This window comes from Pseudophryne corroboree (genome assembly GCF_028390025.1).
Source record: "Pseudophryne corroboree isolate aPseCor3 chromosome 3 unlocalized genomic scaffold, aPseCor3.hap2 SUPER_3_unloc_2, whole genome shotgun sequence".
Classification (NCBI taxonomy): Eukaryota; Metazoa; Chordata; class Amphibia; order Anura; family Myobatrachidae; genus Pseudophryne; species Pseudophryne corroboree.
The window spans coordinates 4,380,408-4,452,496 of NW_026967508.1; the positions used below are offsets into that span (position 1 = coordinate 4,380,408).

Consider the following 72,089-nt stretch of genomic DNA (forward strand, 5'->3'; position numbering starts at 1 on the left):
ACTCTTCCGATGGGTATCAAACACTGCTGTATGACTCCTGTTAGACCCTTCGTGCAATACAAAGAGGGATTCCTCCGCTCAGGGACATTCTATCTAAACCAAACTTACAGAAACTATTGAGGGGAACATGATCTATGAAATACATTAATTATGAAATTGTGTAATGAATGAGTCGCACGCTACGATCACATAAACTCTACCGTAAATGCGCATACTGCGCGTGCGAGTGCACGCTATTGCGGGTATGCGCTTCCACGGGAGAGCGTACGCATGCGCAGCACGGACCAGTGTGCGGTGCAAATATGGCAGTGTGCATTAAGACATTTTTCTGACTTTGACAGTCCACCCTTTGGCAGTCAATAATAACTGCCACAAAATATTTAAGGAGAAAAATGTAAGTCAGGGGTTAATTGATTTCCATGGTGGGGAAAGGAAGAAGAATGGAGTAGGTGTGAAGAGGGTATGACCTAGTGAGAAAGCAGGAGCATGTGTGTATGAGTCCATGTTTGGGGGGTCATGTATCATCGTGCCGTACGTGTGGTAAATCAAGCTTCGAGGTATTGCGAAGTATACATTTGAATTCCTTCTTATCCCGTACTAAGGGTCTGTGGATGGGCTGTCAAACTCTACCGAGCTCATTTCGGCTGTGGTTGCAACAAAATGGGGATGCACATTTTAGTTGATGATACATGAATGGGGGAGGTATGTGGTTGCTGATATCTGTGCCTGTATTCCCTATCGACTATGTGTGTCATTACCTGAGGGTTGTAGAGATGAAGATAAAGAACACTTATGGAAAATGCAATGATATTCTATGTCAGGGAAATGTACATCTGTCGATGGAGGTCTTGATTGGTGTCGGTTGATTGGAGTCTTCTTCTTTGTGCTTTTGCTCATAAATCGTGAGTAAAGCAAACAACGTCCATGGATTTACAAAAAAATGTTGGGCTAGCGTGATTTTAAAGTTCCTAGGGAAACTGGGGTACCCATGGCATTGTCCATCAAAATCTTGTATATCAGGTCGTCTGCTCTTCTTCTTTCCATCTTTCCGTTGTCGGCCCCTTGGCTCATCAAATCCTTCGTCTACGTGGGTCTTTGTACCTCGGAGGAAAACATAGAAATGGGTGAAAGACGGACCGTATACTCATTACATCATTACGTCATGGTTTCTAGCATTGGGTCATAAATCAAATCCCGGTTAATTACAGTTTCCTCACTCCTCAAGCTCATCACTTTTGTACTTTGTTTGCACCTCATCAAAGCCTGCCCGCATCTAAATATCAATCCAATAGATATAACGACACCCAAGATACACAGTAGAAACTTTCCAACATCCATTATGACTCCTTGAGCCCACTCTCCCAAACCGGAGAACCAATTTCGCGGGTTCAACCATGACACCCAACCAGTCAGCTCATTACCTACAGCAGCAAGGGTGAGATTGTGTTTTCGACGAAATTCCCACTTTAATTGCAGAATATCGTCCATCTTTTGGTCTATGACCTCTACCGGATCCTCGGTGCTATTTGTGATGTACGTGCAACACTTTATGCCGTACTGTGTTGCCAATGTAACACAATATCCGCCTGTTACTGCTGTAAGGTAATTAAGAACCATCCTATGCTGAACTAGCTCTGTTTTGTAAGCTTGAAGTTCTCTTCCAGTGTATCTAAACGTGTCATCATACATTTCAGTGATATTATCTAACAAATTGGCGAGTGCGGAAATGTATTTATAATTCATCACTCCTCGAGCGGTACGAGTGAAATCTAACGCTACCAGTACCTGAATCCCGGTGGATTCATGGATAAGATCAGAGGCCGGATGCTCTAACCTTTCTGACAGTTGTCTTTTAACAAGGTGCTCGTAGTGAGTGTGAGTATAAGGAGCTTGGGCACCACGGTGTATGTCCTTCATTTTGTCATGTGTTACAGTCATCACTTCAGGCAATACTTTTCCAATATAACACAATCCTTCAGAGTTTGGGGCAAGCCACTTGTACGCCTTTCTCCCGCATATGAAATATGCATCATCGGGGAGAACATAAGGGACGGAGAAGGACATGACCATGTTACAAACCTTCCAGGTGAAATCTCCTGACCCTAATTCTTCCATCTGCTTAATGCACGTATCAGTTTGTACGATATGTGCACAGTATCCTGGTGATACCTCTCCAACTCTAGTAATCCTATTTCCTAAGGTATATCGATACCGAAAAGATTTTCCTCTACTGGCTATGTGGCGTACGAGCTCTGTATCTGTAGGCATTCTATCTGCTCTATGTGAAAAGGTCATGGTAAGGTTGCTCCATGACACTTCCCAATTTCCCGGTTTTCTAGGATTGGTGATATTAAAACATATGAGGGACCTATCCACATGATATTGGTGGAGCTTCAAACTAGGAGGGCTGGAGATGTTAAACCTCCGGTCCACCGGTCTCCCACCACTTAGCTCAAGTACCTCCCCTAACGTTAAAGGAAATGGTACTAGCCCTGATTTGCTGTGACCCTGAGGTACTTGAGAGCATACCCAACAATCTGTTTGGTTCAACACGTTACCCACTAGAGAGTGATAGTCACTCAATGGATGCCGGTCCATATGGATATTAAAACTAGATTGGCATTTCTTTATGCATCCATCTTCAACCAGATTATCACAGAGCCTACAGATACAATTTTCCTCAGCTAACAATCCATCACAATTTCTTCTATCGGATCGTTTTCTGATACTCGCCTTTACTCGTTGGTTTGGTTGATCTTGGAAAACTACGCCTCCATCATCATAATCGGAACCCATTCCAGAACCTCTCTCGACCTCTATGGTACTCTCGCCGGAACAGACTGCTCTGGTCAACATCATGGTTAACATCAAAATCCGGATTACAGTCTCTTGGGGCAAGTCCATCTTTGAGGAGAAAATAGAGAAGAATGAGAAGGGGGAAACAGAAATTTTAAGGGAGAGGGGATGGGAAGTGGAGAAAAACAATAAAAGGGAGAGGGGAGTCGACAACTGCTTCCGGTCTTCAAGGCTCAGGTGCTGCCTCAGTCCTCCTGGAACAGACACTCCAGTGATACAACCTCTACCGTCTGTTCCTTATCACGGGACTTCTCTGGATCAGCAACCTTCTTGCAGTGGGATGAATGGACCCAAGTCTCTCTCTCAGCAACCTTCAATGCTGTGGTGCTAGTCAATAAGACCTGGTATGGTCCTTCCCATCTATCAATAAGACAACCTGAGCGTAGAAAATTTCGTATCATTACATAATCCCCAGGTTCAATGTCATGACAATTACTATCTGGTAAATCAGGAATCACCAACTTCAGATTATCATTTTGATTCCTCAACTGCTTACTCATATTAATTAAGTACTTTACAGTTACTTCATTGTTACATTTCAAATCATCCTGAGGGTTAATCATGACATGCGGTTGTCGACCAAACAGAATTTCAAAAGGAGACAGATTAAGAGGGGACCTGGGAGTGGTTCTGATGCTATACAAAACAATGGGTAAAGCTTCTGGCCACGTCAAACCTGTCTCTGCCATTACTTTACTCAATTTATTTTTAATAGTGCTGTTCACTCTTTCGACCTTCGCACTCGCCTGTGGACGGTACGGAGTGTGCAGCTTGCTATCAATACCCATCAACTTACACATTCCTTGAAAGACATCACCTGTAAAATGGGTACCCCTATCACTTTCAATGATTCTAGGGATACCATATCTACATACAAATTCCTGCACAATTTTCTTAGCTGTAAACATAGCGGTATTTGTAGCTGCTGGAAAAGCTTCGACCCAATTTGAGAAAACATCTATACAAACAAGTACATACTTCAAATTTCTACATGGGGGTAATTGGATGAAGTCAATTTGTATTACTTGGAAAGGGCCGCCGGCAGGTGGGATATGGGAGGGTTCTGTAGGTATTGCCTTTCCAATATTCTTTCTCAGACAGGTAAGGCATGACATTGCTCTTTTACCAGCATGAGAGGAGAATCCTGGGGCGCACCAGTATGCTCTTACCAATTTGCACATCCCCTCCTTGCCTAGATGAGTCAGCCCGTGAGCTGCTTCAGCCAGACACGGAAGGTATGCCCTGGGGGCCACTGGTTTACCATGTCCATCCGTCCAGAGCCCTGAGGACTCCTGGCCATATCCCTTTGCCCTCCAGACTGCTCTCTCCTGAGTGGAACACAAATTCTGCATCTCACACAACTTCTGTGTGTTGATGGTATTAAATACCATCAACTGTGTGGCGTCTGTCTGTATGGGGGTAGCAGCTGCAAGCTTTGCAGCTTCGTCTGCTCGGCTGTTACCAAGGGATACTGGGTCTTGGCTATATGTATGTGCTTTACATTTGATAACAGCCACTCTGTCGGGTTCCTGTATCGCTGTTAGAAGCCTTTTTATATGAGCTGCATGCGCTATCGGTGTGCCAGCTGCCGTCATGAAATTTCTGAGCCGCCATAGGGCTCCGAAATCATGGACTACCCCGAACGCGTATCTAGAATCGGTGTAGATATTGGCAGACTTTCCCTTAGCCAATTCACATGCTCTGGTTAGGGCGACCAGTTCAGCAACCTGGGCTGAGTGAGGTGGGCCTAGCGGTTCCGCTTCTATGGTGTCTTGGTCATCTACGACTGCGTATCCAGTACACAAGTCTCCCAAGTCTGACTGTCTGTGACAACTACCGTCCGTGTAGAACGTGAGTTCTGCATCTTCTAGTGGATTGTCACTGATGTCAGGCCTTGCGGTAAAATTTTGGGTCAAATATTCCATACAATCATGTGTATCTTCCTTTGCATTAAATCCTCCTTCCCCATCACTCTCACCTCCCACCCTTTGTGCCTGTCCAGGCACACCTGGGAGAAATGTTGCAGGGTTTAATGCACTGCATCTCCTTATGGTGATGTTTACGGGGGCCATTAGTGCTAATTCCCATCTCGTAAACCTGGCTGATGAGACGTGTCTGGTTTGGGCAGAATTCAATAAGGCAGATACTGCATGTGGTGTATGGATTGTGAGGTTGTGGCCTAGCACGACATCTTCGCTTTTCGTCACTAGCAATGCTATCGCTGCAACGCTACGCAAGCATGTGGGGAGGGACCGCGCTACTGTATCTAGCTGAGCGCTGTAGTATGCGACTGGCCTGCTGGCATCACCGTGTTTTTGTGTTAGTACACCTGCTGCGCACCCAGCACTTTCTGTTCCGTATAGTTCAAAGGGTTTCCCATAGTCTGGCATACCTAGTGCTGGTGCCTGCGTTAGGCATTGCTTGAGTCTCTCAAATGCTGTTTCGGATTCGTCTGTATGCGAAATCCGATCAGGTTTGTTTGAGGAGACCATTTCCTGCAAAGGTAGCGCCAATATGGAAAACCCTGGGATCCAATTACGGCAATACCCACACATTCCTAAAAACGTCCTTATCTGTTGCTGGGTTTGTGGCAGTGTCATGTCTCTAATGGCTTGGATTCTATCAGCGGTCAGGTGTCTCAGTCCTTGTGTTAGACAGTGTCCCAAATATTTTACCTTAGTCTGGCATAATTGCAACTTGTCTTTGGAAACCTTGTGACCTGTGTCTGAAAGGTGAAACAGGAGTTGTTTCGTATCTTTCAGAGAAGCTTCCAGTGAATCTGAACACAGCAGTAAATCATCCACATACTGTATCAATACTGATCCACTCTCTGGTTGAAAAGACTGTAAACAATCATGCAAAGCCTGAGAAAATATACTTGGACTGTCTATGAAACCTTGGGGTAATCGAGTCCACGTGTATTGGACCCCTCTGTATGTGAATGCAAACAAATATTGGCTGTCAGGGTGCAGAGGTACCGAAAAGAAAGCGGAGCAGAGGTCAATAACAGTGAAAAATTTGGCAGTGGGAGGAATTTGCATTAGGATGACAGCTGGATTAGGCACTACGGGGAACTGACTCTCGACTATTTTGTTAATTCCCCTTAGATCCTGCACTAGTCTGTAACCCCTCCCCCCACTCTTTTTAACAGGGAAGATGGGACTATTTGCTGTGCTGGACGTTCTTACTAGAATGCCCTGTTGTAGCAAGCGCTCTATTACGGGAAAAACTCCTAACTCCACCTCTGGCTTCAGAGGATACTGTGGGATTTTTGGAGCTATCCTACCATCTTTTACTTGTACTACTACTGGAGCTACGTTTGCCATTAATCCAGTGTCCTGTCCATCTTTTGTCCAAAGTGACTCTGGTATCTGAGATGTCATCTCTTCTACCTGGGATGGGTTCCTATTTGTTATAACGGTGTGTGACATTAATTTTGATGGGGAGTCTAACATGTCTCGTACTTCTTGAGCGTGATTCTCAGGTATGTCCAAGAATACACCTTCAGGAGTACAATAAATGACGCAACCCATTTTACATAGTAAGTCTCTACCCAGGAGATTGGTTGGTGCAGATGCAGCCAGCAAAAAGGAATGCTTGGTGTGCAAAGGCCCTATTGTAATCTCGGCTGGTTTGCTAACAGGGTAGTGCTGGACTACTCCTGTTACTCCCATGGCTGGAATTGTCCTACCAGTGGTTCTCATGCCCACTGTCGAATTTATCACTGACTTGGCCGCCCCTGTGTCTACAAGAAAGTTTAAAGTTTTACCAGCCACATTGATTGCAATCTCTGGTTCGCTTCCAAGACTGGCAATCAATTTAACTGGTTGCAGATTACAGGTATGGCCACACCCCTATTGGGTATGCTGACCTCCCTGAATCCCATTGGCAGCAACTATTTGTGCGGGGGTTAGCTGGGAACTACCAGAGGCATGCCAATCTCTGTTCGGGGGGTATCTTTTTGTTTCCCCTGTATGTGGCTCAAAACTCCGCCTCTGTGGACCCTGCTCCCAATGTCGTGTGTTGTGTTGTTGTCTAGGGGGTTGAAAAGATCTTGGTACATTCTTTGATCTACATTCTCGTGCAAAATGTCCTGGTTTGTTACAAGAAAAACATGTTATTACACTTGCCTTACCCACAGGATTCGGTGGTACATACGCAGGCTGCCTTGTGGTCAGCGCCTGTATACTTACTGACATCAACTTATCACTTTGCGACTCCCTGTGCCTAGTGATGTTTTTGTCGTGATCAACAGCAGCCTCTCTCAATGTGGACACTGACAGACCTCGCCAGCATGGCTGCGTGGTCTGAACCCTAGTCTTTAATGTTTCTTTCAAACCATCCATCAGTACAGACACTGCTACTTCCCGATGGTTTGGGTTGGTCTTTATGTCCTCTATACCAGTGTACTTTGCCATTTCTGTTAGTGCCCGGTGGAAATATTCTGCTGCCGTTTCGGACTCTTTTTGCTTAATGGAAAATATTTTATTCCATTTAACAACGGCTGGGAAATACTCCTTTAGCTGTAAATTTATCCTTTTTACATTATCCTTATTGTATACGTCTGTAAGCGGTACATCTTTATCCAATTGACAGTCAGCTAAAAACTGAGTTGCGTCGACATTGGAAGGTAAACAAGCTCTTAGCAGTACCTGCCAATCCTTGTTGTTGGGCTCTACAGTGTTTCCTAAATCCCTGATGTATTTTTGGCTAGCAACTAAGTCCTTCCTGGGGTCAGGAAATTCGGACACTATTGTTCTTATTTCCATTCTGGAAAATGGGGCGTACATGGCAATGTTCCTTATGGGGGTGGCTCCAGACACATCTGTTTTTCCATTGGGAACTGCTATTACCCTTACAGGAGCAATTCTAACAGCCTCTTCCTGTGTAGATTCTACAACTTGTGGTACAATGGTTTCAGTGTAGTGCATGGTGCCGTACTTACCCGTTGACACGACCTCACCTATCCCTCCGCTAGGGGCTTTCACTAATCTCGTGGGTGTCGCTGTGCCTACTGTGGTCTCTGATATGGTGGCCGCAAGAGAGAGCGCTGAAATTGTTGCCGAATCGTCTTCTTGTTCACACTCCTGAGGAAGGTTCAAAACAGGGTACAACTTGCACGGGTTAATACTTGCATGAGTTATTCGGTTAACATCATTTACATTTACAGGGTTACTAAGAGTTTGTGTTTTACAACCCAGTGCGTTTCTCTCCGCAATCAACTTCTCTCCTGCAATGTATGGTGGAGGAGGAGCTGTGGCAATCAACTTCCTGACTGCCCCAGATCCTGCCGCCAGAGCCAAACCTCTCTGTATCTCACCTTCCTGGTGCCATAACTGCAAGTAATCATGATGCTGAATTCGTCTCTTTGATGATTTTACGAGACATATCCTCCTCCTTAAATTTTGTAACACATCTGGACTGAAGCTACCTATTCTTGGGAACTTGTCCCTGTCTTGTACAGTCATTCTCTCCCATTCATCACATAAAACCTCTGTGTGACTACCGTATTTTTCACACATTACATATCGTGCCGACCCAACTGGTCGGTTCACAGAATCAACCTGAACCTGGGTTGATCGCCCCCTACCTGAGCAACTGGCCCCCATCGTCTGTAGGTGTTGCTTAGTCCTCCTTGGATTTTCTGTATCAAGGTTTTCAGCAAGCCTTTACAGACAACCAAATTACTCCACAGTAGGCCGGCGGTGGCGGTTTACCGAGTACCCCACTCACTCGCCCACCTCGACCAATACGACCTGATCACACCGATATGGTGCTGGCGTACTCGATACAGGGCCCCTATGGAACCTTCAGTTTACTGGAACATATGAGGGATACCCGCAGGACACTTACTCTTTCCAGTAAAGTTGGGGTTGTTAGATAGTTCCTGAGTGACCAGCGAACTTCCCTTCCAAAAATAAAAAATTACACAAATCACGTCAGAATGTACAAATAGCGTTTGTGACCAGTTTACTCTAATGGTATTAGGTCAGGTTACTAACTACTGCACACAATTACGTGCGGTCCAATCGTTCAGTTCACGAACACTACTTGTCATGTACTGAAAGATTAATGGAATCGATGTTTCCGGCCGCGATTCCTTCAGCAAGAGCTTATATGGCCTATATGGGTTCTGCACCAACACCCCAGGCGTTGTGCCACTGGACTTTTATAGCGGACCTCTTTGTCTATTTACCTGTTACCTTATGACCTCCTGGTCTGTTTACCTTATGACCTCCTGGTCTTGTTACCTTATGGTCCGCTATACTCTAATGCTCAAATATTATTTAACCAGAGATGCCTCCCTAGCCACCGTATATGTCACTTACACGTATGTCCTTTGACGAGTACCCGACTTTCCTTTTGGTTCCACCTTAAAAATTGTATAAACTTTTGTATACAAAACACACTCACTCAACACATGTACACTTTTGTTTCTATATCTATTTCTGCGCAGAAATTGTCTTCAGGCCAAGTGTGTTACCAATTAGGAGCAGGATCTGTTAAACTAAATTTCAGTTTTCCCAAAAATAGATTTGCGTTATTTACCGCGTCGCGTTATCTACCGCTGTGCGTTACTTATCGCCTTTGCGCTAATTATCGCTTTGCGCTAAAATCCAACTCTTCGTGACTTGAGCTACGTGGGCGTAACCAGACGCTACGTTGCGTAATGTACGCTGCGTGCGTCTGCCTTTCGGATTGCGTACGCTAGTCTTTGTTAGTGACACGTGTACGCAATGCAAAGGATCCACCGTAACACAATATATATTTTATCAATGTAGATGATCCCTGATCATCTACCGCAATCCACACTGCACACTGGCTGCCTCGTCTCTCGGACAAGCCGTGTGTTGTTCTATACTTTAACTATTACCTCTACTTATTAAATAACAGCAAATCTCCTTTTAGCCCTTTCTATCAACTATAAAATTTGGCAAACAGGAATAGTGATATACGAAAAATGAAACAGAAATGCAGATATATGCGTGCGTACGCAAGACAAAAGAAAAATAAACAGTTTTAAAAAGACACAAGCGTTTTGTTCTTACTTCCGGTTACCGGATTCCTTCAGCACTCTTTATCTAAGTGAAGCAGACGCTTATCCCGTCAGCAACTGCGAGACAACCTCCCACCCTTTGCTGGGGGATAATGTCTGCTGATCTACCTAGTGCAGATGTGAAAAGGACCGGACGAGCCCGCAATTGACAATGCTAAATTCCTTTGTCGTATAATCAACCCTTTATGAAGCTAAGAACACTGTACGCTGTTTACTTAAGAAATACCGTAATGATACGCTATTTGCGTAACGATCGCTCAGCGGTAAGCGAGACGCTCAAGCGTCACGTTCGCTCACGGCCTAGTGATCACAGGACACGTTATTGGTTATGTCTAGGGGAAAGATTCGCTGTAACGTAGCATACGCTAGAGACCACGAGGAGGTCACCAGCGGTGCAGACGCTCACAACACTATACCTTTATATTTAAACCTTTTAACAATGTCATGCGCTATCTATCTTAATGTGAATACAGGGTGAAAGTGCGACCTTGTGTAACCTGACTAACTACAAAGCTGATTGAGCGTCACCGACACTCAAGTGAACACTTAACACTATAGAAAATACACAGATACTGATTTAGGGTTCCAAAGCCTATTATCTGTATTATATCTAGTATACTTGTAAAAGAGTAACACAGTACAAATGATACACTACAATATAACAAAGACTTCCTAACCAAACACCTAACTAAGGGATAAACTACAATACTATCCTGGTCTAATACAATACAATACAACACAATACAATAAAGTTTAGTCTAGGGGAGATATGAGAGAAAAGAGAAAATAGAGAGAGAGAGAAATAGACACAGAGAGAGAGAGATTGGCTCACAGAAAGACAATGATTACGGAGAGAACTTACGCACAAGGGTAACGATCGCATGCGCCTCGATATCCAGCTCCCGGTTATCAGCAGTGATAACAGTTTGAAGAGAAGTGAAGTTGGATATGGTCGGCCTGCCTATTTATGCCCCACACACAATGCAATCTCCTAGTCCCTACAATCCTTCAGTTTATTGGACACAGGAATTCGGCCCTGTACTGTAACCAAAGGTCATAGGTTGATTCATACAGGTGGGCTGTGCTGAGTTCAAACAGCTCAGGTGGGTGGGAAACTGGGTTTCCCGCCGCATACCTGAGTATGGGTAAATAATAGAAATGGACATAAACTTCTTATGTTCATAACTATTCGCACGAGCGATTAATACGCTCCAAACCAACACCGGAATATTGCTAATTAAATACTCTTCCGATGGGTATCAAACACTGCTGTATGACTCCTGTTAGACCCTTCGTGCAATACAAAGAGGGATTCCTCCGCTCAGGGACATTCTATCTAAACCAAACTTACAGAAACTATTGAGGGGAACATGATCTATGAAATACATTAATTATGAAATTGTGTAATGAATGAGTCGCACGCTACGATCACATAAACTCTACCGTAAATGCGCATACTGCGCGTGCGAGTGCACGCTATTGCGGGTATGCGCTTCCACGGGAGAGCGTACGCATGCGCAGCACGGACCAGTGTGCGGTGCAAATATGGCAGTGTGCATTAAGACATTTTTCTGACTTTGACAGTGATGACTGGAGAGGTGACTGCTGGGAATGGGGCATTATACAGTAACACCAGGGGATGTGTCTGGGTGATGACTGGAGAGGTGGCTGCTGGGAATGGGGCATTATACAGTAACACCAGGGGATGTGTCTGGGTGATGACTGGAGAGGTGACTGCTGGGAATGGGACATTATACAGTAACACCAGGGGATGTGTCTGGGTGATGACTGGAGAGGTGACTGCTGGGAATGGGGCATTATACAGTAACACCAGGGGATGTGTCTGGGTGATGACTGGAGAGGTGACTGCTGGGAATGGGGCATTATACAGTAACACCAGGGGATGTATCTGGGTGATGACTGGAGAGGTGAATGCTGGGAATGGGGCATTATACAGTAACACCAGGGGATGTGTCTGGATGATGACTGGAGAGGTGACTGCTGGGAATGGGACATTATACAGTAACACCAGGGGATGTGTCTGGATGATGACTGGAGAGGTGACTGCTGGGAATGGGACATTATACAGTAACACCAGGGGATGTGTCTGGGTGATGACTGGAGAGGTGACTGCTGGGAATGGGGCATTATACAGTAACACCAGGGGATGTATCTGGGTGATGACTGGAGAGGTGACTGCTGGGAATGGGGCATTATACAGTAACACCAGGGGATGTATCTGGGTGATGACTGGAGAGGTGAATGCTGGGAATGGGGCATTATACAGTAACACCAGGGGATGTGTCTGGATGATGACTGGAGAGGTGACTGCTGGGAATGGGACATTATACAGTAACACCAGGGGATGTGTCTGGATGATGACTGGAGAGGTGACTGCTGGGAATGGGACATTATACAGTAACACCAGGGGATGTGTCTGGGTGATGACTGTATCATTGTGTGTGTCAGATTCCTATAAGGTGTGAGGACGTCGCTGTCTATCTCTCCATGGAGGAGTGGGAGTATATAGAGGAACACAGGGGCCTGTACAAGGACGTGATGATGGAGAATCACCAGGCATTGAAGATGGATATGACTGAGAGGATAATAAATCTCTTCCTGGACATCATCTGTCTGCTGACTGGAGAGGTGAGGGATTCTGGGAATGTCATGTCCTCTTGTCTCATACATGACAGCAGAGGCCTGTAGATTATATAGGACATTGGTGATAAAATAGTGAAGGAGGCGATTATAGATTCTTTTTATGTGATGTTTTCATTATTTTTCTCTTTCATCCACTAGGGGACACTGGAGTCCTATACAGTAGGGGTGTGAAGCCTTGAACCGGAGGTGTGGCACAATCTTAAATTAGCATTGTCTGCACAGCCGGCTCCTCCCCCTTCACATCCCTCCTCCCTCAGTTTGAAGAATTGTGCTGGAGGCACAATACGTGGAGCACTGAGCTCCTGACTGAAAAACACAAAGGGGCTGCGTAACCCTAATAAAGGGGTGACAAAGTTGCCTGTTAGCAGAGAGACAAAGATCCCTATTGAAGGGACCTGCACCTCTCCACAGGAGATCCTCAAATAGTGAGTACTGGTACAAAAAAAAAAAAAAAAAAAAGAAAAATCCAGGTAGAATAGGATGTTTACTTTTATTTATTTAATTTATTATCATCTCAAACTACTATGCGAACATTGCCTAAACATTGCCTAACTCCCTTTTATAAAAAGATCAGGGTGTAAGGGCATGACGGCGCGTGGGCTTAGTGCGCCGCGAGAGAGCAGAGAAACACAGCCTGTCTTCCCTGTAGCAGGGGGGGATGGCGGAAGCGGCTTGCTGCAGCACTAACGGAGCGGAGAACAGGACCCGTCGCGCGCGCCAGCCGGCGGCCCCTGGGTGATCGGCAAATGCGGTGACTCGCGTGCGGAGAGCACGGGCACCGCTGCAGAAGACGGACCCGTCACGTGCACGCCAGCCGGCGGGTCCGGCGCTGTATAGCGGCAGAGGGGATCATAAGTGTTTAAAGAATCCCAATAGAAATAAGCATAGTGAGGATCAGGGTTGTTCGTTTTGGCGCCAGGATGAGGTGAGGGATGGGTCCTCCCTTCCCCCACCAGTAGTGTACAGAAGTAATTGCTCCCCCTGCTGCTTGGCCTGGATAGTACAGGCATAAACTAAAAAGAAAGTTAGGAAACAGCTCCCTCTGCTGGGGAAAATATGTATATAAGATAGCTCCCTCTGCTGTGGAAAATGTGTATATAAAATATATATATATAAATTATGGGGATCTCCTGAAAATTAAACTTTACAAATTATATTTTCAAGGGACGTCTGTTCAAAGATCCCGGAGAAAATACACGGAAGCAAGCCAACTCTAACATCGTAGCTGAATTACAGTTGGGGTGTGAGGGTTGAGAGGCGGCTGGTGTATTAATTATTTTTTTTTTTTTTGTAGTTTAATTTTTTGACCTGTTCCTTTTATAAAGAAAAGGGGACAGGTAATTCCAGCCGGGTCCAATACCTTTGCTTCCGTCATCCCCCAGTCTTTCTCTTCCTAGTTTAAGGGTGAAAGAGCTGCGTAATACCCTGGTAAGGGGTTTTTTTTTAAAAGAAAAACAACATGTCTAAGGCTACCAAGACCTCAAAGACCTGCTATGTTTGTACGAAATGTAACAAGAAGAGCACGCGGGTTGGCAGCTCCGGGGTGTGCGACTCCTGCTTAGACAAGGACGCTCAACCGGGGAGCAGTGCTCTGTCTAAGGCTTGGGAAGACAACCTTGCCAATAGAATCTCCAAGGAAATGGCAGAATCCCGCAAGCAGCAATCAGAATGGGCTGCGGGATTCTCAAAGACAATGGAGGAATTTCTCATTAAGTTAACACCGCCCGCACACGCAGAAACGAGTGTGCGCAAGGCTGTTAAAAGAACTCTTCCTATTATACCAGAGACTCAGGAGGAAGAGAGTTTTCTTCTGGACACGGAAGAAGGTGAGTTAATTGAACCTAACCTAGACGCCGATTTTCCTGAAGAAGACTCGGCGATCTCTGGTCTGGATTCCTTGATTGACGCGGTTAAGGACATCCTAAGCTTTAAGGAAGAGGAAGTACGGGAGCCGGAGGATTTCGATTTGTTCGAATCCCAGAAGCCACGTTCAGCAGCGTTCCCCATTCCTAAATCCCTCCAGTCTCAGATGGAGGAGGCTTGGAAACAACCTGACAAACGTTTTCAATTTCCGAAACGTTTTCAGGTAACTTACCCCCTACCTAAGGGGGTAATGGACAAGTGGGAAAACCCACCGGTAGTGGATGCTTCACTAGGAAGGTTGTCAAAGAAGACAATCTTGCCAATTCCTAACGTAACTACTTTAAAGGATGCGTCCGACCGTAAGGTTGAGACTGCGTTAAAATCAATATTTGTAGCAGCAGGTGCAGCGCAGAGACCTGCGATCATCTGTGCTTGGGTCAACAAGGCCATGGGTGCATGGTCCGGCCGTATTGTACAAGCGATTGAGGAGGAAAATAGCTTAGAAGAGATAACACAGTTGGCGGAACACATTAGAGAATCTGCTACATACTTGTGTCAGGCTTCTAAGGATATTAGCAGAATAGCATCGCGCATATCTGCATCGGCCATATCGGCTAGAAGGATTTTATGGCTCAGAGAATGGCAAGGAGACTCTGACACCAAAAAGGCGGTAGAATCCATCCCCTTTGGGGGTGAAATGCTGTTCGGACCAGAGTTGGACAAGTGGATTTCACAGGCTACAGCGGGGAAGTCCACTTTTCTGCCTACTCCTTATACGAGAACCGCTCCACAGACTAGGAGAGGTTATTCGGGACCATCGTTTACTTCATTTAGATCACAGTCCTTTCGAGCCCGAGGTAGAGGTTTCGGTGCACAAGCACGCGGGGGCAGAGGTAGAGGCCGCTCGCAAGCAGCAACCAGAAAGCAGGATAAACCTGCTGACAAGACCGTGGCATGACGGCCTCCCAGCTCACTTGGGGTCCCCCTTGGTGGGCGGCCGACTGGAAGGTTTTCAGGACATCTGGGCCAAAACCTCACCAGAGCTTTGGGTGAACAACTTAATCTCTCAGGGATACAAACTGGAGTTTCAACAGAGGCCTCACAGTCAGTTTTTTACAACAGGATTGCCTCAATGCCCTCAAAAAGCAAGGGCACTACGGGCAGCAATTCAAAAATTACTACAAGCAGAGGTCATTATTCCAGTTCCCGCTTCTCAGAGAGCAACAGGGTTCTATTCCAATCTTTTTGTCGTGCCAAAACCAGACGGGACGGTCAGACCAATTCTCAATTTAAAAGTTTTCAACCAGTTTTTAAGAGTCTACAGATTCAAGATGGAATCAATCCAATCAGTTATTGCAGGCTTAGAACCAAGCGAGTTCATGGTATCCATGGACATAAAGGATGCATATCTGCATATCCCAATCTGGACTCCTCACCAGGCTTACTTGCGATTCGCACTGGTGGCGGAGCACTACCAATTCCGGGCCTTGCCGTTCGGTCTAGCGTCAGCCCCAAGAATTTTCACAAAGATCATGGCGATCATGGTGGCAGGACTAAGACTGTTGGGGGTCACGATTATACCTTATCTGGACGATTTACTGATCAAAGCTCCATCTCAGAATCGACTGATCAAGGATGTTCAGACATCCCATCAATTTTTAATTCAACATGGATGGATTGTCAATTTCAAGAAGTCCAACCTCATACCGACTCAACGGATTCAATTCCTCGGTCTCATCTTGGACACGGTCCTATTACGGGTGTTCCTACCAGAGAACAGGGTGCAGGACCTACAGAGATTAGTGGCTCAGGTACTGAGGACGCAGACCGTTTCTCTGCACCTCTGTGTGAAACTTCTCGGGAAGATGGTGGCGTCGTTCGAAGCGCTCCAGTACGGCAGACTTCATTCACGACCATTCCAAATGAACCTCATTGCTCAGGGAGCAGGCTCACACTGGCTTCTCCAACAAAAAAAATTCGACTTCAACCACAAGTAAGGGTCTCCTTGATATGGTGGTCTTTACACAAGAACCTTACAGCCGGCAAGAAATGCGGCATTTGGGATTGGAAGATCTTGACGACGGACGCCAGTCTCAGAGGTTGGAGAGCCGTCCTAGACGACCATCAGTTTCAGGGACGATGGACGCTACAGGAAAGCAAATTACCCATAAATATCCTCGAACTAAGAGCAGTCTACAATGCTCTTCTCTTAGCAGAAGACCTAGTCATGAATCAAAACATCAGGATTCAGTCAGACAATGTCACAACGACGGCTTACATAAACCGTCAAGGAGGAACAAAGAGCAGGATGGCGTTAAAGGAGGCCACAAAGATCTTGTTGTGGGCAGAAAGACGAGACATCATTCTCTCCGCAGTGTTCATTCCAGGTGTGGAGAACTGGGAAGCAGATTACCTCAGTCGCCAGGACATGCATCCGGGGGAGTGGTGCCTTCATCCACGGATTTTCAACATGATTGTGAGAAGATGGGGTCTACCTCAGGTGGACCTAATGGCGTCTCGACAAAACCATCAACTGCCCAGATATGTGTCAAGAACTCGAGATCCAGCAGCAGAAGGAGTGGACGCATTGACACTTCCGTGGTGTTACAGAAGGGTTTACATATTTCCACCATTCCCACTCATACCCAGGGTTCTGAAAAGAGTAAAGCGGGAACGAGTGTGGGTTATTCTAATCGCACCAGATTGGCCCCGCAGGAGTTGGTACACCGACCTGCGAGGGTTACTGGCGGAGGATCCTTGGAGGTTACCTCAGAGAGAGGACCTACTATCTCAGGGACCATTCCTACACCCCGACCTAAACAGGCTGCGTTTGACGGCGTGGCTATTGAAACCAGGATCTTAAGAGACAAAGGGATCCCACGAACGGCCACTCCTACAATGATTGCCGCTAGGAAGCCGGTCACAGCCAGGCACTACTACAGGATTTGGAGACGGTACATGGCTTGGTGTCAGGAAAGGGGATGGAACTCATCAAATTTCCATTTATCGCGACTTCTATTGTTCCTTCAGGCCGGTCTAGAAGGAGGACTCAGACTGGGCTCTTTGAAGGTTCAGATTTCGGCTCTCTCCATCCTTTTCCAACAGCGACTAGCATCCTTGCCAGAGATTCAAACCTTTTTCCAAGGGGTTCTGAGGATTCAACCCCCGTTTCGTCCTCCTACGGCACCATGGGACTTAGGTTTGGTGTTAGAATATTTGAAGTCACCGACCTTTGAGCCGTTGACAAGTACAGACCTGAAATATATTTCTTGGAAGGTCACGTTATTACTTGCCTTGGCTTCGGCTAGGCGGGTTTCTGAGTTGGGAGCTTTATCCTGTAAGAGCCCTTTCTTAGTTTTTCATGAGGATAGGGCGGAACTCCGTACAAGAGCAGACTTCCTTCCGAAGGTGGTTTCGGGGGTTTCATGTAAACCAGCCAATAGTGGTCCCGTCCTTCCACGGTCTCACAGATGAGGACGTGTCATTGGATGTTGTCCGAGCTTTATGGGTATACGTACAGGTTACGTCGTCCTTCAGAAAGTCGGACCATTTGTTTGTTCTTTATGATGGGCCAAAGAAGGGTTGGCCGGCCTCTAAACAGACCTTGTCCAGATGGATTAGACTTGCCATTCGGCAGGCTTATATTTCCTGTGGCAAACAGGTTCCGGTTCAGACGGGTGCTCATACTACCCGATCAGTGGGTGCCTCGTGGGCGGCTGCCAGAGGTGCTTCCACTACTCAACTTTGCAGAGCGGCGACGTGGTCTTCAGCCCACACGTTCGCAAGGTTTTACAAGTTTGATACTTTTGCGTCCGGAGAATCTAAGTTCGGACGTTTAGTTTTGCAGGCCACCGACAGCACTCCCTCCCTGGGGGAAAACTTTGGGACGTCCCCTACTGTATAGGACTCCAGTGTCCCCTAGTGGATGAAAGAGAAAAGAGGATTTTGGTACTTACCGATAAATCCATTTCTCTGAATCCTCTAGGGGACACTGGACGCCCGCCTCGGTGCTGTCGACCTGCTGTGTTCTAAGTTCTTGTTGTAAACAGTTCGTGCAAACAGTTCTTGTGTTAGACAGTTCGTGCAAACAGCATTGGTTGTTCGGTTACGAGTCTTGGTCGTTGTTTGATATGTTGTACGGTTCGGTTCCTCGCCATGCGCTATAGTGTCATGTCCTATTCTCTCAGTCAAAATTCTTCAAACTGAGGGAGGAGGGATGTGAAGGGGGAGGAGCCGGCTGTGCAGACAATGCTAATTTAAGATTGTGCCACACCTCCGGTTCAAGGCTTCACACCCCTACTGTATAGGACTCCAGTGTCCCCTAGAGGATTCAGAGAAATGGATTTATCGGTAAGTACCAAAATCCTCTTATTTCTCCAATAAAACTTTATATGAATATTCTTTTAATATTTTAAGTTTTGTTAATGACCCTGAACTGACCAGAATATGCAAAATCAATTTACTCCTTACTATCTGATATATCGGCCCAATATGCAGATTTTGCTTTCTTCTAATGCAGCAGTTTTAATTAGTATTAATGACACGGTACATGTATGTAAGCATCTACTGTTCACATGGTAGAATTTAATGAATGTTGTACACAGGATCACACAGTAGTGAAGGGAACATCTGGAGAGCGTGAGCCACCCAGCAGCCATCACCGTGTGTCAGGAGGACTGAGCAGGACCCAGAGTCCCGTCACAGTGCCTCCACCTCACTCACTGATACATGAGAAGCACAATGACCAGAAGATCCTGGATCTCACCAACAAGATCATTCAGCTGCTGACTGGAGAGGTGACTGCTGGGAATGGGATATTATACAGTAACACCGGGGGATGTGTCTGGGTGATGACTGGAGAGGTGACTGCTGGGAATGGGACATTATACAGTATCACCAGGGGATGTGACTGGAGAGGTGACTGCTGGGAATGTGACATTATACAGTAACACCAGGGGATGTGTCTGGGTGATGACTGGAGAGGTGACTGCTGGGAATGGGACATTATACAGTAACACCAAGGGATGTATCTGGGTGATGACTGGAGAGGTGACTGCTGGGAATGGGACATTATACAGTAACACCAGGGGATGTGTCTGTGTGATGACTAGAGAGGTGACTGCTGGGAATGGGGCATTATACAGTAACATCAGGGGATGTGTCTGGGTGATGACTGGAGAGGTGACTGCTGGGAATGGGGCATTATACAGGAACACCGGGGGAAGTGTCTGGGTGATGACTGTATCATTGTGTGTGTCAGGTTCCTATAAGGTGTGAGGATGTCACTGTCTATGTCTCCATGGAGGAGTGGGAGTATATAGAGGAACACAGGGGTCTGTACAAGGACGTGATGATGAAGAATCACCGGCCCCTCACATCACTGGGTAAGAGGAGACTGTCGTGTAGTGTAATGGAGAGAGCAGCTATGGGACCACCTAGATACACATCATCTGATAATCACATATATACAATGTACTCAGTCACTGTGTGTCTCCTACAGATGGGTCCAGTAACAGGAATACCCCAGGTCCTCTTTATTCCCAGGACCATGCAGAGGAGAATCACAGTGTCCCACAGGAGAGACGGGTAGGGTCTCACACAATACTGAAATACAGATGAATATACACTTAAGGATCTGTACTGAAGGTGTTTGAATATTGAACACTGATATTTTTATGTTATTTAGGGTGAAGATCTTATTGATGTTAAAGTAGAAGATATAAAAGTAGATGAGCAGACGCATGTGATGGGTGATCAGCAGTGTAAGGAGGAGGAAATCCCTACAGATATCAGCACAGGTGAGTAATAATCACATATTCTCCTTGTTCAGTCACTACAGCAATCTGTTATTCTCCACCATCTACTGTTAGTACAGACTAATAAGGGCAAAGTATCTGCCCATTGGAGTCGGGAGCCATCAGCCCCTATTATACTCCTGCTCTCCACCTCACATCATGTCACTGTGTGTTACCAGCCCAGAGATCTGACCAGTCTCCTCCCCACACTCTCTGGTGTATCTCATACATCAGGAGCCATCAGAACCTATTATACTCCTGCTCTCCTCCTCACATCATGTCACTGTGTGTTACCAGCCCAGAGATCTGACCAGTCTCCTCCCCACACTCTCTGGTGTTTGGTATACAACACTAGGTGTAACATCTTTCTGACCTTTGAAACATTGTAGCCATTCATTCTCTGAATAGTGGAAAGAGATGTGGTGTCACATATTCCAAGAACCTCCTGACATTACATATTGTCCTCCCTTTGCAATAAGAGTAATAATATCTGTATATGAAATACTTTTCTGATTTGCGTCTGAGACAAGTCGTATACCAGCACTAATGTATGTTATACATATATATGTGATGCTATATAAATGCTACCTCAAAGCTGATTGGTTGCTAGGGGCAACTTTTCTCGTGGTCCACATCTCCACTCTTTCTCTAGCATCCATAAGGGATATTGGGGAATCTAGTACGATGGGGTATAGACGGGGTCCAAAAGAGCCAATGCACTTTAAATTTCTTCACTGGGTGTGCTGGCTCCTCCCCTCTACTGTGCTTACTGTGAATCTTGGGTAAACACAAACTATGCCGTGTATGCCACACCAGATTCTCTCTATTGTCATCTGATTCTGTTTCTTTGTGAACAATGCAGCCAATCTTCACAAATCAGTGAAGGGGCTGTGGGAGAGGGTCCTGGGAACCGGAAAATACAGACTACGCTAAAATCTATTTACGTGGCAGCAGGTGTATCACAGAGGCCGGTCATAGCTGGATGACCCATGTCATTCATATGTGGGTTACTCAGATTCAGGAGGGCCTCTCCAGAGCTATGTGCCGGTCACTATGGTGACTCTCCACAAGCACATTCAGGACACTACACGCGTCCTGTGTAACTCGCTCAAGGAGATGGGAAATATTAATGCTAGTACTTCTGCCATGGCAATGTCGGCGTGCAGGGCTTTGTGGTTGCGTCATTGGATTGCGGATGCAGAATCAAAACGCAGTGTGAATTCCCTCCTCTTTTCGGTGGGAATGGCTCTTTGGGGTTGAGTTGGATGCGTGGATTTCCAAAGATACGGCTGGGAAATCCACGTTCTCCCCTCTGTGGCCCCGCCGGCGAGACGCTCCTGCACGGGGCTGTCTATGCAGTCATTTCGGTCTTACAGATTTCGTTCTAAGGCCAGAGGTGCCTCAAATACGAATAGAGGCACCAGATGTAAGTCAAGAAAACCTGCAAGCACCAGCTCTCAGGAACAGACCACCAGTTCTGCTTCCACTAAGACCTCAGCATGACGGTGCCCACCCACCCCGAGGGGATCTCGAGGTGGGAGCTCGACTGCGTCACTTCAGCCGCGTCTGGTAGGCTTCCTGCCAGTATACCTGGGTCAGAGATCTCATTTCTTAGGGCTACAAGCTGGAGTTCGACGGTGCTCCTCCCCAACGATTTTTCAAATCAAGCTTATCAGCTTTGATGGCTATGCAGGTTATGTTGCAACAGGCCATCCAAAAGTTGGTCCAGTCCTACGTCATTGTTCCAGTACCAATACCACAACGAGGCAAGGGTTATTACTCCAACCTGTTTGTAGTACCAAAACAGGATGGTTTGGTAAGGCCCATTTTGAATCTGAAGTTCTTGAATCCTTACCTGAAGGTTTTCAAGTTCAAAATGGAATCCTTGCGAGCAGTGATTGCGGGCCTGGAGGAACAGGAATTCATGGTCTCCTTGGACATCAAGGATGCTTACCTTCATATTCCGATTTGACCACCTCACAACCGTACCTGAGGTTTGCCCTGCTGGACGATCACTACCAGTTCCAGGCCCTGCCCTTCGACCTGTCCACAGCTCCGAGGTTAATCGTAAAGGTGATGGCGGAGATAATGGTCCAGGGGGTCAATGTTGTCCCTTACCTTCACGATCTTCTGGTAAAAGCAAGATATAGGGAGCTTTTATTGCTCCATATCGACCGCACTATCCACCTTCTGTCACACCATGGGTGGATCCTCAACTTACAGAAGTCCCACCTGGAGCCAACTCAAAGGCTCCTGTTCCTGGGGATGTTGCTGGATACTGTGGCCTAGAAGGTACCAGGGGACAAGGCGAGAACACTTCAGGAGATGGTCTGCATGGTGCTCTGACCTACTCGAGTGTTCATCCATCTTTGCATAAGATTGTTGGGAAAGATGGTCGCCTCATACGAGGCGATCCAATATGGGAGGTTCCGTGCCAGAACATTTCAGTTGGATCTCCTGAGCAAGTGGTCCGGATCACATCTACAGATGCACCGGATGATTCGGCTGTCACATCAGGCCAGGATTTCCCTCTTGTGGTGGCTTGCAGTCCTCCAATCTACTGGAGGGCCGGAGTTTTGGGATCCAAGATTGGACCCTCCTTACGACAGATGCTAGTCTAAGTGGATGGGGAGCTGTCACCCAAGGGGCGCAGTTCCATGGCAGGTGGTCAGCCCATGAAAAGCCGCAACTTTCTGGAACTTCCGTTGATCTAGAAAGCTCTGCTTAAGGCCTCTCCTCTGCTCAGGGATCACGCGATCTAAGTACAGTCGGCCAATGCCACAGCCGTGGCGTACATCAATCGGCAAGGAGGGACAAAAAGCAGAGCCTGCATGCGAGAAGTGTCAAACATACTCCCCTGGGAAGATAGAAATGCAAGAGCAATGTCGGCAATCTTCATTCCGGGTGTGGTAAACTGGGAAGCGGATTTCTTAAGTCGTCACGATCTCCACCTGGGGGAGTGAGGACTTCACCAGCAGGTGTTCCATCAGGTCATCAACCGGTGGGGCTGCCCGCAAATAGACATGATGGCTTCTCGACTCAACAAGAAGCTTCACTGGTATTGCTCACGAACAAGGAACCCTCAGGCGAGGACAGTGGATGCACTGACGTCACCTTGGCCTTACCGGCTGGTCTACCTGGTTCCCCCGATTCCGTTGCTCCCAAGGGTGCTAAAGCGAATCGGGAATTAAGGAGTCCAGGCACTTCTGTTTGGGCTCAGAGGGCGTGGTACGTAAATCTTCTGGACATGTCCGTCGAAGACCCTTGGCCTCTCCCACTAAGAAGAGATCTTCTTCAACAGGGACCGTTCATCTACCCGGACTTACGACGTCTTCAATTGACGGCAGGGAGGTTGAGCGGAACATACTAGGGCCTTTCCAAAAAGGTTATTGCTACCATGGTTCAGGCCAGGAAACCTGTGACGTCAAAACATTATCATCATATCTTGAAGAGATATGTCTCTTGGTGCGAGAAACACACATATCCACCTGCAGAGTTCCACTTGGGACTTTTCTTATGTTTCCTGCAGGCTGGTGTGGATAAGGGCTTATGCCTGGGTTCCATTTAAGGTGCAGACTTCGGATCTCTTCATTTTCTTCCAGAAGAAATTGACAATGTTGTCAGAAGTTCAGACCTTCTTGCAAGGGGTACTCCCACATCCAACCTCCTTTTGTGCCGCCTACTGCACCCTGGGATTTGAATGTAGTGTTGGAATTTCTACAGTCCTCCTGGTTTGAACCTCTGATGACGGTTGAAGACAAGTACCTCACGTGGAAGACTGCGATGTTATTGGCTCTGGCTTCTGCTCAAAGTGTCTCAGAATTGGGGGCCTTATCGTGTAAGAGTCCCTACTTGGACTTTTACGAGGACAGAGTGGAGCTCTGTACAGGACAGCAGTTCCTGCCGATGGTTGTCTCCGCGTTTCACCGAATCAACCTATTGTGGTTCCTTCAAATTCTGACTCTTCTCCTCCTCTGGAGGCTTTAGATGATGGACGAGCTTTGAAGATCTATAGCAAGCGAACGGCTCGGATCAGAAAGACGGATCCTTTGTTCGTGCTCTAGGATGCCCAGAAAAAGGGTTGTCCTGCTTCGAAGCAGTCCATTGCTCGTTGGATTAGGCTTACTATCCAACAGGCCCATGTGTCGGCAGCTTTACCTGTTCCTAAGTGTAGTCTCAGCCTTGCAACTGTGCTGAGCAGCTACCTGGTCGGGGAAGAAAACATTTGTTAAGTTCTACAAGTTTGATGCCCTGGCCAAAGAGTATACCCAGTTTGGGCAGGCGGTGCTGAAGCAGTCTCCACACGTTCCTGCCCATTCTGGTACGTTCCCATCGTACTAGATTCCCCAATATCCCTTATGGATGCTAGAGAAAATAGGATTTGAATTACCTACCAGTAAATCCTTTTCTCGTAGTCCATAAGGGATATTGGACGCCTGCCTCAGTGCGTTGACTTTTCTGCAGGTTCTCGTTATGTGGTTACCTGTTCAGATGTTGTTATTGCCGGTTGTTATATGGTCGTGGTGTGCTGGTATATAAATCTTACCACTCTTTGTTATCATGTTTCCTTCTCTCGTATATGTCCTTTCTCCTTCAGGCACTATTTTACCTATAACTGCCTGTAGGAGGAGGCATAGAGGGGAGGAGCCAGCACACCTAGTGAAGAAATATAAAGTGCGTCTATACCCCATCGTATTAAGTCTCCCCAATATCCCTTATGGACTACGAGAAAAGGATTTACCGGTAGATAATTGAAATCCTATTTTTTACTTCTTGATACATTAATCCCATTGTCTTACTGTCCAGAAAAGTGATCATGCTTAGGAGTATGTTTGGTAATGCTAAGGGGTATATTTTACTAATGTGTGGGTCTGTAGAAGTTGGCATGTTTTCCATAGCGACCAATCACATTCTCCTTATTTATCTAGCACCTTCTAGTAGACAATTAGAATCTAAAACCCGCACTTCAGTAAATATAACCCCTTAGTTTCAGGAGAGTGGAGGCTTCTTATCCACAGATCTAGCTGGAACCTACATGCTCCTTGGCTTCTAATACTTTCTTACTGTGGCTGGGACCCTGTTCCACGTAGCCATGATGGTGGGCATGGTCTCAGAATGGTACGCCCTCTGGGGTGGTGCCATTATGGGCAGTGTCGGCGCTAGGCGTCATGTATAAATAACTAAAATGTAAAATTAATTAAGAAAAACGTATTTATATGTTTCACCACAGCCCCACATTGATTCCGGCTGCTGAGTCCCTCAGTGCTGTACGGTGTAAAATCCGGCATAGAAGCTACAGGGCTGCACCAGTGGCAATGTGTGTGGATTGCAGAACACGGGGTCCGGGAGAGGAAATTCCCAGTACCACCAGCACTGCAAGAGTTTAAGTCCATGGACTACTATAAATTATATGTATTATAATGTAAGGATAACGTGTTTTTTTTTCTTTTGTTTCCAAAATGTGTTTAGTTGATATGTCCGACATACAGATAGAAGACATACAGTGGTTCTTGAAAGTTTGTGAACCCTTCAGCATTTTCTATATTTCTGCTGAAATTTGGCCTAAAACGACCTCAGATTTTCACACAAGTCCTAAAAGAAGATAAAGAACCAAATCACACACATGAGACAAAAAAAATAGACGTGCTCATTTTTTTATATTTTTTTTTTTTTGAGGAAAATTATCCAATATCACGTATCTGTGAGTGGCAAAAGTATGTGAACCTTTAGGCTTAGCAGATATTTTGAAAGTGAAATTAGAGTAAGGTATTTCCAATTTATGGGATGACAATCAGGTGTGCGTGGACAACCTGTCTTTTTAAAAGAACAGGGATCTATCAGTCGGTTGTTCACAACACGTTTGAGGAAGTCTATCATGCCATGAACAAAGGAGATTTCTGAGGACCTCAGAAGAAGAGTTGTTGATGCTCATCAGGCTGGAAAAGGTTACAAATCCATCTCTAAAGAGTTTGGACTCCACCAATCAACAGTCAGATTGAATACAAATGGAGGAAATTCCAGACCATTATTACCCTCCCCAAGAGTGGTCGACCAACAAAGATTACGCCAAGAGCAAGGCGTCTAAAAGTTTACAAGGTCACAAAGGAACCCATGGTAACCGCTAAGCAACTGAAGGCCTTTCTCACATTAGCTAATGTTAATGAGACCACTTAACAACAATTCTGTGTGCATGGCAGGATTGCAAACAGAAATCAGCTGCTCTCCAAAAAGAAACATTGCTGCCCATCTGCAGTTTGTTAAAGATCACCTGCACAATCCAGAAGGCTATTGGAACAATGTTTTGTGGACAGATGATTCCACAATAGAGCTCTTTGGCTTAAATGAGAAGTGTTATGTTTGGAGATAGGAGAACACTGCATTCCAGCATAAACACCTCATAAACACGGTGGTGCTGGTGGTATCATGGTTTGGGCCTGTTTTGCTGCATCTGACCCAGGATCACTTGCCATCATTGATGTGACAATGAATTTTGAATTATACCAGAATATTCTAAAGGTCCATGAGCTGTATCTCAGGAGAACGTGGGTCATACAGCAAGTACACAAGTCATTTGACCAATGAAGGGTTAAAGAAGAATAAATGTAAAGTTTTGGATTGGCCAAGTCAAGGTCCTGACCTTAATCCAATCGAAATGATGTGGAATGACCTGAAGCGAGCAACATAACAGAGGTAAAGCTGTTTTGCAGAGGAATGGGGTATAATTCCTCCAAGCTGATGATCAGGACTAATCAACAATTACTGGAAACAGATGTAGTTATTGAAAGCAAATACTGAAAGCAAAGGTTCACATACTTATGCCCCTTATAGATATGTGATATTGGATCATTCCTCAATATAAAAATGAGCACGTCTCATTTCTTTGTTTCATTTGATTTGGTTCTCTTTATCTAGTTTTAGGACTGAAAATCTGAGGTAGTTTTAGTCCAAATTTCAGCAGAAATGTAGAAAATTCTGAAGGGTTCACAAACTTTGGAGCACCACTATAGTAAGCACACAACAATTAGTGGGTTAAGGCAATAACCTGGTTTAGGAGTTAGACAATTATAAAATAAAATAATGTAGTTATCCAACCATTACCAGTAGGATATAGAGCAGGGGTAGCCAACTCCAGTCCTAGAGAGTTACCAACAGTTAACGCTTTCCAGGTCTCCTCACAGAATCACAAGTGATGTAACTAGCTCCACCTGTGGATCTTTTAAGATGTGTGAGTAATGAATACACCTGTGCACCTGCTAGGTGGTCTGGAAAATGTGAACTGTAACACGGGGTGGGGCGTGAATAAAAAGATGCACGTACAGGTAGCATTTTATGGGTGTGTTGCTAAAGGTGGTTGCGTACAGAGATGTTCCACTGATTACATAGTAAATCATAGATGCGGGGTTGGGAAAAAAATAGGATTTTAATTACCTACCGGTAAATCCTTTTTGCGTAGTCCGTAGAGGATGCTGGGGTCCACATTAGTAACATGGGGTATAGACAGGTCCTTTGGGAGCCATGGGCACTTTAAGAGTTTAATAGTCTGGGCTGGCTCCTCCCTCTATGCCCCTCCTACCAGACCCAGTCTAGAAATAGTGCCCGAGGCGACATACTTCGAGAGAAGGAAATACACAGATAGTGGTGAGATTCACACCAGCTCACACATAACAGACAACCAAGCTAACTAGCTTGAAACAAGTCAACAACCGCTGAACAACATTACTTAACCAAGTAACAAGGCAGTACTGAACCAAGTAACAACTGCAGGAAAATGAAGCGCTGGGAGAGCGCCCAGCATCCTCTACGGACTACGAGAAATGGATTTACCGGTGGGTTATTAAAATCCTATTTTCTCATATGTCCTAGAGGATGCTGTGGTCCACATTAGTAACATGGGGATATACCAAAGCTCCCAGTACGGGAGGGAGAGCGCGGAGGCTCCTGCAGAACAGATTGACCAAACTTAAGGTCCTCAGAGGCCAAAGTATCGAACTTGTAAAACTTTGCAAACGTGTTCGACCCAGACCAAATAGCTGCTCGGCAAAGTTGTAAAGCAGAGACACCCCGGGCAGCCACCCAGGCAGAACCCACTTTATGAGTAGAGTGGGCCTTATCCGATTTTGGACGCGGCAATCCTGCCGTAGAATAAGCATGCTGGATAGTGAACCTGATCCAGCGAGAAATCATCTGCTTAGAAGCAGGACACACAATCTTGTTGGGATCATAAAGGACAAACAGACAATCTGACTTTCTGTGACGAGAAGTTCTCTTCACATGAATCTTCAAAGCCCTCACAACATCCAAGGACTTTGAGGTAATTGAGGAGTCAGTAGCCACTGGCACCACAATAGGTTGGTTGATATGAATAGCCGACACAACCTTTGGTAGAAACTGCTGATGCGTCCTGAGGTCAGCTCTATCTTCATGGAAAATCAAGTAGGGGCTCTTGCAGGACAATGACCCCAATTCTGACACACGTCTAGCAGATGCCAATGCCAACAGTGTGACAGCCTTCCAAGTAAGAAACTTGACTTCAGCCTCCTGTAAAGGTTCGAACCAATCCGATTGCAGGAACTGCAGCACCACGTTAATATCCCAAGGTTCCGTAGGCGGCACAAAGGGAGGTTGGATGTGCAGAACCCCTTTCAAGAAAGTCTGAACCTCAGGAAGGGCAGCCAATTGATATTCTGGAAGAAAATGGACAAGGCCGAAATCTGGACTTTTATGGAGCGCAGGCCCACATCCATTCCTGCTTGCAGGGAGAGGAGAAACCGCCCACGTTGAAATTCCATCGTAGGAAACTTCTTGGATTCACACCAAGACACATACTTTTTCCAAATCCTATGGTAAGGTCTTGACGTTACTCTCTTCCTAGCCCGTATCAGGGTAGGAATAACCTTGTTCGGAATGCCCTTCCGAGCTAAGATCTGGTGTTCAACCTCCATGCTGTCAAACATAGCCGTTGTAAGTCTTGATAAGCGAACGGCCCCTGTTGCAGAAGGTCCTCTCAAAGAGGACTCGGATCTTCCAGTAGTAACTCCAGAAGATCCGCGTACCAAGCCCTTCTTGCCCAGCCCGGAGCAATGAGGATCGCCTGAACTCTTGTTCTTTTTGATTAGTTTGAGAATCCTTGGGATGAGCAGGAGTGGAGGGAATACGTACACTGACTTGAACACCCACGGAGTTACCAGGGCGTGCACTGCCACTGCCTGTGGATCCCTCGACCTGGAACAGTACAGCCGAAGCTTCTTGTTGAGGCGTGTGGCCATCATGTCTATTTGAGGTAAGCCCCAAAGACTTGTCACCTCTGCAAACACCTCTGGGTGTAGGCCCCACTCCCCCGGATATAGATCGTGTCTGCTGAGGAAGTCCGCTTCCCAGTTGTCCACTCCTGGAATGAAGATTGCTGACAGCGCCGCTGCGTGTCTTTCCTCCCAGAGGATGATTCTTGTTACCTCTGACATTGCAGCTCTGCTCTTCGTTCCGCCCTGCCTGTTTTATGTAGGACACCGCTGTGACGTTGTCCGACTGAACCTGAATGGCACGATCTTGCAGAAGATGTGCATTCTGGAACTAAGGGCCATGTACAACGGTCTTCTACAGGCGGTAGTTCCAGAATGTTTATTGGAAGAATGGTTTCCAGACTTGACCACCTTCCCTGGAAGGTTTCCCCTTGGGCGACTGCTCCCCAACCTCTGAGACTTGCATCCGTGGTTAGAAGAATCCAATTCTGAATCCCGAACGTGCGGCCCTCTAGTAGGTGAGAGGTTTGCAGCCACCAGAGGAGCGAGAGTCTGGCTTTCGGAGACAGACGTATCCTCTGGTGCATGTGAAGTAGAGACCCCGACCATTTGTCCAGGAGATCCAGTTGGAAGGACCGTGCATGAAATCTTCCGTACTGTAGAGCCTCGTAAGAGGCAACCATCTTCCCCAGAAGGCGAATGCACTGATGAACCGATACCCAGGTTGGCTTCAAGACATCCCGGACCATTGATTGTATCACCAACGCTTTCTCCACCGGTAGAAACACCTGCACTTCCGTGTCGAGGATGATCCCTAGAAAAGACAATCTCCTTGTCTGCTCCAAATGTGACTTTGGAAGATTCAGGATCCAGCCATGATCCCGGAGTACTCGAGTTGTGAGAGCAATGTTCTGTAACATTTTCTCCCTGGAAGATGCTTTTATCAGTAGATCGTCCAGATATGGAATTATGTTCACTCTCTGCTTGCGGAGGAGTAGCATAATTTCTGCCATTACTTTGGTGAACACTCTCTGTGCCGTGGGGAGGCCAAATGGCAGTGCCTGTAACTGATAGTAACAGAGCAAATCTGAGATAAGCCTGGTGTGGCGGCCAAATCGGAATGTGAAGTTATGCATCCTTTATATCTAGGGATACCAGGAATTCCACTTCCTCCTGACTTGAGATGACCGCTCTCAGAGACTCCATTTTGAACTTGAATTCCCTCCAAATAGGGGTTTAAAGATTTTAGGTTCAATATTGGTGTCGCCGAACCATCCGGTTTCAGTACCACAAATAGGTTTGAGTAGTAACCCATGTTTCTCTTACGTCCTAGAGGATGCTGGGGACTCCGTAAGGACCATGGGGTATAGACGGGCTCCGCAGGAGACATGGGCACTTTAAGACCTTTTAATGGGTGTGAACTGGCTCCTCCCTCTATGCCCCTCCTCCAGACCTCGGTTAGATTCTGTACCCAGAGGAGACTGGTCGCACACTAGGGGAGCTCTACTGAGTTTCTCTGGAAAAAGACTTTGTTAGGTTTTTTATTTTCAGAGAGCACTGCTGGCAACAGGCTCCCTGCTTCGTGGGACTGAGGAGAGAGAGAAGCAGACCTACTTTACTGATAGGCTCTGCTTCTTAGGCTACTGGACACCATTAGCTCCAGAGGGTCGCAGCACTTGGTACGCCTAGCTGTTCGTTTCAGAACCGCGCCGCCGTCCTCCTCACAGAGCCGGAAGATAGAAGCCGGGTGAGTATGAGAAGCAAGAAGACTTCAAAGGCAGCAGAAGACTTCAGATCTTCGTGAGGTACCGCGCAGCGCGCCATTGCTCACACACACACACACACACACACACACACACGAGGCACAGCAAGGGTGCAGGGAGGGCGCCCTGGGCAGCAATAATTACCTCATAAACGTTCACTGGCACGCATAGGTACTGCATGGGCAGTATATACAGACCCCCGCCAGTATAAAAATTAGCGGGACCGAAGCGTGCCATCGAGGGAGGCGGAGCTTAGTCCCTCAGCTCTAACCAGATCCATTTTCTCCACAGCTTGCTGCAGAGACGCTGCTCCCGGACTCCCTTCACCGCTGTATACAAGTAACAGGGTGCAAATCAGGGAGGGGGGGGGGGGGGCACATTCATTTGGTGATAGTGTGATACAAAAAGCGCTTACAGGTCTGGGACATTATTAATATTTCAGACTGCAGTGGCGCTGGGTGTGAGCTGGCAAACTCCCTCTCTGTCTCTCTCTAAAGGACCTTACTGTGGGTCTGTCCCCTATATCCCAGTGTGTGTGGGGGTGTCAATACGTGTGTGTCGACATGTCTGAGGCGGAAGGCTCTTCCAGAAAGGATGCGGAGCAGAATGTAATAGTAGCTCCGTCGGCACCGCCGACTGCTGATTGGGTAGACATGTGGAATGTTTTGAATGCAAGTGTGGCTTTATTATATAAAAGGTTGGACAAATCTGAGTCCCAGAACCAAGCATGGAGACAATCCATGGATATTAATGTCAGAGAACCCATCAGGGTCCTAGAAACGTCCCTTTACCCAGATAGTAGACACTGATACCGACACGGATTCTGACTCCAGTGTCGACTATGATGACGCTCGGTTACACCCAAGGGTGGCCAAGAGTATTCAGTACATGATTATTGCAATAAAAGATGTATTACATATCACAGAGGACCTTTCTGTGACTGACACACGGGTCTGTATGTTTAAGGAGAAGAAACCTGAGGTAACATTTCCCCCATCCCATGAGCTGAACGCTCTATTTGAAAAAGCTTGGGAAACTCCAGACAAAAGACTGCAGATTCCTAAGAGAATTGTTATGGCGTATCCTTTCCTCTCACAGGGCAGGTTACGGTGGGAATCGTCACCCACGGTAGATAAGGCTTTGACGCGTTTATCCAAAAAGGTGGCTCTACCGTCTCCAAACACGGCGACACTAAAGGATCTTGCGGATCGCAGGCAGGAAACTACCTTGAAATCTATTTTATGCAACTACGGGAACCCTGCTCAGACCGGCGGTAGCGTCGGAATTGGTGAGTAGTGCGATTGCAGGATGGGCAGATAACTTGTCATCTGTCATGGACACCCTCGACAGGGAGGGTGTATTGTTGACATTGGGTCACATCAAGGACGCAGCGTTATACCTAAGGGAGGCTGCGAGAGATATTGGCCTCTTGGGATCAAGGGCCAATGCCATGGCAATTTCAGCTAGGAGGGCGTTGTGGACCTGTCAATGGACTAGTGATGCTGACTCCAAGAGACTTATGGAGGCCTTGCCGTACATGGGTGAACTTTTGTTTGGGGACGGCCTCGCGGACCTGGTTTCCACAGCTACCGCGGGTAAGTCTTCTTTTTGCCTTTTGTTCCCCCACGGCAAAAGAAAATGCCTCCATACCAGATGCAGTCCTTTCGGTCTCATAAATGGATCATCCTTCATCGCCAGAGGCAAGGGTAGAGGGAAAATAACACCCAGCTGCGGCTAGTTCCCAGGAGCAGAAGTCCTCTCCGGCCTCTACCAAATCCACTGCATGACGCTGGGGCTCCGCTGCGGGAGTCCGCACCGGTGGGGGCACGTCTTCAGCCAGGTCTGGATTCATTCGAACTCTTGGATCCTTGGGTGCTAGAAATTGTAACCCAAGGATACAGACTGGAGTTCAAAGACGTGCCTCCACACCGATTTTTCAAATCTGCCTTACCAGCTTCTCTCCCAGGGAGAGAAATAGTTTCAGCTGCGATACAAAAGCTGTGTCAACAGCAAGTGATTATCACGGTTCCCCTGTTGCAACAGGGAAAGGGGTTTTATTCAACTCTATTTGTGGTCCCGAAGCCAGACGGCTCGGTCAGACCAATTCTGAACCTAAAATCCCTAAACCTGTATTTGAAAAGATTCAAATTCAAGATGGAATCTCTCCGGGCAGTGATTTCCAGTCTGGACGGGGGGGATTTTATGGTGTCACTAGACATAAAAGGAAGCATACCTTCATGTCCCCATATATCCTCCTCATCAGGCGTTCCTGAGAGTCGCTGTGCAGGATTGTCATTACCAATTTCAAACGTTGCCGGTTGGGCTTTCCATGGCCCCGAGGATTTTCACCAAGGTAATGGCGGAAATGATGGTGCTCCTGCGCAAGCAAGGTGTCACAATTATCCCGTACTTGGACAATCTCCTGATAAAGGCGAGATCAAGAGACCAGTTACTGAAAAGCGTGGCACTCTCTCTGAGGGTACTACAACAACATGGCTGGCTATTAAATTTGCCAAAGTCGCAGTTGATGCCGACAACTCGAATGTCGTTTTTGGGCATGATTCTGGACCCAATGGAAAAAGCTCTGGAACTCCAGAACATGGTCAGGGATCTGCTGAAACCAAAAAGAGTGTCGATTCATCAATGCACTCGAGTGTTGGGAAAGATGGTGGCGGCCTACGAGGCCATTCCGTTTGGCAGGTTCCATGCAAGAACATTTCAGTGGGACCTACTGGACAAATGGTCAGGGTCCCATCTCCAAATGCATCGGATGATAAGCCTGTCCCCCAGGGCCAGGATATCTCCTGTGGTGGCTCCACAGTGCTCACTTCCTAGAGGGTCGCAGGTTCGGAATCCAGGATTGGGTTCTGGTGACCACGGATGTGAGCATCCGAGGCTGGGGAGCGGTCACACAAGGAAAACATTTTCAGGGAATATGGTCAAGCCAGGAGGCTTGTCTGCACATAAATTTGCTGGAATTGAGGGCCATATACAACGGCCTGAGACAGGCGGAGCATCTTCTTCGCAACCTACCTGTACTGATCCAGTCAGATAACATCACAGCCGTGGCACATGTAAACCGCCAGTGCGGAACAAGAAGCAGAGCAGCGATGGCGGAGGCCACCAGGATTCTTCGCTGGGCAGAAAATCATGTAAGCGCTCTGTCAGCTGTTTTCATCCCGGGAGTGGACAACTGGGAAGCAGACTTCCTCAGCAGACACGATCTCCATCCAGGAGAGTGGGGGCTTCATCAAGAGGTCTTTGCAGAAGTGACAAACGGTTGGGGACTCCCTCGAATAGACATGATGGCGTCACGCCTCAACAAAAAGCTTCGGACGTATTGTTCCAGGTCGAGGGACCCTCAAGCAATAGCAGTAGACGCACTAGTGACACCGTGGGTTTATCAGTCGGTCTATGTGTTCCCTCCACTTCCACTCATCCCAAAGATATTGAGGATCATAAGAAGAACAAGAGTTCAAACGATACTCATTGTTCCAGACTGGCCTCGAAGGGCCTGGTTTCCAGATCTTCAGGTAATGCTCACAGAAGATCCTTGGCCTCTTCCTCTAAGAGAGGACCTGTTACAACAGGGGCTGTGTGTGTTCCAAGACTTACCGCGGTTACGTTTGACAGCATGGCGGTTGAACACCAAATCCTAGCTAGGAAAGGTATTCCAGGAGAGGTCATCCCTACTCTGCTTAAAGCTAGGAAGGAGGTAACGGTGAAACATTATCACCGTATCTGGAGGAATTATGTGTCTTGGTGTGAATCCAAGAATGCTCCTACGGAGGTTTTCAGCTGGGTCGTTTTCTCCATTTTCTACAGGCGGGGCTGGATATGGGCCTAAAGTTAGGCTCCATTAAGGTGCATATTTCGGCATTATCAATATTTTTTCAGAAGGAACTGTCCTCTCTTCTAGAAGTGCAGACTTTTGTGAAGGGAGTACTGCACATCCAACCTCCTTTTGTGCCCCCAGTGGCACCGTGGGACCTTAACGTGGTGTTACAGTTCCTTAAATCACATTGGTTTGAACCACTTCAAACTGTTGAGTTAAAATTTCTCGCTTGGAAAGTGGTCATGTTATTGGCCTTGGCATCTGCAGGGAGGCTGTCTGAATTGGCGGCCTTGTCTTACAAGAGCCCTTATCTGATTTTCCATGTGGATAGAGCGGAATTGAAAACTCGTCCACAATTTCTACCTAAGGTGGTTTCGTCGTTTCACATGAACCAACCTATTGTAGTGCCGGTGGAGGATTCCAAGTACCTTGATGTAGTCGGGGCTTTAAAAATCTATGTAGCCAGAACAGCTCGTATTAGGAAAACGGAGGCTCTGTGTATCCTATATGCAGCCAACAAGGTTGGCGCTCCTGCTTCCAAGCAGACTATCGCACGCTGGATCTTTAACACGATTCAGCAGGCCCTTCTACGGCTGGATTGTCGTTACCAAAATCGGTAAAGGCCCATTCCACTAGGAAGGTGGGCTCTTCTTGGGCGGCTGCCATAGGCCTCTCGGCATAACAGCTTTGCTGAGCAGCTACTTGGTCGGGTTCAAACACTTTTGCAAAATTCTATAAGTTTGATACCCTGGCTGATGAGGACCTCTCTTTTTTTGCTCAATCGTGCTGCAGAGTCATTCGCACTCTCCCGCCCGGTCTGGAGCTTTGAGCATGATCCTTACGGAGTGCCCAGCATCCTCTAGGACGTAGGAGAAAATAAGATTTTAAACCTATCAGTAAATCTTTTTCTCCTAGTCCGTAGAGGATGCTGGGCGCCCGTCCCAGTGCGGAATAAATCTGCAGTACTTGTACATAGTTATTGATAAGTCTACACAAGGGTTGTGTTGCAGTTCAGATCAACCTGTTGCTGATCTTATTTGTTCATACTGTTAACTGGTTTAGTTATATCCCAGGTTGTACGGTGTGTTGTGGTGTGAGCTGGTACGTATCTCACCCTTACTTAACAAAATCCTTTCCTCAAAATGTCCGTCTCCTCTGGGCACAGTTTCTATAACTGAGGTCTGGAGGAGGGGCATAGAGGGAGGAGCCAGTTCACGGCCAATAAAAGGTCTTAAAGTGCCCATGTCTCCTGTGGAGCCCATCTATACCCCATGGTCCTTACAGAGTCCTTAGCATCCTCTACGGACTAGGAGAAAAATATTTATCGGTAGGTTTAAAATCTTATTTCTCTGACGTCCTAGTGGATGCTGGGAACTCCGTAAGGACCATGGGGAATAGCGGCTCCTCAGGAGACTGGGCACAACTAAAGAAAGCTTTAGGACTACCTGGTGTGCACTGGCTCCTCCCACTATGACCCTCCTCCAGACCTCAGTTAGAATCTTGTGCCCGGCTGAGCTGGATGCACACTAGGGGCTCTCCTGAGCTCCTAGAAAGAAAGTATATTTTAGGTTTTTTATTTTACAGTGAGATCTGCTGGCAACAGACTCACTGCTACGAGGGACTAAGGGGAGAAGAAGCGAACCTACCTAACTGGTGGTAGTTTGGGCTTCTTAGGCTACTGGACACCATTAGCTCCAGAGGGTTCGACCGCAGGACCCGACCTTGGTGTTCGTTCCTGGAGCCGCGCCGCCGTCCTCCTTACAGAGCCAGAAGCATGAAGATGGTCCGGAAAATCGGCGGCAGAAGACTTCAGTCTTCACCAAGGTAGCGCACAGCACTGCAGCTGTGCGCCATTGCTCCTCATGTACACCTCACACTCCGGTCACTGATGGGTGCAGGGCGCTGGGGGGGGGCGCCCTGAGTGCAATATAACACACCTTGGCTGGCAAATCTACACCATATATAGTCCCAGAGGCTATATAGGTGTAAATTAATACCCCTGCCAGAGTTTTAAAAACGTGGGAGAAGTTCGCCGAAAAAGGGACGGGGCTATCTCCCTCAGCACACTGGCGCCATTTCTCCCTCACAGCTCCGCTGGAAGGAAGCTCCCTGGCTCTCCCCTGCAGTCTACACTACAGAAGGGTAAAAAAGAGAGGGGGGGCACTAAATTTAGGCGCAGTATAATTATTATAGCAGCTATAAGGGGATATAATTCAGTTAGTCCCTGTATTATATAGCGCTCTGGTTTGTGCTGGCATAGTCTCTCTCTCTGTCTCCCCAAAGGGCTTTGTGGGGTCCTGTCCTCTGTCAGAGCATTCCCTGTGTGTGTGCGGTGTGTCGGTACGGCTGTGTCGACATGTTTGATGAGGAGGCTTATGTGGAGGCGGAGCAGATGCCTATAAATGTGATGTCACCCCCTGCGGGGCGGACACCTGAGTGGATGGACTTATGGAAGGAATTACGTGAAAGTGTCGACTCCTTACATAAAAAATTTGACGACATGCCAAATGCGGGACAGCCGGCTTCTCCGCTCGTGCCTGCCCAGGCGTCTCAAAGGCCATCAGGGGCTCTAAAACGCGCGCTACCTCAGATGGCAGACACAGATGTCGACACGGATACTGATACCAGTGTCGACGACGAAGAGACTAATGTAATGTCCAATAGGGCCACTCGTTACATGATTGAGGCAATGAAAAATGTATTGCACATTTCTGATATTACCCCAGGTACCACAAAAAAGGGTATTATGTTTGGGGAGAAAAAACTACCAGTGGTTTTTCCCCCGTCTGAAGAATTAAATGAAGTGTGTGAAGAAGCGTGGGCTTTTCCCGATAAAAAATTGGTGATTTCTAAAAGGTTGCTAATGGCGTACCCTTTCCCGCCAGAGGATAGGTCACGTTGGGAGACACCCCCTAGGGTGGATAAAGCGCTCACACGCTTGTCAAAGAAGGTGGCACTACCGTCTCCGGATACGGCCGCCCTTAAGGAGCCTGCTGATAGAAAGCAGGAGGCGATCCTGAAGTCTGTATATACACACTCAGGCATTATACTGAGACCAGCTATTGCTTCAGCATGGATGTGCAGTGCTGCAGCTGCGTGGTCAGACTCCCTGTCAGAAAATATTGACACCCTAGACAGGGACACTATATTGCTAACCATAGAGCATATTAAAGACTCAGTCTTATACATGAGAGATGCACAGAGGGATATCTGCCGGCTGGCATCTAAAATAAGCGCAATGTCCATTTCTGCTAGGAGAGGCTTATGGACTCGGCAGTGGACAGGGGATGCAGATTCTAAAAGGCACATGAAAGTTTTGCCTTATAAGGGTGAGGAGTTATTCGGGGATGGTCTCTCAGACCTAGTTTCCACAGCAACAGCTGGGAAGTCAGCATTTTTGCCCCATGTTCCCTCACAGCCTAAGAAAGCGCAGTATTATCAGGTACAGTCCTTTCGGCCCCAGAAAAGCAGGCGGGGAAAAGGCGGGTCCTTTCTGCCCAGAGGCAGAGGTAGGGGGAAAAAACTGCAACAAACAGCCGGTTCCCAAGAACAAAGGCCCCTCCCCCGCTTCCTCCAAGTCCGCCGCATGACGGTGGGGCTCCACAGGCGGAGCCAGGTACGGTGGGGGGCCGCCTCAAAAATTTCAGCGATCAGTGGGCTCGCTCACAGGTGGACCCCTGGATCCTTCAAGTAGTATCTCAGGGGTACAAGCTGGAATTCGAGACGTCTCCCCCACCCCCCGCCGTTTCCTCAAATCTGCCTTACCGACAACTCCCTCAGGCAGGGAGGCTGTGCTAGAGGCAATTCACAAGCTGTATTCCCAGCAGGTGATAGTCAAGGTGCCCCTACTTCAACAAGGACGAGGTTACTATTCCACAATGTTTGTGGTACCGAAACCGGACGGTTCGGTGAGACCCATTTTAAATTTGAAATCCTTGAACACATATATAAGAAAATTCAAGTTCAAGATGGAATCGCTCAGGGCGGTTATTGCAAGCCTGGACGAGGGGGATTACATGGTATCCCTGGACATCAAGGATGCTTACCTGCATGTCCCCATTTACCATCCTCACCAGGAGTACCTCAGATTTGTGGTACAGGATTGTCATTCCCAATTCCAGACGCTGCCGTTTGGGCTGTCCACGGCACCGAGGGTATTTACCAAGGTAATGGTGGAAATGATGATACTCCTTCGAAAAAAGGGAGTTTTAATTATCCCGTACTTGGACGATCTCCTGATAAAGGCGAGGTCCAAGGAGCAGTTGTTGGTCGGGGTAGCACTATCTCGGGAAGTGCTACAACAGCACGGTTGGATTCTAAACATTCCAAAGTCACAGCTGGTTCCAACGAAACGTCTACTGTTCCTGGGGATGGTTCTGGATACAGACCAGAAAAAAGTGTTTCTCCCGGAGGAGAAAGCCAAGGAGCTGTCATCTCTAGTCAGAGACCTCCTTAAACCAAAACAGGTATCGGTGCACCACTGCACGCGAGTCCTGGGAAAAATGGTAGCTTCCTACGAAGCAATTCCATTCGGCAGGTTCCATGCAAGAAATTTTCAGTGGGACCTATTGGACAAGTGGTCCGGATCGCATCTTCAGATGCATCGGCTGATAACCCTGTCTCCAAGGACCAGGGTATCTCTGCTGTGGTGGCTGCAGATGCTCATCTTCAAGAGGGCCGCAGATTCGGCATACAGGACTGGGTCCTGGTGACCACGGATGCCAGCCTTCGAGGCTGGGGGGCAGTCACACAGGGAAGAAACTTCCAAGGACTTTGGTCAAGTCAGGAGACTTCCCTACACATAAATATTCTGGAACTGAGGGCCATTTACAATGCCCTAAGTCAGGCAAGGCTCCTGCTTCAAAACCAGCCGGTACTGATCCAATCAGACAACATCACGGCAGTCGCCCATGTAAACCGACAGGGCGGCACAAGAAGCAGGATGGCGATGGCAGAAGCCACAAGGATTCTCCAATGGGCGGAAAATCACGTGTTAGCACGGTCAGCAGTGTTCATTCCAGTAGTGGACAAATGGGAAGCAGACTTCCTCAGCAGACACGACCTACACCCGGGAGAGTGGGGACTTCATCCAGAAGTCTTCCAACTGATTGTAAACCGTTGGGAAAGGCCACAGGTGGACATGATGGCGTCTCGCCTAAACAAAAAGCTAGAGAGATATTGCGCCAGGTCAAGGGACCCTCAGGCGATAGCTGTGGATGCTCTAGTGACACCGTGGGTGTACCAGTCGGTTTATGTGTTCCCTCCTCTGCCTCTCATACCAAAGGTACTGAGAATAATAAGAAGACGAGGAGTAAGAACGATACTCGTGGTTCCGGATCTGCCAAGAAGAGCTTGGTACCCAGAACTTCAAGAAATGATATCAGAGGACCCATGGCCTCTACCGCTCAGACAGGACCTGCTGCAGCAGGGGCCCTGTCTGTTCCAAGACTTACCGCGGCTGCGTTTGACGGCATGGCGGTTGAACACCGGATCCTAAAAGAAAAGGGCATTCCGGAGGAAGTCATTCCTACGCTGATTAAAGCTAGGAAAGAAGTTACCGTATTTGGCGAAAATATGTTGCATGGCGTGAGGCCAGGAAGGCCCCAACAGAGGAATTTCAGCTGGGTCGATTTCTGCACTTCCTACAGTCAGGAGTGACTATGGGCCTAAAATTGGGTTCCATTAAGGTCCAGATTTCGGCTCTGTCGATTTTTCTTCCAGAAAGAACTGGCTTCACTGCCTGAAGTTCAGACTTTTGTAAAGGGAGTGCTGCATATTCAGCCCCCTTTTGTGCCTCCAGTGGCACCTTGGGATCTTAACGTGGTGTTGAGTTTCCTAAAATCACATTGGTTTGAGCCACTTAAAACCGTGGATTTAAAATATCTCACTTGGAAAGTGGTGTGATATTAGCCTTGGCTTCGGCCAGGCGTGTGTCAGAATTGGCGGCTTTGTCATGTAAAAGCCCTTATCTTATTTTCCATATGGATAGGGCAGAATTGAGGACTCGTCCCCAGTTTCTCCCTAAGGTGGTGTCAGCTTTTCACTTGAACCAACCTATTGTGGTGCCTGCGGCTACTAGGGACTTGGAGGATTCCAAGTTACTGGACGTAGTCAGGGCCTTGAAAATTATGTTTCCAGGACGGCTGGAGTCAGGAAAACTGACTCGCTATTTATCCTGTATGCACCCAACAAGCTGGGTGCTCCTGCTTCTAAGCAGACCATTGCTCGCTGGATTTGTAGCACAATTCAGCTGGCGCATTCTGCGGCTGGACTGCCGCATCCTAAATCTGTAAAAGCCCATTCCACAAGGAAGGTGGGCTCTTCTTGGGCGGCTGCCCGAGGGGTCTCGGCTTTACAACTTTGCCGAGCTGCTACTTGGTCAGGGGAAAACACGTTTGCAAAATTCTACAAATTTGATACCCTGGCTGAGGAGGACCTTGAGTTCTCTCATTCGGTGCTGCAGAGTCATCCGCACTCTCCCGCCCGTTTGGGAGCTTTGGTATAATCCCCATGGTCCTTACGGAGTTCCCAGCATCCACTAGGACGACAGAGAAAATAAGATTTTACTCACCGGTAAATCTATTTCTCGTAGTCCGTAGTGGATGCTGGGCGCCCATCCCAAGTGCGGATTGTCTGCAATACTTGTATATAGTTATTGCCTAACTAAAGGGTTATTGTTATGAGCCATCTGTTAAGAGGCTCAGTTATAGTTCATACTGTTAACTGGGTATAGTATCACGAGTTATATGGTGTGATTGGTGTGGCTGGTATGAGTCTTACCCGGGATTCAAAATCCTTCCTTATTGTGTCAGCTCTTCCGGGCACAGTATCCTAACTGAGGTCTGGAGGTGGGTCATAGTGGGAGGAGCCAGTGCACACCATGTAGTCCTAAAGCTTTCTTTAGTTGTGCCCAGTCTCCTGTGGAGCCGCTATTCCCCATGGTCCTTACGGAGTTCCCAGCATCCACTACGGACTACGAGAAATAGATTTACCGGTGAGTAAAATCTTATTTTTTCAGATGATGTGGACCTGGAACAATGACCTTTGCCTTTTCCAATTTTTGAATGGCTTCCTGTAGGATAGTCCTTTCTGTCAGCAAAGCTGGTACGCCTGATTTGAAGAATCTGTGAGGTGGGAGTTCTTGAAACTCCAGTCTGTACTCCTGGGACACAATATCTTGCACCCAGGGGTCCAGTCCTGATGACGCCCAGACGTGACTGAAATTTCTCAGTCATGCTCCCATCTGCCCGATCTCCAGGCTAGGAGGTCCACCGTCATGCTGACGATTTTGAGGAAGCATAACCAGGCTTCTGTTCCTGGGAACCTGTTGATGCAGGTTTTCTGGATTTCCCTCGACCACCTTTGAAGAAAGTGGAACTTGGCCTTTTTAACCTTTTGCAGTCCGAAAGGACTGCATTGTAGACGTAAGAAAAGATTCTCGTCGGTGGGGTGGCTGAGGGAAGAAAGGTTGACTTACCTGTGGTTGCCGTGGAAATCCACGCATCCAATGCCTCCCCAAACAGAGCCTGCCTGTGAAGGGTAGGTTCTCCACGCTTTTCTTGGATTCCTCATCCCCAGACCATTGGCGTAGCCAGAGACCCCTGCGTGCCGAGACAGCCATGGAAGACGTCCTTGCATTCAGATGACCCAGGTCCTTCATGGCCTCCACCATGAAACCTGCAGAATCCTGTATGTGACGTAAAAACATTTCAATGTCGCTTCTATCCAGAGAATCTAATTCCGGTGGTTCGGCTTCAGAAGGCTGAGACAGTATATTGCATTCCTGAGTACATGGAATAGACTCCTCTGGAGAAGAGAAACACTCTGCAGCACAGGACACACACACAAACACAAAAAAATGTAGAGACCGTTTCCCCACAGAGTATTTCAGAGAGACACAGAATAGGAGGAGCCAGCACACACAGCGCCCCAGTAGGCAGTTATATGATAAATCCTGGCGCTGACTGGAGTAACTTCAAACCGTTAACAAAACACGCTCCCTCCCTTCTATAACCCCTGGTACCGCACAGGATAGCTGGAGTTATGTGGAGGGCAGCGCTCCCTGTCAGTGTCTCTGTGTGTGATCTGCAGGGAGAAAATAGCGCTGGTGAGTGCTGGATCCTCTCTGAGGACAAGCCCCGCCCACTGTAATGGCGCGCCTTCCCACACTTATGGTATTATACTGGCTTGAGGTGAAACTGCAGCTAACAGTAGTACAAGCCCCTGTAGCTTTCTGTGACCAGTTTTTAGGGTATTGCGCTGGCCCAGGCCGCCCCTCACAGCACCGCACACGTACCTCTGAGCCTTCCAGAGCGCAGCATCAGTGCTGCGCTCCCACCCTAATGCCGCCATTCTCACCGGCTCCTCGCTTACCGGGGCGTTGGCATCCTACTCACCACCGCATCTTCTGGCTCTGTTAGGGGGTGGCGGCAGTGCTGCGGGAGTGAGCATAGAGGGAGGAGCCAGCCCACACTATTTAAACTCTTAAAGTGCCCATGGCTCCCAAGGGACCAGTCTATACCCCATGGTACTAAATTGGACCCCAGCATCTTCTAGGACGTATGAGAATCATATATTCTTTTTTACTTGAAAGTAGTTTTTCTTTTCTTTTTTTGCATTAAGGCATACACTGCACGACATGATCCAACGCATCGGAATTATAAAAACAGCCTAGTGTGTACGCATTCCTTGCAACGAGCATTCCCCTCGGCAACTAGCTTTCCCCTTGCCAACGAGCATGGATCTTAGGGGGGTCATTCCGACCCGATTGCTTGCTGCAGTTTATCGCAGCGATCGGTTCGTAACTGCGCCGGCGCCGCAGCATGCCGAATGGGCAAAGGCCGTCGTTCCCTAGCGATCACCTCTGCCTGATTTACAGGTAGTGGGCGGGCGGGGCCATTATGGGGGCGTGGCTGGACCATGTGGGGGGCGGGCAGCAGCGGCTTCGTGACTTCACACGCAGCCGCTGCGACGAGCAACTCCCGGGCAGCCGCAGGAGCTGCGCTGGACGGAAGTTACTCAACAAGTACAAAAGCATCGCCGCTGTGCAATGCTTTTTTACTTGTGTGGGGGAAGGGCAGATAGACATGCGGGGCGGACTAGCCCTGTGCTGGGCATCCTCCCGCATGTCTGCGAATATGATCGTAGCTGTGCTAAATTTAGCACAGCTACGATCAACTCGGAATGACCCCCTTAGTGCATGAAAACCCTGCCAAAGAGTATGACACCTAGTGTGTAAAACCCCTGGCAATGCAAATGAAACCCCTGGCAACAACAGGTAAAAAATATAAAAAAACAATCTTGGGAGGCGTGACAAAATTCAAAAAAGTTACCACTGAAAGGGTTAATGTTACATCTTTCAATAAAACCATTTTCTCTGACGTCCTAGTGGATGCTGGGTACTCCGTAAGGACCATGGGGGGTATAGACGGGCTCCGCAGGAGACTGGGCACTCTTAAAAGAAAGATTAGGTACTATATCTGGTGTGCACTGGCTCCTCCCTCTATGCCCCTCCTCCAGACCTCAGTTACTATCTGTGCCCGGCCAGAGCTGGATGCACTCTAGGGGCTCTCCTGAGCTTCCTAGAAAGAAAGTATTTGTTAGGTTTTTTATTTTCAGTGAGATCTGCTGGCAACAGACTCACTGCTACGAGGGACTGAGGGGAGAGAAGCAAACTTACCTGCTTGCAGCTAGCTTGGGCTTCTTAGGCTACTGGACACCATTAGCTCCAGAGGGATCGAACACATGCCCAGTCCTCGGTCGTCCGGAGCCGCGCCGCCGTCCCCCTTGCAGAGTCAGAAGAACCGAAGAGAAGTTGAAAATCGGCGGCTGAAGACTCCGGTCTTCATTAAGGTAGCGCACAGCACTGCAGCTGTGCGCCATTGCTCCCTCTGCACACCACACACTCCAGTCACTGATGGGTGCAGGGCGCTGGGGGGGGGGGGAGAGGGTGCGCCTTGGGCAGCAATTAGAGTACCTCACATAATACAGCCAATATACTGTATATGTACATAATCCCCCGCCATAAAGCATATAAAAAAGTGGAAGAAGTCCGCCGAGAAAGGGGCGGGGCTGTCTTCCTCAGCACACCGGCGCCCTTTTCTCGTCACAGCTCCGCTGGAAGGACGCTCCCCAGGCTCTCCCCTGCAGTTCCAGACTTCTAGGGTAAAAGAGAGAGGGGGGGCACATAAATTTAGGCGCATAACTGTGTATATAAGCTGCTATAGGGGAAAAATCACTCTGTATAGTGTGCATCCCTGCATTATATAGCGCTCTGGTGTGTGCTGGCATAGTCTCTCTCTGTCTCCCCAAAGGACTTAGTGGGGTCCTGTCCTCAGTCAGAGCATTCCCTGTGTGTGTGCGGTGTGTCGGTACGGCTGTGTCGACATGTTTTATGAGGAAACTTATGTGGAGGCGGAGCAGGTGCCGATAAGTGTGATGTCACCCCCTGCGGGGCCATACCAGATTGGGTGGATATGTGGAAGGTATTAAACGACAGTGTCAACTCCTTGCATAAAAGGTTCGATGACATAATAGCTGTGGGACAGCCGGCTTCTCAGCCCGTGCCTGCCCAGGCATCTCAGAGGCCATCAGGGGCTCAAAAACGCCCGCTACCTCAGATGGCAGACACAGATGTCGACACGGAGTCTGACTCCAGTGTCGACGAGGATGAGACTAATGTACAATCCACAAGAGCCATCCGTTGAATGATTACGGCAACGAAAAATGTGTTGCACATTTCTGACATTAACCCAGGTACCACTAAAAAGGGTATTCTGTTTGGGGAGAAAAAGCAACTAGTGGTTTTTCCCCCATCAGATGAGTTGAATGAAGCGTGTGAAGAAGCGTGGGGTTCCCCGATAAGAAACTAGTGATTTCTAAAAAGTTACTGATGGCGTACCGTTTCCCTCCAGAGGACAGGTTGCGTTGGGAGACAACCCCTAGGGTGGATAAGGTACTCACACGCTTGTCAAAAAAGGTGGCACTGCCGTCTCAGGATACGGCCGCCTTAAAGGAGCCTGCTGATGGAAAGCAGGAGGCTATCCTGAAGTCTGTATATACACACTCAGGTACTTTACTGAGACCTGCAATTGCTTCAGCATGGATGTGTAGTGCTGCAGCAGCTTGGTCCGATACCCTGTCAGATAATATTGATACCCTAGACAGGGATACTATTTTGCTAACCATAGAGCATATTAAAGACGTAGTGTTATATATGAGAGATGCACAGAGGGATATTTGCCGGCTGGCATCTAGAATTAATGCAATGTCCATTTCTGCCAGAAGAGTATTATGGACTCGGCAGTGGACAGGTGATGCTGATTCTAAAAGGCACATGGAGGTTTTGCCTTTTAAGGGTGAGGAATTGTTTGGGGATGGTCTCTCGGACCTCGTATCCACAGCAACAGCTGGGAAGTCGCCATTTTTACCTCGGGTTTCCTCACAGCCTAAGAAAGCACCGTATTATCAGGTACAGTCCTTTCGGCCCCAAAAAGGCAAGCGGGTCAGAGGCGCTTCCTCTCTGCCCAGAGGCAAGGGAAAATGGAAAAAGCTGCACCAGACAGCCAGTTCCCAGGAACAAATATCCTCCCCCGCTTCCTCTAAGTCCACCGCATGATGCTGGGGCTCCACAGGCGGAGCCAGGTGCGGTGGGGGCGCGTCTCCGGAACTTCAGCGACCAGTAGGTTCGCTCACAGGTGGATCTCTGGGTTCTGCAAGTGGTATCTCAGGGATACAAGCTGGAGTTCGAGGCCACTCCCCCTCGCCGTTACCTCAAATCAGCCTTACCGGCTGCTCCCAAAGAAAGGGAGGTAGTACTGGCAGCTATTCACAAGCTGTACCTCTAGCAGGCGATAATCAAGGTACCCCCCTTCAACAGGGGCGGGGTTACTATTCCACATTGTTTGTGGTACCGAAACCAGACAGTTCGGTGAGACCCATCCTAAATTTGAAATCCTTGAACACTTATATAAGGAAGTTCAAGATGGAATCGCTCAGGGCGGTTATTGCAAGCCTGGAAGAGGGGGATTTTATGGTGTCATTGGACATCAAGGATGCATACCTACATGTTCCCATTTACCCACCTCACCAGGAGTACCTCAGGTTTGTGGTACAGGACTGTCATTACCAATTCCAGACGTTGCCGTTTGGTCTGTCCACGGCACCGAGGGTATTTACCAAGGTAATGGCCGAAATGATGATACTCCTTCGAAAGAAGGGAGTTATAATTATCCCGTACTTGGACGATCTCCTGATAAAGGCGAGGTCCAAAGAGCAGTTGCTAATCAGCGTAGCACTATCTCAGGAAGTGCTGCATCAGCACGGCTGGATTCTGAATATCCCAAAGTCACAGCTGATTCCTGCGACGCGTCTGCTGTTCCTGGGTATGATTCTAGACACACAACAGAAGAAGGTGTTTCTCCCGGAGGAGAAGGCCCAGGAATTATCATCTCTGGTCAGGGACCTCTTGAAACCAAAACAGGTGTCGGTGCATCACTGCAGGGGAATCCTGGGAAAGATGGTAGCTTCTTACGAAGCGATTCCCTTATGCAGGTTCCATGCAAGGATCTTCCAGTGGGATCTATTGGACAAGTGGTCCGGATCGCATCTTCAAATGCATCGGTTGATCACCCTGTCCCCGAGGGCCAGGGTGTCTCTGCTGTGGTGGCTGCAGAGTGCTCATCTTCTCGAAGGCCGCAGATTCGGCATACAGGACTGGGTCCTGGTGACCACGGATGCAAGCCTCCGAGGTTGGGGGGCAGTTACTCAGGGAAGAAACTTCCAAGGACAATGGTTGAGTCAGGAAACTTCCCTACACATAAATATTCTGGAGCTAAGGGCCATTTACAATGCCCTGAGTCAAGCAGAATCCCTGCTTCAAAACCAACCGGTGCTGATTCAGTCAGACAACATCACGGCAGTCGCCCATGTAAATCGATAGGGCGGCACAGAAGCAGGATGGCAATGGCAGAAGCCACAAGGATTCTTCGATGGGCGGAGAATCACGTGCTAGCACTGTCGGCAGTGTTCATTCGGGGAGTAGACAACTAGGAAGCCTTCCTCAGCAGACACGACCTCCACCCGGGAGAGTGGGGACTTCATCCAGAAGTCTTCAAGCTGATTGTAAACCGTTGGGAACGACCACATGTGGACATGATGGCGTCCCGCCTCAACAAAAAGCTAAAAAGATATTGTGCCAGGTCAAGGGACCCTCAGGCGATAGCTGTGGACGCTTTAGTGACACCTTGGGTGTACCAGTCGGTTTATGTGTTCCCTCCTCTTCCTCTCATACCCAAGGTACTGAGGATAATAAGAAAGAGAGGAGTAAGGACCATACTCATCGTTCCGGACTGGCCAAGAAGAACTTGGTACCCGGAACTTCAAGAAATGATCTCCGAGAACCCATGGCCTCTGCTGCTCCGACAGGACCTGCTGCAGCAGGGACCCTGTCTGTTCCAAGACTTACCACGCCTGCGTTTGACGGCATGGCGGTTGAACGCCGGATCCTAAGGGAAAAGGGCATTCCAGAGGAAGTCTTTCCTACGCTGATAAAAGCTAGGAAGGACGTGACAGCAAAACATTATCACCGCATATGGCGAAAATATGTTGCTTGGTGTGAGGCCAGAAAGGCCCCAACAGAGGAATTTCATATGGGTCGTTTTCTGCACTTCCTACAGTCAGGAGTGACTATGGGCCAAAAATTGTGATCCATTAAAGTCCAGATTTTGGCCTTGTCTATTTTCTTTCAAAAAGAACTGGCTTCACTGCCTGAAGTTCAGACGTTTGTTAAGGGAGTGCTGCATATTCAGCCCCCTTTTGTGCCTCCGGTGGCACCTTGGGATCTCAACGTGGTGTTGGATTTCCTAAAATCACATTGGTTTGAGCCACTTAAGACCCGTGGAGTTAAAATATCTCGCGTGGAAGGTGGTCATGCTGTTGGCCTTGGCTTCGGCCAGGCAGGTGTCAGAATTGGCGGCTTTGTCGTATAAAAGCCCATATCTGATTTTCCATATGGACAGGGCAGAATTGAGGACTCGTCCTCAATTCCTTAATAAGGTGGTATCAGCGTTTCATTTGAACCAACCTATTGTGGTGCCTGCGGCTACTCGAGACTTGGAGGATTCTAAGTTGATGGACGTAGTCTGGGCTCTGAAAATCTATGTTTCCAGGGCGGCTGGAGTCAGGAAAACTGACTCGCTATTTATCCTGTATGCACCCAACAAGCTGGGTGCTCCTGCTTCAAAGCAGACTATTGCTCGCTGGATCTGGAACACGATTCAGCTTGCTCATTCTGCGGCTGGCCTGCCGCATCCTAAATCCGTAAAAGCCCAGTTCACGATGAAGGTGGGCTCTTCTTGGGCGGCTGCCCGAGGGGTCTCGGCTTTACAACTTTGCCGAGCTGCTACTTGGTCGGGTTCAAACACTTTTGCAAAATTCTACAAGTTTGATACCCTGGCTGAGGAGGACCTTGAGTTTGCTCATTCGGTGCTGCAGAGTCATCCGCACTCTCCCGCCCGTTTGGGAGCTTTGGTATAATCCCCATGGTCCTTACGGAGTACCCAGCATCCACTAGGACGTCAGAGAAAATGAGAATTTACTCACCGGTAATTCTATTTCTCGTAGTCCGTAGTGGATGCTGGGAGCCCGTCCCAAGTGCGGACTCTCTGCAATACATGTATATAGTTATTGCTTAACAAAAGGGTTATTGTTTTGAGCCATCTGTTAATGAGGCTCATTCTTCTTTCATACTGTTAACTGGGTATAGTTATCACGAGTTGTACGGTGTGGCTGGTATGAGTCTTACCCTGGATTCCAAATCCTTTCCTAGTAATGTCAGCTCTTCCGGGCACAGTTTCCCTAACTGAGGTCTGGAGGAGGGGCATAGAGGGAGGAGCCAGTGCACACCAGATATAGTACCTAATCTTTCTTTTAAGAGTGCCCAGTCTCCCGCAGAGCCCGTCTATACCCCCCATGGTCCTTACGGAGTACCCAGCATCCACTACGGACTACGAGAAATAGAATTACCGGTGAGTAAGTTCTTAGTTTTTACTGCTTATTATTCCTATTTCATCTGAATATATGTAGGTAGACTAAATATATTAAAACATATACAAATTACACTCCGAGATAAGTGAAAATGAGAATATTAGTTATGGTTTTCTCCTGTACTTTAGGATTGTTGGGGAGGAGTTTGTGGAGTCTTAGCTGATGCTAGGAAGATTTAGTACCTCTCTGATCTGGTTCACCCTCCCATCTTACCTATTTCTCTGTTGTGTGTGAATGTACTGCATTGGTTCAGCTCACTCAAATGAAGAACCAAGCAACAAGAATGTGGAATAATACCAGGGGGATTCCATTATACAGGTAATAGGCTTTTTTTAAGAAGTCACGGCACCGTGCCTGTGGTCACAGCATGATAAAAAAATAAAAAATAGAATGTGTTTAAAAAAAAAACAAAAAAAACATTTTGGTTTAAACCAGCCAACCCTGCCCAGATGAAGAATTTGCACCTACCGTAGGGCTGGTGCACATTTCGATGAGTGTCTCAGGCCTCACAGATTCAGATGTATGGCTGTACACCAGGAAAGGGCTGGTTAGCACATGGAGTGAATTGGACAATTACATTGAATGACTAACCTCCTATATTTTTACCCACAGACCCATCTAAAGATCCATCTACTGATATAAAGGAGGAATCAGTCTCATGTGATGGAGACCTCACACACACTGACATGTATACAGCCGCAGATCATACACAGAAAATATCTACTCATATAAAAAGCAACTGCATTACAAATGCGTCTTGCTCTGGATGTGAAAAATGTTTTACTCTTAATTCAGACCTTGTTATACATCAGAGGAGTCACACAGGAGAGCCGCCATATTCCTGCTCAGCATGTGGGAAAGGGTTTAGAAGTAATTCAGAACTTCTTGTACATCAGATGATTCATACAGATGAAAAACTGTTTTCTTGCTCAGAATGTGGGAAATGTTTTAAAGTAAATTCACATCTTGTTAAACATCAGATGATTCATACAGGAGCATCCCCACATTCCTGCTCTGAATGTAAGAAATGTTTTAGATATAAATCAGAACTTGTTATACATCAGAGAAGTCACACAGGTGAGAGACCTTATTCTTGCTTGGAATGCGAGAAATGTTTTCCAATTAAATCGCTACTTGTTAGACATCAGAGAAGTCACACAGGTGAGAGACCGTATTCTTGCTCGGAATGTGAGATAGTGTGTATAAGTAATTCAGAACTTGTTAGACATCAGAGACGTCACACCGGAGAGAGACCATATTCCTGCTCTGAATGTGGGAAAGGGTATAGAAGTTTTCCAGAGCTTGTTAGGCATCAGAGATTTCATACAGGTGAGATACCATTTTCTTGCTCGGAATGTGGGAAAGGGTTTGAAGTAAATGCACTACTTGTTAGACATCAGATGATTCACACAGGAGCATACCCATATTCCTGCTCTGAATGTGAGAGAGGTTTTTCAATTAAATCAGAACTTGTTAGACATCAGAGACGTCACACAGGTGAGAGACCGTATTCTTGCTCGGAATGTGGGAAAGGGTTTAGAAGTAATACAGAACTTGTTATACATCAGAGACGTCACACCGGAGAGAGACCGTATTCTTGCTCAGAATGTGGGAAAGGGTTTAGCAGTAATGCAGAACTTGTTCTACATCAGAGACGTCACACCGGAGAGAGACCGTATTCTTGCTCAGAATGTGGGAAAGGGTTTAGCAGTAATGCAGAACTTGTTCTACATCAGAGAAGTCACACAGGAGAGAGACCGTATTCTTGCTCGGAATGTGGGAAAGGGTTTAAAAGTAATGCAGAACTTGTTATACATCAGAGACGTCACACCGGAGAGAGACCGTATTCTTGCTCTGAATGCGGGAAATGCTTTACATGCAATTCACAACTTACTAAACATCAGAAAAGTCACACAAGAGTGAACCCATGATATAGGTCTGAGTGTAAGGAGAGGGAGTTATAGTAAGACAGAACTTTTACACGAGTGCGGTCACCCAGGAGAATACTCATATTTCATTCTCTGTGTAAGAAATGTTTTACATGTTTATGTTCTGCACGGCAGAATGTGTGATTATTACTAATAATAAGTATTAATATACTCTGCGCCGAGCCTGAGTGCGGCTATCTTGAAGCTTACGCCTAGATTTCCCAGCATGTAATTCACACCCCGCTATATGGTACCAGCTCCTTTACTGGTTCCCTACGTTTTCTGTGTATCTCTTCTACATCCTCCTTTGTCATTAATTGGTTTTCTTCCAGTCCTCATCCTCCACCCACTATCAAGATTCAGCACCAAAAGGGAGTCCCGCAATTCCACGGAAGGAGCACACGTTTGGCTTTAGGCTTCTGTCCCAGTTAGAACCATTCCTAGCTGACAGTATAGGATCTCCAACTTCCTAGCATGTGAGTGACAGCATTGCAGTCATTCATCTTCTCCCAATTTTATGATCCTTTCCATAGAATATATCTGTAGTCCATGTCAACATTCCCATTAACAGGTTAGCTGCCACTGGCCTTCTTCTCCTCACTCTTTTATCCTCTCTCATTGGACATATAATTAATTAGACTTATCTTCTTCCATCTCTGCTCCAAATTTTCCAACTTGCTCTCCTCTCTTTGATAGCAACCTCATTTGCTTCAACCCATCCCTTTCTCCAGTACCCCCCTCATGCAAAGCATCCATAATTCACCTAACCTGCCATGTTTTCTTCCTTTTTTATTATTTTATGTCCCTACTCTATCTTCTTCCAAAAACACACTTTCTCGTATGTCCTAGACACCGCTGCTCCGGACAAATCTTTGGCCACTGACGCTCTTCACACCAGACCTGGCACGCTGTGCTGTCCCGTTACCTGCACAGAGCTTCTGCATTGGCGGATTGCTGCTGCAGGAAATACTGCTTTTACTGCCGGCTTCATGTACTGTACATTTACTCTTCTGTCATACATCTATGCTCTCAGTACATTAAGTCTCTCATTTCCGGTCAGGTTTTTCAACACTTGTTTCCTCTTTGCCACATTCAATTTTTACCGTTTGTCCTAACAGTACTTGTGTCCTGACAGCCTATGGTTCTTGTCGTCTACTCCCCCCTTTCCTCAGCTCACATTTTACATTGCCATCCCCAGTCACCTCTCCAGCTTAATGGTGGTCGTTCCATAAAAAGTTACGTTTTTTTTTCTAAAGCGTCCGTCAATTATAAGGCGTGGTTATGGGGGTCATTCCGAGTTATCGTAGCTGTAAATTTAGCACAGCTATGATCATGTTCCCAGACATGCGGGGGGACGCCCAGCACAGGGCTAGTCCGCCCCCCCCTCCCCCGCACAAGTACAGAAGCATCGCACAGCGGCCAAGCTTATGTACTTGTGGAGTAACTCCCAGCCAGCGCAGCTCCTGCAGTTGGCCGGGAGTTGATCGTCGCAGCGGCTGTGTGTGATGTCGCACGGCCCGCCCCCCCCCCCCCCCACACACACGGTCTGGCCACACCTTCGTTTGCCGGACTGCACCCCCATAAGGATGGCCAAACACCGTCGTGCTGCCCCCTCCCGCCCTGCGACCGCCTCTGCCTGTCAATCAGGCAACGACGCAGTTCCGACCCAATCTCTGCGATAAACTGCAGCGAGCGATCGGGTTGGAATGACCCCCTATGTATTGTAAATGACTGGCGCATTAAAAAATGTCCAAGTGTGACGGACAACCCGCACCTCTGGCCAACTGGGATGGCATTACATCCGGCCCTAAATGTTACGTTTAGCCAAGACCTTGACAAAATAAGATTTTACTCACCGGTAAATCTATTTCTCGTAGTCCGTAGTGGATGCTGGGAACTCGAAAGGACCATGGGGAATAGCAGCTCCGCAGGAGACTGGGCACAACTAAAGAAAGCTTTAGGTCACCTGGTGTGCACTGGCTCCTCCCACTATGACCCTCCTCCAAGCCTCAGTTAGGACACTGTGCCCGGACGAGCTGACATAATAAGGAAGGATTTTGAATCCCGGGTAAGACTCATACCAGCCACACCAATCACACCGTATAACTCGTGATACTATACCCAGTTTACAGTATGAAAACAACTGAGCCTCTCAACAGATGGCTCAACAATAACCCTTTAGTTAACAATAACTATGTACAAGTATTGCAGACAATCCGCACTTGGGACGGGCGCCCAGCATCCACTACGGACTACGAGAAATAGATTTACCGGTGAGTAAAATCTTATTTTCTCTGACGTCCTAGTGGATGCTGGGAACTCCGAAAGGACCATGGGGATTATACCAAAGCTCCCAAACGGGCGGGAGAGTGCGGATGACTCTGCAGCACCGAATGAGAGAACTCAAGGTCCTCCTCAGCCAGGGTATCAAATTTGTAGAATTTTGCAAACGTGTTTGCCCCTGACCAAGTGGCAGCTTGGCAAAGTTGTAAAGCCGAGACCCCCTCGGGCAGCCGCCCAAGATGAGCCCACCTTCCTTGTGGAATGGGCTTTTACTGATTTAGGATGCGGCAGTCCAGCCGCAGAATGCGCCTGCTGAATCGTGTTACAGATCCAGCGAGCAATAGTCTGCTTAGAAGCAGGAGCACCCAGTTTGTTGGGTGCACACAGGATAAATAGCGAGTCAGTTTTCCTGACTCTAGCCGTCCTGGAAACATAAATTTTCAAGGCCCTGACTACGTCCAGTAACTTGGACTCCTCCAAGTCCCTAGTAGCCGCAGGCACCACAATAGGTTGGTTCGAGTGAAAAGCTGATACCACCTTAGGGAGAAACTGGGGACGAGTCCTCAATTCTGCCCTATCCATATGGAAAATCAGATAAGGGCTTTTACACGACAAAGCCGCCAATTCTGACACACGCCTGGCCGAAGCCAAGGCCAATAACATGACCACTTTCCACGTGAGATATTTTAGATCCACGGTTTTAAGTGGCTCAAACCAATGAGATTTTAAGAAACTCAACACCACGTTGAGATCCCAAGGTGCCACTGGAGGCTCAAACGGGGGCTGAATATGCAGCACTCCCTTCACAAACGTCTGAACTTCAGGCAGTGAAGCCAGTTCTTTCTGGAAGAAAATCGACAGAGCCGAGATCGGTACCTTAATGGAGCCTAATTTCAGGCCCATAGGAAGTGCAGAAATCGACCTAGTTAAAATTCCTCTGTTGGGGCCTTTTTGGCCTCACACAAAGCAACATATTTCCGCCATATGCGGTGATAATGCTTTGCAGTTACATCTTTCCTGGCTTTAATCAGCGTAGGAATGACTTCCTCTGGAATGCCCTTTTCCTTCAGGATCCGGCGTTCAACCGCCATGCCGTCAAACGCAGCCACGGTAAGTCTTGGAATAGACAAGGCCCCTGCTGCAGCAGGTCCTGTCTGAGCGGCAGAGGCCATGGGTCCTCTGAGATCATCTCTTGAAGTTCCGGGTACCACGCTCGTCGTGGCCAATCCGGAACCACGAGTATTGTTCTTACTCCTCGTTTTTTTATTATTCTCAATACCTTTGGTATGAGAGGCAGAGGAGGGAACACATAAACTGACTGGTACACCCATGGTGTCACTAGAGCGTCCACAGCGATCGCCTGAGGGTCCCTTGACCTGGCGCAATATCTCTCTAGTTTTTTGTTTAGGCGGGACGCCATCATGTCCACCTGTGGCCGTTCCCATTGATTTACAATCATTTGGAAGACTTCTGGATGAAGTCCCCACTCTCCCGGGTGGAGGTCGTGTCTGCTGAGAGAGTCTGCTTCCCAGTTGTCCACTCCCGGGATGAACACTGCTGACAGTGTTAGTACATGATTTTCCGCCCAACGGAGAATCCTTGTGGCTTCTGCCATTGCCATCCTGCTTCTTGTGCCGCCCTGTCGATTTACATGGGCGACTGCCGTGATGTTGTCTGATTGGATCAGTACCGGCTGATGTAGAAGCAGGGATTTTGCCTGACTTAGGGCATTGTAAATGGCCCTTAGTTCCAGAATATTTATGTGTAGGGAAGTCTCCTGACTCGACCACAGTCCTTGGAAGTTTCTTCCCTGTGTGACTGCCCCCCAGCCTCGAAGGCTGGCTTCCGTGGTCACCAGGACCCAGTCCTGTATACCGAATCTGTGGCCCTCTAGAAGATGAGCCCTCTGCAGCCACCACAGCAGAGACACCCTGGTTCTTGGAGACAGGGTTATTAAGCGATGCATTTGGAGATGCGATCCGGACCATTGGTCCAGCAGGTCCCACTGAAAGATTCTGGCATGGAACCTGCCGTAAGGAATTGCTTCGTAAGAAGCTACCATCTTTCCCAGGACCCGCGTGCAGTGATGCACCGATACCTGTTTTGGTTTCAGGAGGTCTCTGATTAGAGATGACAGCTCCTTGGCTTTCTCCTCCGGGAGAAACACTTTTTTCTGGACTGTATCCAGAATCATACCCAGGAACAGTAGACGTGTCGTCGGAACCAGCTGTGATTTTGGAATATTCAGAATCCAACTGTGCTGGTGCAGCACCTCCTGAGATAGTGCTACTCCTACCAACAACTGATCCTTGGACCTCGCTTTTATTAGGAGATCATCCAAGTACGGGATAATTAAAACTCCCTTTTTTCGAAGGAGTACCGTCATTTCCGCCATTACCTTGGTAAACACCCTCTGTGCCGTAGACAGTCCAAATGGCAACGTCTGGAATTGGTAATGGCAATCCTGTACCACAAATCTGAGGTACTCCTGGTGAGGATGGTAAATGGGGACATGCAGGTAAGCATCCTTGATGTCCAGGGATACCATGTAATCCCCCTCGTCCAGACTTGCAATAACCGCCCTGAGCGATTCCATCTTGAACTTTTAATTTTTTTATGTATGTGTTCAAGGATTTCAAATTTAAAATTGGTCTCACCGAACCGTCCGGTTTCGGTACCACAAATAGTGTGGAATAGTAACCCCGGCCTTGTTGAAGTAGGGGCACCTTGATTATCACCTGCTGGGAATACAGCTTGTGAATTGCCGCTAGCACCGCCTCCCTGTCTGAGGGAGCAATCTGCAAGGCAGAGTTTAGGAACCGGTGGGGAGGAGACGCCTCGAATTCCAGTTTGTACCCCTGAGATACTATTTGAAGGATCCAGGGATCCACCTGTGAGCGAGCCCACTGATCGCTGAAATTTTTGAGGCGGCCCCCGACCGTACCTGGCTCCGCCTGTGGAGCCCCACCGTCATGCGGCGGACTTGGAAGAAGAAGCGGGGGAGGACTTTTGCTCCTGGGAACCTGCTGTTTGTTGCAGTCTTTTTCCCCTACCTCTGCCTCTGGACAGAAAAGACCCGCCTTTTCCACGCCTGTTTTTCTGGGTCCGAAAGGACTGAACCTAATAAAACGGCGCCTTCTTAGGCTGTGAGGGAACATGGGGTAAAAATGCTGACTTCCAAGATGTTGCTGTGGAAACTAGGTCCGAGAGGTCATCCCCAAATAACTCCTCACCCTTACAAGGCAAAACTTCCATGTGCCTTTTTGAATCTGCATCCCCTGTCCACTGCCCAGTCCATAAGCCTCTCCTAGCAGAAATGGACAAAGCACTTATTTTAGATGCCAGCCGGCAGATCTCTCTCTGTGCATCTCTCATGTATAAGACTGAGTCTTTGATATGCTCTATGGTTAGCAGAATAGTGTCCCTGTCTAGGGTGTCAATATTTTCTGACAGGGAATCTGACCACGCAGCGGCAGCACTGCACATCCATGCTGACGCAATAGCTGGTCTAAGTATAATGCCTGAGTGTGTGTATACAGACTTCAGGATCGCCTCCTGTTTTCTATCAGCAGGTTCCTTGAGGGCGGCCGTATCCGGAGACGGTAGTGCCACCTTTTTAGACAAACGTGTGAGCGCTTTATCCATCCTAGGAGGTGTTTCCCAACGTGACCTATCCTCTGGCGGGAAAGGGAATGCCATTAGTATCTTCTTAGGAATTACCAATTTCTTATCAGGGGAAGCCCACGCTTCTTCACACACTTCATTTAATTCATCTGACGGGGGGAAAACTACAGGTAGTTTTTTCTCCCCAAACATAATACCCTTTTTAGTGGTACCTGGATTTATATCAGAAATGTGTAACACCTCTTTCATTGCCTCAATCATGCAGCGAATGGCCTTAGTGGACATTAGATTAGACTCATCGTCGTCGACACTGGTGTTAGTATCCGTGTTGACATCTGCATCTGCCATCTGCGGTAGCGGGCGTTTTAGAGCCCCTGATGATCTTTGAGACGCCTGGACAGGCACGAGCTGAGAAGCCGGCTGTCCTGCACTCAATTCTTTCCATAAGCCCATCCACACAGGTGTCTGCCCCGCAGGGGGTGACATCCCTTCTATAGGCATCTGCTCCACCTCCACATCATTATCCTCATCAAACATGTCGACACAGCCGTACCGACACACCGCACACACACAGGGAATGCTCTAACAGAGGACAGGACCCACAAAAGCCCTTTGGGGGTACAGAGTGAGAGTATGCCAGCACACACTAGAGCGCTATATAATGCAGGGACTAACTGAATTATGTCCCCTATAGCTGCTTTTATCTATATATATATATATATATATATATATATATATATATATATATGTACTGCGCCTAAATTTAGTGCCCCCCCCCCCCCCCTCTCTTTTTTTACCCTTTTCTGTAGTGTAGACTGCAGGGGAGAGCCAGGGAGCTTCCTTCCAGCGGAGCTGTGAGGGAGAAATGGCGCCAGTGTGCTGAAGGAGATAGCTCCGCCCCTTTTCCGCAGACTATTCTCCCGCTTTTTTCTGGATTCTGGCAGGGGTATTTACCACATATATAGCCTCTGGGGCTATATATTGTGGTATTTATGCCAGCCAAGGTGTTTTTATTGCTGCTCAGGGCGCCCCCCCCCCCCCAAGCGCCCTGCACCCTCAGTGACCGGAGTGTGAAGTGTGTATGAGGAGCAATGGCGCACAGCTGCAGTGCTGTGCGCTACCTTGGTGAAGACTGATGTCTGCTGCCGCCAATTTTCCGGACCTCTTCTTGCTTCTGGTTCTGTAAGGGGGACGACGGCGCGGCTCCGGGACCGAACACCAAAGACGGGCCTGCGGTTGATCCCTCTGGAGCTAATGGTGTCCAGTAGCCTAAGAAGCCCAAGCTGGCTGTAAGCAGGCAGGTTCGCTTCTTCTCCCCTTAGTCCCTCGCTGCAGTGAGCCTGTTGCCAGCAGGTCTCGCTGAAAATAAAAAACCTAATTCTATACTTTCTTTCTAGAAGCTCAGGAGAGCCCCTAGTGTGCATCCAACCTCGGCCGGGCACAAAATCTAACTGAGGCTTGGAGGAGGGTCATAGTGGGAGGAGCCAGTGCACACCAGGTGACCTAAAGCTTTCTTTAGTTGTGCCCAGTCTCCTGCGGAGCCGCTATTCCCTATGGTCCTTTCGGAGTTCCCAGCATCCACTAGGACGTCAGAGAAAAGGGATTCATTTTCATCTAGGAGATGTGATCCATCCAGACCAGTCAGGATTTATATCCAATTACAGCAGATCTACAAACAAATGGGGATAAACCTTATTCAAGCGTCTCATGATAATATAACAACTCCTATTGCTTTCAAAGATCACAGCCAAGTCATGTGACACTGCGGAGGGGAATTATATATGGAAAGTGATACACTGGTGTAACTCTGAGCAACTTTGTTTTATTGGAAATGATTCAAATATTTTGAAACCAATAAAGAAATGTTTCTGAACATACTTCACAGAGTGTATCTCTCTTACATAGTTACATAGTTGGTGAGGTTGAATAAAGACAAATATCCATCGAGTTCAACCTGTATTATAAAATTAAATATAATGTAGATGCAGTAACCTTGGATATTTCTATCAGTTAGGAATTTATCTAATCCATTTTTAAGCTTATTTAGTGAGTCCACCAATACTACCTCCTCTGATTCCAAATACTTACTGCTCTTACTGTAAAGAACCCTTTCCTCCGGTGTGTATGAAATGTTTTTTTTTCTTCTAACCTCAGGGGGTGTCCTCCTGTCCTGTGTAGCCTTTTTTTGATAAACAGATCATCTGATAAATCCTTGTATTGTCCCTTACAGTATTTATAAATATTAATAATGTCCCCTCTCAGCTGCCTCTTTTCCAGTGTAAACATATCTAACCTTGTGAGTCTTTCCTCATAATTCAGTGCCTACCTTAACCAGTTTGGTGGCTCGCCTCTGAACCCTTTCTAGTTCCAAGATATCTTTTTATAGTGAGGTGCCCAGAACTGTACACAGTATTCCAGGTGTGGCCGCACCAATGATTTATACAGTGGCAGGATTACGCTCTCATCCCTTGTCTCCATTCCCCGTTTTATGCATGCTAACACCTTATTTGCTTTTGTTGCTGCATTTTGACATTGCGTACTGCTACTGAGTCTATAATCGATGAGCACACCCAAATCCTTTTCAACCACCGTTATCCCTACATTTTTGCCATTTAGTTTATATGCTGCCCGATTATTCTTAATCCCAAAGTGCATAACTTTACATTTTCTCTCTCTATTTTTAATAGTTCTTTCAACCACTCATAACTGCTGGAAATGCGGAGATTCTCGAGCAGACCTTTATCACTGTTTTTGGTTATGCCCCCTGATTGGAAGCTTCTTGGTACAAATATGTAGATATGTTGCCTGGTAAACTATTTACACCTGTTGCCAGAATGGGCAATCTTTGGTATTTTTGAAATGACCAAGCCATGTCAGAAGGTGGCAAAAAATGACTTTCTCTATCGTCCTAAGTGGATGCTGGGGTTCCTGAAAGGACCATGGGGAATAGCGGCTCCGCAGGAGACAGGGCACAAAAAAGTAAAGCTTTACTAGGTCAGGTGGTGTGCACTGGCTCCTCCCCCTATGACCCTCCTCCAGACTCCAGTTAGATTTTGTGCCCGAACGAGAAGGGTGCAATCTAGGTGGCTCTCCTAAAAAGCTGCTTAGAGAAAGTTTAGTTTAGGTTTTTTATTTTACAGTGAGTCCTGCTGGCAACAGGATCACTGCAACGAGGGACTTAGGGGAGAAGTAGTAAACTCACCTGCGTGCAGAGTGGATTTGCTGCTTGGCTACTGGACACTAGCTCCAGAGGGACGATCACAGGTACAGCCTGGATGGTCACCGGAGCCGCGCCGCCGGCCCCCTTGCAGACGCTGAAGATAGAAGAGGTCCAAAATCGGCGGCTGAAGACTCCTCAGTCTTCATAAGGTAGCGCACAGCACTGCAGCTGTGCGCCATTTTCCTCTCAGCACACTTCACACGGCAGTCACTGAGGGTGCAGAGCGCTGGGGGGGGGCGCTCTGAGAGGCAAATAAAAACCTTACTAAAGGCTAAAAATACCTCACATATAGCCCACAGAGGCTATATGGAGATATTTAACCCCTGCCTAACTCAAATAATAGCGGGAGAAGAGCCCGCCGAAAAAGGGGCGGGGCCTATCTCCTCAGCACACGGCGCCATTTTCTGTCACAGCTCCGCTGGTCAGGACGGCTCCCAGGTCTCTCCCCTGCACTGCACTACAGAAACAGGGTAAAACAGAGAGGGGGGGCAAGATTAATGGCTATATTATATATATATATATATATAAAGCAGCTATAAGGGAGCACTTATAATAAGGCTATCCCTGTCATATATAGCGCTTTTTGGTGTGTGCTGGCAGACTCTCCCTCTGTCTCCTCAAAAGGGCTAGTGGGTCCTGTCTTCATTAGAGCATTCCCTGTGTGGTTGCTGTGTGTGTCTGTACGTGTGTGTCGACATGTATGAGGACGATATTGGTGTGGAGGCGGAGCAATTGCCAAATATGCAGATGTCACCCCCCAGGGGGTCGACACCAGAATGGATGCCTTTATTTGTGGATTTACGTGATAGTCTCACTTCACTTAAACAGTCGGTTGAGGACATGAGGCGGCCGGACAATCAATTAATGCCTGTCCAGGCGCCTCAAACACCGTCAGGGGCTGTAAAACGCCCTTTGCCTCAGTCGGTCGACACAGATCCAGACACAGGCACTGATTCCAGTGACGACGGTGGAAATTCAAACGTATTTTCCAGTAGGGCCACACGTTATATGATTTTGGCAATGAAGGAGACGTTAAATTTAGCTGATACTACAGATACCGTAAAACAGGGTATTATGTATGGTGTGAAAAAACTACCAACAGTTTTTCCTGAATCAGAAGAGTTAAATGACGTGTGTGATGAAGCGTGGGTTGCCCCTGATAAAAAGTTGATAATTTCAAAGAAGTTATTGGCATTATACCCTTTCCCGCCAGAGGTTAGGGCGCGCTGGGAAACACCCCCTAAGGTGGACAAGGCGCTAACACGATTATCTAAACAAGTGGCGTTACCCTCTCCTGAGACGGCCGCACTTAAGGATCCATCAGATAGGAGGATGGAAGGTATCCAAAAGAGTATATACACACATGCAGGTGTTATACTACGACCAGCTATAGCAACTGCCTGGATGTGCAGTGCTGGAGTAGTTTGGTCAGAATCCCTGATTGAAAATATTGATACCCTAGATAGGGACAATGTTTTGCTGTCGTTAGAACAAATAAAGGATGCATTTATCTATATGCGTGATGCACAGAGAGATATCTGCACACTGGCATCACGAGTAAGTGCTATGTCCATTTCAGCCAGAAGAGCATTATGGACACGACAGTGGACAGGCGATGCGGATTCAAAACGTCATATGGAAGTTTTGCCGTATAAAGGGGAGGAGTTATTTGGAGTCGGTCTATCAGACTTGGTGGCCACGGCTACTGCCGGGAAATCCACATTTTTACCTCAAGTCACTCCCCAACAGAAAAAGGCACCGACCTTTCAACCGCAGCCCTTTCGCTCCTACAAAAATAAGAGAGCAAAGGGCTTGTCGTACCTGCCACGAGGCAGAGGCAGAGGGAAGAGACACCAACAGGCAGCTCCTTCCCAGGAACAGAAGCCCTCCCCGGCTCCTGCAAAAACCTCAGCATGACGCTGGGGCCTCTCTAGCGGACTCGGGGACAGTGGGCGGCCGTCTCAAAAATTACAGCGCGCAGTGGGCTCACTCGCAGGTAGACCCCTGGATCCTGCAGATAATATCTCAGGGGTACAGGTTGGAATTAGAGACGGATCCTCCTCATCGTTTCCTGAAGTCTGCTTTACCAACCGTCTCCTCCGAAAGGGAGACGGTTTTGGAGGCCATTCACAAGCTGTACTCTCAGCAGGTGATAGTCAAAGTACCCCTCTTACAACAAGGGAAGGGGTATTATTCCACTCTATTTGTGGTACCGAAGCCGGATGGCTCGGTAAGACCTATTCTAAATCTGAAGTCCTTGAACCTCTACATAAAAAAGTTCAAGTTCAAGATGGAGTCACTCAGAGCAGTGATAGCGAACCTGGAAGAAGGGGACTTTATGGTATCCTTGGACATCAAGGATGCGTATCTCCACGTTCCGATTTACCCCGCACACCAGGGGTACCTCAGGTTCGTTGTTCAAAACTGTCACTATCAGTTTCAGACGCTGCCGTTCGGATTGTCCACGGCGCCTCGGGTCTTTACCAAGGTAATGGCCGAGATGATGATTCTTCTTCGAAGAAAAGGCGTATTAGTTATCCCATACTTGGACGATCTCCTAATAAGGGCAAGGTCCAGAGAACAGCTGGAGACAGGATTAGCACTATCTCAAGAGGTGCTAAGACAACACGGGTGGATTCTGAATATTCCAAAATCCCAATTAATCCCGACAACTCGTCTGCTGTTCCTAGGAATGATTCTGGACACGGTTCAGAAAAAGGTTTTCCTTCCCGAGGAAAAAGCAAAGGAGTTATCCGACCTGGTCAGGAACCTCCTAAAACCAGGAAAGGTGTCAGTGCATCAATGCACAAGAGTCCTGGGGAAAATGGTGGCTTCTTACGAAGCAATTCCATTCGGCAGATTCCATGCAAGAATTTTCCAAAGGGATCTGTTGGACAAATGGTCAGGGTCACATCTTCAGATGCACCTGCGAATAACCCTGTCACCAAAGACAAGGGTGTCTCTTCTGTGGTGGTTGCAGAAGGCTCACCTATTAGAAGGCCGCAGATTCGGCATTCAGGATTGGATCTTGGTGACCACGGACGCCAGCCTGAGAGGCTGGGGAGCAGTCACACAAGGAAGAAACTTCCAGGGAGTATGGACGAGCCTGGAAAAGTCTCTTCACATAAACATTCTGGAACTAAGAGCAATCTACAATGCTCTAAGCCAGGCGGAACCTCTCCTGCAAGGAAAGCCGGTGTTGATTCAGTCGGACAACATCACGGCGGTCGCCCATGTAAACAGACAAGGCGGCACAAGAAGCAGGAGTGCAATGGCAGAAGCTGCCAAGATTCTTCGCTGGGCGGAGAATCACGTGATAGCACTGTCAGCAGTGTTCATCCCGGGCGTGGACAACTGGGAAGCAGACTTCCTCAGCAGACACGATCTTCATCCGGGAGAGTGGGGTCTACATCCAGAGGTCTTCCACATGTTAATAGACCGTTGGGAAAGACCAATTGTAGACATGATGGCGTCTCGCCTCAACAAGAAACTGGACAAATATTGCGCCAGGTCAAGAGATCCACAGGCAATAGCTGTGGACGCGCTGGTAACTCCTTGGGTGTACCAGTCAGTATATGTGTTTCCTCCTCTGCCGCTCATACCAAAGGTATTGAAGATTATACGGCAAAGAGGAGTAAGAACAATACTAGTGGTTCCGGATTGGCCGAGAAGGACTTGGTACCCGGAACTTCAAGAAATGCTCACGGACGAACCGTGGCCTCTACCTCTGAGAAGGGACCTGCTCCAACAGGGTCCCTGTCTCTTTCAAGACTTACCGCGGCTGCGTTTGACGGCATGGCGGTTGAACGCCAGATCCTAAAAGGGAAAGGCATTCCAGAAGAAGTCATTCCTACCTTGATTAAGGCAAGGAAGGAAGTCACCGTGAAACATTATCACCGCATTTGGCGAAAATATGTCGCGTGGTGCGAGGATCGGAGTGTTCCGACGGAGGAATTTCAACTGGGTCGTTTCCTACATTTCCTGCAATCAGGATTGTCTATGGGTCTCAAATTGGGATCTATTAAGGTTCAAATTTCGGCCCTGTCAATATTCTTCCAAAAAGAATTGGCCTCAGTCCCTGAGGTCCAGACTTTTGTCAAAGGAGTACTGCATATACAGCCTCCTGTGGTGCCTCCGGTGGCACCGTGGGATCTAAATGTAGTTTTAGATTTCCTCAAATCCCATTGGTTTGAACCATTGAAAAAGGTGGATTTGAAATATCTCACATGGAAAGTGACTATGTTACTGGCCCTGGCTTCCGCCAGGAGAGTATCTGAATTGGCGGCTTTATCTTATAAAAGCCCTTATCTAATCTTCCATTCGGATAGGGCAGAACTGCGGACTCGTCCGCATTTTCTCCCTAAGGTGGTATCAGCGTTTCACCTGAACCAACCTATTGTGGTGCCTGCGGCCACTGGCGACTTGGAGGACTCCAAGTTGTTGGACGTTGTCAGAGCCTTAAAAATATACATTTCAAGGACGGCTGAAGTCAGAAAATCTGACTCGCTGTTGATACTATATGCACCCAACAAGTTGGGTGCCCCTGCTTCTAAGCAGACTATTGCTCGTTGGATTTGTAACACAATTCAACTTGCTCATTCTGTGGCAGGCCTGCCACAGCCTAAATCTGTTAAGGCCCATTCCACAAGGAAGGTGGGCTCATCTTGGGCGGCTGCCCGAGGGGTCTCGGCATTACAACTCTGCCGAGCAGCTACGTGGTCGGGGGAAAACACGTTTGTAAAATTCTACAAATTTGATACCCTGGCAAAAGAGGACCTGGAGTTCTCTCATTCGGTGCTGCAGAGTCATCCGCACTCTCCCGCCCGTTTGGGAGCTTTGGTATAATCCCCATGGTCCTTTCAGGAACCCCAGCATCCACTTAGGACGATAGAGAAAATAAGAATTTACTTACCGATAATTCTATTTCTCGGAGTCCGTAGTGGATGCTGGGCGCCCATCCCAAGTGCGGATTATCTGCAATACTGTACATAGTTATTGTTAACAAATTCGGGTTATATTGTTAAGGAGCCATCTTTAAGAGGCTCTTTCTGTTATCATACTGTTAACTGGGTTTAGATCACAAGTTGTACGGTGTGATTGGTGTGGCTGGTATGAGTCTTACCCGGGATTCAAAATGCCTCCCTTATTGTGTATGCTCGTCCGGGCACAGTACCTAACTGGAGTCTGGAGGAGGGTCATAGGGGGAGGAGCCAGTGCACACCACCTGACCTAGTAAAGCTTTACTTTTTTGTGCCCTGTCTCCTGCGGAGCCGCTATTCCCCATGGTCCTTTCAGGAACCCCAGCATCCACTACGGACTCCGAGAAATAGAATTATCGGTAAGTAAATTCTTATTTTTAGCAGCACGCAAATCCATACTACAAGTGTGGATCCACCCAGAACCTCCGTCATTACCCTTATTCCTAGCAAAGCTGTTTTACCTTTTTCCAGTGGAATGGGTGGGAGTGGCTCTAGAGAAGGACAGAAAAGTAAAGCAATATGTTGAAGTGTGGGAGAGTTACATAGTAACGTTATCTGCTTCAGTAAGATGACACATTCACACCTCCCTAACCAACACTTTGTGGTATATGACCAGAGTATCGGGAGGTCATCCACCTATTTCTCTGTGATACCCATTTTATATGTCCCATGGGGGGGCGAGGGGCGAGCGCAGAAAACCTTTTTGTTTCTTCTAGCACAAGTATTTCTTAACAAGTTCTTGTTGGATGTGAATGATAGCTGGCATAATATGATGTTCTAGCCGAAATCAACAATACTGTGCGATCCTTGTACTTTTGTGTCGTTTTCTGTGATTGAACGTCTGAAAGAAACGAGATGAATGCAGACAACAGATTTGTACAACGTCTTTGAATTTATTGTTTAATTACACTGTAAAGTACACAATATTAATTTTCTTTTATATTTACGATTGTATGATACTTTGCTTCAATAAAAAGTTAAACCACTGCGACTGCGCTTACTGACACTTTTATATTTATCCTTGGTAGAGGCAAATGTCGAGGCTGACTCAGACATTGTGGCCCGATTCAGAGTTGGACCAGACGGCCATCTGCCCACTACAAAGGCCTTCCCTGGTATACATCATCACAAAATTTGGTGCATACATGTTAACACTAAAGACCGGATAGTTTTTTAAAACAGTAAATATTTATTATCCACAAACCACCTACCGTAGTAATGAGCACATAAAATATATAATACACAAAGTGATTGTTAAAAACATATAACTCACTAGTTATTTACCACTGCAGTCGGTGATTACTCATTAACCAATATCACCAGTTTTTGTTATTAATCCAGATCCGTGTTCAAAAATAGCCGTTACCTGATGGCATTTACCAGCCATTGTACATTGATTAGTGATGTGAAATTTGAGTTTCCAAAGAGTCCTGTCCAGTAATGGTTATATGGGGCGATTTGCTGCGTTACTCGCGTTACGCCACCTCCTAGGTAGGTATATTATCCAGATAATCCAGCAATAAAAGCCAATTACCTCCAGCTCCTGGGGGGAAATCAGCAGTGGCTGATCTGGGAGATGTTTGGACTCTAGTCTCCAATGAATGCGTCTGTAACAGCAGTGACTGACAAGTGGTGAGAGCGAGCAGATGCTTCCCCTCATAGGACAGGTAGGTGGTTTGCTGGTCCAGAATAAAACAACCTCCCAGCACTAGATCATATACAGCAACAGGCTTCAGCTTGCACAGAATCACACAGCAGCCGCTGTAAAGTTCCTGATAATACAGAAACAATAGGTCAGTAGATACCTTATCAATACGCAAACCAATGCATTCTGTCACACTAGTAAATAGAGTTTTCACCACAACTCCAAGGCAACACATAAAAGAAATGGTACTAGGTGATAGGTGCCAGGTAAATAACAAATAACTATACTCCCCTGTTCATATTCTGTAGATGGTTCTCTCAATCTGGTGATTAAGTAGTACATAAATACTGTTTAAACAATGTATAATAACAGTTTCTCAGTGTGTATATTATATTGAATTTCTATTCATGGGTATAATTCACCTCCTTAAATTGTCAGTTATTGGGGTGGCCCCCACTTCTATGCACTCACAACAAGAGGTATATCAAGAATGTTCCGCATGCAGCTTTGTCCCTCCACCTGGAGTGTGAAGAGTAACGGGGTTGTGTTATGACTGAAGAATCTTCTGTCCGAGGAGGCTGAGGTTTCCAGAGATCTTGTGGGCAATGACCCTTGTACACCCCGGGATAAGACTCCCAGAACTCACCAGCAGGTCTTCTAGCTTATAATAGCCGCTTTTCCCATAAGGCGTGATGTGCCTACCGGTACTGGGATGCCACCAGGACTTACACCACTGGTGGTAGTACGAGCTTAACCGTGAGTGACCCAAATCAATGCCGATAGGAAGAAAGACCCAAAAACAGAGAGGAGTAGCACAAAGATAAGGCAAGAGTAAGAGAATAACACTACAATGTAAGGGAAACGTGGGAGATCCAGAGATATTAGACAGGAGTGTCCCAGACAAAGACAAGGCAGCTGTAAAAATAAGAATTTACTCACCGTTAATTCTATTTCTCGAAGTCCGTAGTGGATGCTGGGTACTCCGTAAGGACCATGGGGTATAGGCGGGCTCCGCAGGAGACTGGGCACTCTAAAAGAAAGAAAGATTAGGTACTATATCTGGTGTGCACTGGCTCCTCCCTCTATGCCCCTCCTCCAGACCTCAGTTAGGGAAACTGTGCCCGGAAGAGCTGACATTACTAGGAAAGGATTTGGAATCCAGGGTAAGACTCATACCAGCCACACCAATCACACCGTACAACTTGTGATAACTATACCCAGTTAACAGTATAACTATACCCAGTTAACAGTATGAACAATAACTGAGCCTCATTCAAAGATGGCTCATAACAATAACCCTTTAGTTAAGCAATAACTATATACATGTCTTGCAGAGAGTCCGCACTTGGGACGGGCTCCCAGCATCCACTAGGGACTACGAGAAATAGAATTACCGGTGAGTAAATTCTTATTTTCTCTGACGCCCTAGTGGATGCTGGGTACTCCATAAGGACCATGGGGATTATACCAAAGCTCCCAAACGGGCGGGAGAGTGCGGATGACTCTGCAGCACCGAATGAGCAAACTCAAGGTCCTCCTCAGCCAGGGTATCAAACTTGTAGAATTTTGCAAAAGTGTTTGAACCCGACCAAGTAGCAGCTCGGCAAAGTTGTAAAGCCGAGACCCCTCGGGCAGCCGCCCAAGAAGAGCCCACCTTCCTTGTGGAATGGGCTTTCACTGATTTAGGATGCGGCAGTCCAGCCGCAGAATGTGCAAGTTGAATCGTGCTACAGATCCAACGAGCAATAGTCTGTTTTGAAGCAGGAGCACCCAGTTTGTTGGGAGCATACAGGATAAATAGCGTGTCAGTTTTTCTGACTCCAGCCGTCCTGGAAACATAGATTTTCAGAGCCCGGACTACATCCAGCAACTTGGAATGCTCCAAGTCCCGAGTAGCTGCAGGCACCACAATAGGTTGGTTCAAATGAAACGCTGATACCACCTTAGGAAGGAATTGAGGACGAGTCCTCAATTCTGCCCTGTCCATATGGAAAATCAGATATGTGCTTTTACACGACAAAGCCGCCAATTCTGACACCAGCCTGGCCGAAGCCAAGGCCAACAGCATGACCACCTTCCACGTGAGATATTTTAACTTCACGGTCTTAAGTGACTCAAACCAATGTAATTTTAGGAATTCAACACAACGTTGAGATCCCAAAGTGCCACTGGTGGCACAAAAGGGGCCTGAATACGCAGCACTCCCTTAACAAACGTCTGAACTTCAGGCAGTGAAGCCAGTTCTCTTTGAAAGAAAACAGACAAGGCCGAATTCTGGACTTTTATGGATCCCAATTTTAGGCCCATAGTCACTCCTGACTGTAGGAAGTGCAAAAAACGACCCAGCTGAAATTCCTCTGTTGGGGCCTTCCTGGCCTCACACCAAGCAACATATTTTCGCCATATGCGGTAATAATGTTTTGCTGTCACATCCTTCCTAGCTTCTATCAGCGTAGGAATGACTTCATCTGGAATGCCTTTTTCCATTAGGATCTGGCATTCAACCGCCATGCCGTCAAACGCAGCCGCGGTAAGTCTTGGAACAGACAGGGCCACTGCTGCAGCAGGTCCTGTCGGAGCTGCAGAGGCCATGGGTCCTCTGAGATCATTTCTTGTAGTTCCGTGTACCAAGTTCTTCTTGGCCAATCCGGAGCAAAGCATATTGTTCTCCCTCCTCCTTTTATTACAATTCTCAGCCCTTGGGTATGAGAGGAAAAGGGGGGAATACCTAGACCGACTGGAACACCCACGGTGTTACTAGTGCGACCACAGCTATCACCTGAGGGTCCCTTGACCTGATGTAAAACCTTTTTTAGCTTTTTATTGAGGTGAGACGCCATCAAGTCCACCTGAGGCAGTTCCCATCAATTTGCAAACTGCGTGAAGACTTCCTGATGAAGTCCCCACTCTCCCGGGTGGAGGTCGCTCCCGGAATGAACACTGCTGACAGTGCGCTTATTTGATTCTCCGCCCAGCGAAAAATTCTGGTGGCTTCTACCCTCGCCACCCTGCTCCTTGTGCCGCCTTGGCGGTTTACATGAGCCCCTCCGGTCTGATTGGATCAGAACCGGTTGGTCGCGAAGTAGGATCTCCGCTTGACTTAGGGCATTGTATATGGCCCAATAGTTCCAGGATATTGATGTGAAGGCAAGTCTGTTAACTTGACCACAAACCTTGGAAATTTCTTCTCTGTGTAACTGCCCCCCACCCTCGGAGGCTTGCATCCGTGGTAACCAGGACCCAGTCCTGAATGCCGAATCTGCGGCCCTCGAGAAGGTGAGCACTCCGCAGCCACCACAGGAGAGACACCCTGGCCCTAGGGGATAGGGTGATTAACCGATGCATCTGAAGATGTGATCTGGACCACTTGTCTAGTGAGTCCCATTGGAAGGTCCTTGCATGGAACCTGCTGAAGGGGATGGCCTCGTATGATGCCACCATCCTTCCCAGGACTCTAGTGCAGTGATGCACTGACACCTGTTTTGGTTTTCAATAGATTCCTGACCAGTGTCATGAGCTCCTGAGCTCTCTCTATCGGGAGATAAACCCTTTTCTGGTCTGTGTCTAGGATCATGCCTAGGCGAGGCAGATGAGCTGTAGGAACCAACTGCGACTTCGGAATATATAGAATCCAGTCGTGTTGCCGATTCACTTCCGGAGAAAGTGATACGCTGTCCAGCAACTGCTCTCTTGATCTCGTTTTTATGAGGAGATCATCCAAGTATGTGATAATAGTGACACCTTGCTTCCGCATGAGCACCATCATATCCGCCATTACCTTGGGGAAATTGGTAATGACAATCCCGTACCGCAATTCTGAGGTACGCCTGATGAGGTGGATAAATGGGGACCTGAAGGTATGCATCCCTTATGTCCCGATTCACGATAAAGTCTCCCCCTTTTCAGGCTTGCAATGACCGCTCTTAGCGATTCCATCTTGAACTTGAACCTTTTCAGGTATATGTTCAGGGATTTTAATTAAATATGGGTCTAACCGAATCGTCTGGTTTCGGGATTACAACATGGTCGAATAATAACACCCTCTTGTTTAAGGAGGGGACCCTTGACCACCACCTGTTGAAGATACAATTTGTGAATTGCAGTTAACACTGGCTCCCTCTCTTGGGGGGGAAGCCCGCCAGGCCATCGGTGAGGATGCATCTTCTCACAGTCCAGCCTGTAATCCTGTGACACAATTTCTATTGCCCAGTGATCTAACAGGGAGTGAACCCACTTGTGGCTGAACTTACGAAGGCGTGTCCCCACCGTGCCTAGCTCCGCCTATGGAGCCTC

At 47.6% G+C, this 72,089-nt stretch overlaps 1 protein-coding gene across 1 annotated transcript; it reads left to right on the plus strand.

Annotated features, from left to right (window-relative positions):
• Positions 1-20,105: 20,105 nt before the first annotated feature.
• LOC134983593 (zinc finger protein 432-like) lies at positions 20,106-53,985 on the plus strand. The gene is made up of 2 exons (XM_063949260.1): positions 20,106-20,238; positions 50,730-53,985. The coding sequence occupies exons 1-2, from the start codon at positions 20,187-20,189 to the stop codon at positions 52,046-52,048; spliced, it is 1,371 nt and encodes a 456-aa protein (XP_063805330.1). The 5' UTR covers positions 20,106-20,186; the 3' UTR covers positions 52,049-53,985.
• Positions 53,986-72,089: the final 18,104 nt, after the last annotated feature.

Excerpts from the sequence above, each read along its gene's own strand:
- LOC134983593 (XM_063949260.1), top strand. The coding sequence starts at position 20,187 with ATGGGTGATCAGCAGTGTAAGGAGGAGGAAATCCCTACAGATATCAGC. Across the intron at positions 20,239-50,729 it reads CCCTACAGATATCAGCACAG|ACCCATCTAAAGATCCATCT; the intron begins GTGAGTAATAAT and ends TTTTACCCACAG.